This window comes from Phyllostomus discolor, chromosome 2 (genome assembly GCF_004126475.2).
Source record: "Phyllostomus discolor isolate MPI-MPIP mPhyDis1 chromosome 2, mPhyDis1.pri.v3, whole genome shotgun sequence".
NCBI classification, from domain to species: domain Eukaryota; kingdom Metazoa; phylum Chordata; class Mammalia; order Chiroptera; family Phyllostomidae; genus Phyllostomus; species Phyllostomus discolor.
Window position 1 is genome coordinate 151,426,950 of NC_040904.2, and position 72,089 is coordinate 151,499,038.

The 72,089-nt window shown below is 38.4% G+C and overlaps 1 protein-coding gene and 1 long non-coding RNA gene across 4 annotated transcripts; one reads left to right on the forward strand and one right to left on the reverse strand.

The window, feature by feature from the left end:
* Nucleotides 1-7,260: 7,260 nt before the first annotated feature.
* LOC118499027 lies at nt 7,261-24,512 on the reverse strand. Its single transcript, XR_004901526.1, has 3 exons — nt 24,415-24,512; nt 20,278-20,349; nt 7,261-9,405 (listed from the first exon to the last, which is right to left on the reverse strand). It is a non-coding gene; the product is annotated as an uncharacterized LOC118499027 (long non-coding RNA).
* Nucleotides 24,513-24,763: 251 nt separating this feature from the next.
* MDM1 (Mdm1 nuclear protein) lies at nt 24,764-58,171 on the forward strand. 3 transcript variants are annotated; one of them, XM_028532498.2, is made up of 15 exons: nt 24,764-24,924; nt 26,233-26,347; nt 29,673-30,043; nt 31,077-31,211; nt 35,241-35,408; nt 36,755-36,858; nt 36,944-37,043; nt 42,524-42,553; nt 42,881-43,056; nt 44,292-44,594; nt 45,349-45,461; nt 45,557-45,666; nt 53,138-53,390; nt 55,323-55,382; nt 56,562-58,171. In XM_028532498.2, the coding sequence occupies exons 1-15, from the start codon at nt 24,907-24,909 to the stop codon at nt 56,672-56,674; spliced, it is 2,169 nt and encodes a 722-aa protein (XP_028388299.1). In that variant the 5' UTR covers nt 24,764-24,906; the 3' UTR covers nt 56,675-58,171. The 3 variants fall into 3 exon arrangements, with proteins under 3 accessions (XP_028388299.1, XP_028388303.1, XP_028388300.1); XM_028532502.2 differs by lacking the exon at nt 44,292-44,594; XM_028532499.2 differs by lacking the exon at nt 42,524-42,553.
* Nucleotides 58,172-72,089: the final 13,918 nt, after the last annotated feature.

A 72,089-nucleotide genomic window follows, 5' to 3' on the forward strand; every position in this document is an offset into this window, starting at 1 on the left:
TTGTCCAAGATCACATGATTGGTAAGAGGGACATACAGAAAGAAAAGTTCGATCTCTGGATCTATAGTCCCTCAGTCACTTCCTGAAGTTCTCATAAATACTGAGAATGATCACAGCTTTTCTGAGCACTCTTTATCCTCAAGATATGAACAGAAATTCCAAAAGGAGGTAGTGTCAAAAGGCCAAGGAAGAGCCAAGGTGGAGAATGTGAAGTAGGATACAAGAAAGTAGAAGGCGAGTCACTTAGGAAGAGATTCCTGGCTTTTCATAACTCTGGGAATAATAATTACTAAGTGCTCTACTCATAGATACAGAGAACAGATCGGTAGTTGCCAGAGGTGAGAGTGGGGTGTGGGGAAGTTGATAAGAAGGGTGAAGCAGGTCAAAAGATGTAAATTTCCAGTGATAAGTCATGGGGATGTAATGTACAACATGGTGACTATTGTTAAAAATACTTGTTTTATTGTATATTTAAAAGTTGCTAAGAGAGGAGATATTAAAATTTCTCATCACAGAAGCAAACTGTTTTGTAACTATGTATGGTGACAAGTGTTAACTAGGCTTATACCAATAATGAACTATCAGATATGATGACCACTTCACAATATACATAAATATTGAATCATTATGTTGTACATCTGAAACTAATATATTATTTGTCAAATATACATCAATAAAAAGGTTAAAATATTAGGAAATGTTCTACATACACTGTCCAAATTTATCCTCAACTACCCTGTGAAATATATACTAATATAACCTTATTTTAAGGTTAGAGAAGTAGTTGGCCCAAGGTCACCCTGCTGGGAGGTGGCAGAGACAGAATTAGAACTCACTTTGTCTGAAACCCACTGCCAGCATCATACACAACAGGCAAAAACTACACGCATTCCACTTAAGGTCAGGAACAAGGTAGGATGTTCACTTTCACCTCTCTTATTCAACATAGCACTGAAGTCCTAGCCACAGCAATGAGACAAGAAGAAGAAATAAAAGACATCCAAATAGGAAAGGAAGAAGTAAAACTGTCTTTATTTGCAGATGATATGATTCTGTAAATACAGAACCCCAAGGATTCCACCAAGAAACTACTAGAACTGATCAATAAATTCAGCAAAGTAACAGGATATAAAATTAATATCCATATATCAGTTGCATTTTATATGCCAATAATGAAACAACAGAAAGAGAAATTAAGAAAACAATCCCATTAACAATTGCTTCAAAAAGAACAAAATATCTAGGAATAAACCTAACCAAGGATATAAAAAACTCTACTTGGAATATTATAGCACGCTGAAGAAAGAAATGGAAGAAGATACAAATAAGTGGAAGCACATACTGTGTTCACAAATAGGAAGAATTAATATCATTAAAATGTTCATACTACCCCCCAAATCTATAGATTCAATGCAATTGCTATCAACATTCCATGACATATTTCACAGAACCAAAATAAATATTTCAAAAATTTATATGGAATCCCAAAATGCCCCACATAGCAACAGCAATCCTGAGAAAGAAGGACAAAGTTGGAGGAATCACACTACCTAATATCAAACAATACTGAAATGCCATAGTAATCAAAACAGCATGGTACTGGCATAAAAACAGATACATAGATCAATGGAACAGAATAGAGAACCCATAAATAAACTCACACCTGTATAGTCAATTAATATTCAACAGAGGAAGCAAGCACATACAATGGGTTAAAGATGGTTTATTCAATAAGTGGTGCTGGGAAAATTGAACATATACATGCAGAAAAAAAGAACTAGACCACCTTCTTACACCACACACAAGAGTAAATTAAAAATGGATCAAAGACTTAAATGCTAGACCCCAAACCATAAAAATCATAGAAGAAATCATACACAGCAAAATCTTAAACACTGCTCATAGCAATTTTTATCAGATATATTTCCCCCAGCAAGGGAAACAAAAGAAAAAAATAAACAAGACTACATCAAACTAAAAAGTTTTTGTACAAGAAAGGAAATCATCAACAAAATAAAAAGACAACCCACAGAATGGGAGAAAATATTCACCAATACATCTGATAAGGGGTTAATATCCAAAATTTACAAAGTACTTACAAAACTCAAAATCAGAAAAACAAACAACCCAATCAAAAAATGGTCAAAGGACCTGAATAGACACTTCCCCAAAGAAAACATACAGATGACCAATAGACATATGAAAAGATGCTCAACATCATGAATAATCAGGGAATTGGAAATTAAAACCATACTGAGATACCATCTCACACCTGCCAGAATGGCTGTCATCAATAAATCAACAAACGACAAGTGTTGGTGAGGATGTGGAGAAAGGGGAACCCTTCTGAACTATTGGTGGGAATACAGACTGGTGCAGCCACTGTGGAAAGTAGTATGGAGATATCTCAAAAAATTAAAAATGAATGTGACTTTTGGTCCAGCAATCCCACTTCTGGGAATATGTCAGAAGGAACCCCAGAAAACTAGTTTGAAGGAACATAAGCACCTGTATGTTCATTGCGGTATTATTTACAATCTCCAAGATAGGGAAGCAGCCCAAGTGTCCATCAATAAATGAGTGGATAAAACAACTGTGGGACATTTACACAGTAGGATACTACTCAGCTGTAACAAAGAAGACAATTTTACCCTTTGGGTGGACTTGGAGAACATTATGCTAAGTGAAATAAGCCAGTCAGAGAAAAAAATACCATATGATTTCACTCATATGTGGAATCTAATGAACAAATTGAACTAACAAGGAAAATGGGGACAGACTCATAGATGGAGAGCAGCAGATGACAGTTAGTGGAGTGGGGAGGTTAGTCAGTGGAGAGATTGAGGAAAAAGGGACTGAGCGAAAAGGAAAAGGGTCTCTTGGACAACAGTGAGGTGATTGCTCAGGGGAGGAGGTATAAGGGGACTAAAAGGTAATATAAAAATACAATAAAGATCAAATAAAAAATTTAAAAAATCAAACAAAAAAACTCCTTTTGTCTGATTCTGAAGTCTGTTTAACTGCTATACACATTTCCTCTCCATGTAAGTTAGTGTTCTAGTGAGAACTTTACAGTGATAAATTCACAGGTCCCACTGCTGGTTTTGTGGGTATGTTTGAAGGGGCTTATAGGACAGATGAATGAAGTTGGGGGAGAGGAGACAGAAGACTAAAGTGAAACAAAGCTTATAAAAATATGTAGTAAAATATAAAAACCCTGAAAGAATGCCAGTTGCAATAAAAGTAACCTGTGGAAAAGATGGTCCAGCAACCTTTGATGCAAAAATTTGGCAAACAATGCTGAGCTGTTGAGAAAGTTGAAATGTAAATTCAACTTAAAAAAAAAAAGGATGGTATCCTGGTGAGCCTGACCTATTCAAGTGAAAGTTCAAGTGAAAGACTCTAAAAGAAAGACTGGGCTCTTTCTGAAGAGAGAAGAGCTCTTATGCTGGCCTTGAAGACTCAGAACCATGTTGCAACTTACCAGAAGGGGTTACCTCGGGGAGGTGAGGTCTTGAGTAGCATAATTGCAAGGAAGTAGATTCTGCCAACTTCTTGGGGGAGTTCAGAGGAGGATCCTGAGTTAAAGATGAGAAGACAGCCCTCCCTGACTGACACCTCGTTCCAAGCCTTGTAAAATCCTGAGCAGAGGACATAGCTGAGCCTTGCCCAGACTCCTGGCCCACAGAAACTGTGAGATAATGAAAGTGTCTTTTCAAGGCAAAAAAGAAAGAAAAAAAAAATGGAAACATCTTTTTGTTTTGTAAGCAAAAGAAAAATATAAAAATAGCTGTTAGACATGGTTTTTCCTCCATACAATGCTAGCATATTTTCCAAAAATGATTAGTTCAACGTATTCATATTACTTAACATGAAACCCATAAAACAGCCTTTTGTATCGATTATTTTACAAGTTTATACTGTAGGGTAAATGATTAGCAGCAATATATCTTTTCAGGCATTGTGTCCATTTAGAACGCTACTGTTCTGGTTCTTAATCTTTGAAATAAAATCAATAATACTCTTTACTTCATAGGTGTCATAAAAATGAACAAATAAATACTAAGAGCTTGGGGAGGGATTTAAAAGGGATATGTCAGTACAGTATATGCTATTTTTTATATCCCCATTCCTATTCTGAAGTCATAAAGCTCTGATGGCGACGCTGCTAGTCATCACCATGGAAACCAATGATGTACGCCATCTTTTTCTCCGGGGCCTCTGTCCTTCATCCAGACAGTTCCAGAGGCTGCCAGGAAAATGAGATTAGCTCCCCTTCCTTACCATTTTTAGGTTCCTTCACTGGTCTGCAAATACCTTCTCTACTAAACTTTTCCTTGAATGTCTTTCTGTATATCCACTCACATCTTTCTTGTATCATCCCCTGCGCACTCTCACTGCTGTGATTCTGGGCAGTGTATTTTACTCTTCCTTTGTCATCATCTACCTTGCTTTTCCTTTCCACCTTGCATGTGGGAACAATCTTTGTTGATTCAACAAGTTGTTCCATATCCTTATTAATGTCTACATAGAGAAGCCAAGCCAACTTAAAGTTATCAACTCTGTCATGACTGCCAATTACTGAAATTGCAATATTGGTGTGGTGGGTTGCTTCAATCGTTAAGAAGTCACCATAAATAGATGGCTCTAATTAATTCTTGAAGACAAGTTAAATCAAATTAATAACACTAGTTATCTACAGGGTATCAGATAACTATTATAGTAGGTTGTTGTATTAGTTAACATTTTGCAAATAAGTTCAATTAGATTTGTGAAAATCTGATATTCTTTGTTCTCTTGAGAGATATCTGGCACATGAAGGCAAGCTATCCTTTTACAACCACTTAATCTGGAGCGATGAAGCATGTGAATTCCCTAGTGAATATTTTAGATAAGTTTGGAAATATGTTACCGAGTAGCTTTCAGTTATCAAACTAATAGAGTGAGGCCTGGCCGCACAGTAAGAAAATCGGTATCTCACTTTGAGGAGAACATTCAGAACCGATTCTCTGGCAACTTTCTGCCAGCAGTCATTTTTCAGTGTTAAATTGTCCCTTTTTTTTTCCTCCTGTCCTTTTGAGCCTCTTAACAAGAAAAACAGGAAAAGTATGCTGAAGTTTTCCCACCCTCTAAATAATGTTTTTAAAAATATTCTACTTCACTTTAGTTTCTCTTTCCAGCAGAAGGCTAAGCAGCGAAGGGGCTGATGCCCTGCTGCAGAGTGGCTGTGTGTGTATGAGAAGCACTCCGAAATTGTAGGAGTGGGCAGGTGAGCCTCTTTGACAAGGAGAAAGAACTGAAAGTTTGGCTGTGAAGTGGGTGCCCTAAGTATGGTATCCTTGTTTTTAAAATCTCTGTACCTCGTGTGGTTCTAATTCCAGTGAAAGCGGGCCTAAATATTGCACAGTTTTTCCCATGGCCCTCACTTCAGAGGGCCAGTGGGGGCTGTCAGGCAGTACTTGAGGGGCCATCTTTTCCAAACTCATTCTGAGGTTAGATGTGAAAGCCTTGAATTTTGTCTCTGACTTACCTCCCCAAGCCTGAATGCTCCTTTCCTCTTATTAAATGATCTTTTCGTTGTCGGTTTTCATCCCAAATGTCAAGCTAAAGGTATAGAAAATCATTGCCTTGCCCTGCCATATGCCAGCATTTGCAGGGGGCAGATAACCAGATGCCACGCAGGCTGAAAACTCATTTAGTTTTTGTGGCTTTGCAAGCACAAAGGAACTAGAACGAGTTGAATCTAAAGTTAAGCTAAACCAGAGGATAGTAAGCTGTTTGCTTGGTGGCCTCTATGGTAATATGCCCTTTTAGAACAAGGAACAGGGAGAGTGAGTGGCAGTGGCCCGCATGGCTCACAGTGGTCCATGCTTTTTCAGCATTTCCTTAGTTTCCGGTCTATCACACTCCCTGGAATGAACCCCATAACACACTGCGCCAGGTACTGTATTAAATGCTTTACCTACATTCCTTCATGGCATATGTATAGTAACATATTATTGTGTTATTATTACTATATTTACAGATGATGGGATAGAGTTTCCATATCATTTTTTTAACTCTGGTGCTGAGCTCAGGGTTTGATACATGTTGAAGGCTCCATCATGTTTGTTATTAAACTGGAATTTGACCAGTTACAAGGAGTTAGTCTCATCATGATGGAAACCCTGGGCTGGAATCAAGGTAAGTGTTTTCCCTAAGAGTACAGAGATATGGGCTCACTACTACTAGTCTCTAGGAGCTCTTTGAGGGTTACTTTTATGTCTTTGATCCCACAACAGAGTTAAAGGGGAGAAAAATTTTTCCTTGACCCTCTTAGAGTCTGTTGTCTGGGTCTGAAAATTAAATGGAAAAAGATTAACAGGAGAGAAACACACAGATTTACTCAATATAAGTTTTATGTGATACAGGAAACTTCATAAGGAAATGAAATGAAGATGAAGAGTAGGCAGTTGTATAGAAATACAATATGTTAAGGAGAATGAAGTAGGTGTAGTAAACTGGGGGAAACTTAGCCAGACCTGTTTGTTAGGATTCTTCTTCACCTTTCTTCCGAGATAAGGATACTCCTTTCCTCTGGGTACAGGGAGGGCACCTCTCATTTGAAGGATTGACCTGTTTAAGAGGAGAAAAGTGAATGGGGGAGGAAAGGTCAGAGTGACCTTCCTGCTTCTAAGATTTTCTCAAACTCCTTCAGTTTAAGATTCAATATGCTAAAGTGCCAAATTCTGGGGAAGCATGTCCTGGTCCCCATCAGGGTCAGTCCTCCTTGTCTTTGCTGCTGCTTGATTATAGAGTAGCTGAGGAAATCCCTCCCAGTTACTCTGTAATGCTCAGATTTGTCAGGCTCTATTTCAGAACATCTCAGCATATTAGTAGGTATAACCTGTAAATTGTATGGTCCAACTGATTGGCTTAAATCAGGGAAGATGGTTTCTTTACTGTAGGGCTTCCTCCCACCTTAAATATGTTAATATGCATCAGGACTCTCCGAAAGGGGAACATAAATATTTCATCAATTCTAACCAGTATTTTCCTCCCACAATTTATCTTCTTTGAAACTAGGATACTGTATTTTTTGGACCATAAGACACACCTACATTTTAGAGGAGGAAAATTGGAAAAAATTCTGAAGCAAAAAATGTGGTAAAATATTTGATAACATAAATAATATAATATTTCACCTATGTACATGTAAACAGAACTCAATGGCAGCATTAACCATCATTCCTCCCAAATTTGGGGGTGGGGTGGGGGGAAAAAGTGCATCTTATAGTCTGAAAAATACGGTATTTCTTAAGGACACTGGCATCTTACTGCCGCTGTTGGCCAGGCAGCAGCTGTGCCCTGGTGGTCAGTCATTGCCTGGACGTGTATGAACTTGGTCTCAGCTATTCCTGTTGTATCATGGCAATTAAGTACATTCTTAGAACATATATATTTAATGGCTCTTTAAAACATCTTCACAGAAATCATGCCATGATTTGGCATTGAAACGGAAAGCAACTATAAATGCCCAAGGTATGGAAACAGAGCAGTGGGGCATACTATGATGTCAGAGCAGCAAAAACTCATTATTGCAGGGTTAACAACAATTCCGTATTTTCTTATGAATGAATAACCAAGTGCTTGATAGGACTTAAGAAAGTTCTTAAGTTCTTAGTGGAGGCTTTATTTTGTGACTGAGACGGGTGCAAAAGGATTGCTTGCCACATGCAGAGAGACCAATCCACCTGAAACTAGAACTGGCAAATCCCTAGCAGAATGTTGTGTCCTTGTTGAATTGGCGTTGTTTTTTCTTTCTTAATGGCACCTATTAGATAGCTTTGTAGACTTGATAAAATATGTTAGTGGGAAGCATTTCCAATCTTATTTGCTTATAGACTCTTGTTTTCCCAGGAACATCTCTTAGAACTTGTGCTCTGTGTAATATTTAAGTATGATAATATCTAGCACTTAACAATGAGACAGTTAATATTTAAATATTTCACCCATGTTAACTAAATGAATTCTCACTACCATCTCATGATGTAGGCACTATTATCTTATCTCCATGTTGCAAAGGAGGAAACCGAGGCATGTGGAGATTGAGTAACTTGTCTAAAACTACATGCTAGTGAACAAGAGCTAGCATTTAAACCTGGGCAGGTGGCTCGAGAGTGTGTGTTCTTTACCACTATAGCCTCTGGTTGGGAAACTGTTCTAGCCACAGACTGGCAGAGGAGAGTGCTGCAAATGTGACCCTCGGAAAAACATGAAGAAGACCCCATTGACTCGTAAAATATTCAGCAAGAATCTAAAGGCAAAAGTAAAGATTTCCCTGCTCTTTGTTTATATTGTCAATGCATCATTACCTTTTGTATATACCTAAATATTTATACTCTCTCTAGGTTATGAAGATTAATAAAGAAAGTCACTTTCGGTGGAAGAATGAAGCACTGCAATTTTAACTGGAATAAAATGGCAGGAACAAGCCAGATAGAGAGCCCTGATTTAGGCCATATCTGAATGCTCTGAAAGGATCCATTACCTTACAGGCTGCTGCTGCAATGAAGGAGAAGCTAGTGCTTTTTTTTTTTCAACAAAGTTAGGGGGGACTCATAGAAATTAGACCACTTTGTGCTGTTCTTCCCATCTTTTGATTAGCTGCTATTTGTGAGATAAATTTCAGTGAACCAGATGGATTTGCTGATAGATGTAACAATCTTCTATTAGCTCAGTCCCTAGGGAAGAGGCAGGTGACAGAAGGATTTAGGCAGTGAAATGAACCTGAGAACAAAAAGTGGTGTCATTACTTGGAGCCACTGTGCTGTTCAGGTGCTGTGGGCTCAAGTTTCCCAGGCAGGTGACCGTGAGGACGATTCAGCTTACTCTATCTCCTTAAGAGGTTTTGAACTCTGCAGTGGGATTTCTCCACATGTGGGCTGCTTCCTGAGATTAGTTTGGCCTTCCTGAGATATGTCTGGCTTTATAAAAGCTGCAAGTGAATACAACAACTAGTACTGTATGGTAATTTAAGGACATTATACTCTTCAGAAGACAAAATGCTGTTCAGGTGCTACTTATCTGTGCCAGTTGAGTAAGAAAGGGAGATGATTCATAGCCCAGTCCAGTGGGATAAGTGAAAGGCTTGATTACATCTTGGTTCCAGGCTGTCTTGTGGAACAAATGCCTTGGCATTGGTGGGTTCCAGAAGGACTGTAATGATTGCACATTGTCCAAGATTTAACGTGGGACTGGCTTTTATGAGAGTGAACACACAAATGTTAGACCTGTTGTGGACGGGATCTTTTCTGTTTACCACCTGAGATAGATAAAATATTCCAGTTGAATATGTAAAGTGTAGCTCCAAAGAAATCAGATGGAGATGGCTATCTTTATGGCAGCTGGCTAAATGGCAACTATCTAAGTAAAAACAAAGGAGACATTATGATTCTCTGGAGTGAAAATATTAACAAATAAAAGTTTTAGTTCATTAAAATAAGTTATCTTTGTATACATAGCTGTCTCATAAATATATTATGATACAAACCAATTGGTAATAAACTTTTGGCAGGGTTCACTACACTAAGTTTATAAATCAAGCTTCTGGACTTAAGCATTACCAACCCTTTGTTCTGGGAAGCTGCAAATGAGAAAGTGCTAGAAAGAGTCCAGCTGTTAGCCATTATTATGTTTCTTTTGAATGCACTATGTGAGGCATGTACAGTTACAGGGAGAGCATCTGAGGAGATTAAATACCATGGTTACACTAACGCACACCTATCTCAGGGGACCAGCACTCACTTTTCTTTCAAAATGTACACCTCCTGCAGATTTCTTGCTTCACCTGGTGCGCTGTTGGAATCTGCAGGGCCTCAGGTCACTTTTAGTGGCGCTGGAGGATAGAAGCTGAAAGGGTTCAGAACAGGTCTCCCCAGAATGTGCCGCTTTGGCATGCAGACTATTTTGAGCTGAAGACAATCAGGCCCAAAAGATGAAAAACTTTTCCATTAAGGCAGAATTGATGCTAGGGGCAAGATAGCTAACAATCCATTTGAGTGCAAGTTAAGAATGTGTGTGGCAGCTGAAACATCTTTACACACAAATGGTACATTGTTGGAAGTAAAATGACATACAGATAACTACTGTTTCAAAGTGATGTTAATTGTCTTTAATACAATTAAATCTAAAGTCTTCCACCCGTATGGAAATCATCTGAGCTTAGAAAAAGCATATTTGAATACCAATAAGGTGGTAAAATCATTAATTGTTTCAAGCTTTCTTAATGCCCACTTCATTTTTTTTTTTTACCTACTACTGTAAGCAAAGATTACTATTTTGAGAACTTTTAAACCAGGTTTCCAAAACTTCTGTGTGGCAACCAGGGCAGACACTCTATAGGGCCAGCCTCTCACTGGGCAGAGTTTTCTGAGGTAACAGGCCACCGTTTTCCCTCCTCCTGTAACAAGAAGCCAAGAGGTACAAACTCCTACTTAGGCCACAGGAAAATGACTGAATTTGTTCAATTCTTCAACTCACATTTGTCACGCGCTGCAGTCAAGCTGCTGTCTTTCCTTCACACTTGAGAGGTGATGAGTGTTGGAGGGGAGGGCCCGGCTTTGGGGGCTCTTGCTTTCAGTGTGAAAGTGCAGCCTGTCCAGCCAGCCTTCAAGGGATCAGGCAGCCCCGTGGCACTCTCTTCTAAAGAGTGAAGACTTAGAGTTCAGGTAGGTGTATGTGCAAGCTGTTATTTGTGGGGAATACTTGACTGATTTGCAAAAAGAGGTAATTTAATAGCACTTCATTATTTGTGCATATTCAAAACTGTAATGAAGAGAAGCACGTGACTTTCACAGCACACGCTGTCTTATGTGTCTCCTAGGGCAGGGCAGTGGCCAGTTCACATGCTTGCTTACTTCCTAATGGACTGCTGATTGTCAGAGTGATTCCAGTGACCTCATTCATAAAACGGGAGTGGGGGGTTAGGGGGTGGGACCAGATTTTTTTTATGTCTCTTCTGTGATTTATTTAAAATCAGAAAAATACCCCCTTGACATATTGTATCTTTATTTAAAAAATATGACCCCTATTTATTCCTTTTTCTTTACAACCAAGAAAAATTATTTTGTATCACTGATGTCAGGGTGAGTGCTAGAATCTCCTTTTCTTGACTCTTCAGTGTATTGTTCAAAATACAGTCTTCCTTGATTATATTTTGCATATCTCTGTATGTGAAGATTACTCTGGGTCAGCTATCAATTACGGGCAAGTTACTTACCCTCTCTGTGCCTCAGTTTCCTCATTTGTAAAACAAGAATAATAATATTTCTACTTTGTAGAATTATTTTGAGGGTTAAATTGATATATGTAAAACTCCCTTAGATGAGTACTTGGCATATAATATAGTGTGTATTATTATTATTATTATATTATCACCAAGGTTTTCAAAGTCTTTACTATTTACTTACGGCACAGGGCAGGGAAGTAGAGGAGCAGACACTGAAGTTTAGGAGCACTACAACCTTCTAGGATCTTATAATCTAATACATGCAAAAATGACATATATTAGAATACATGTATTAGAATTCTAGTGTATTAGAATGACATATATAAGGAATAATATGCTATAATATGTATTTGGTATCAAATACTGATTGCAAGTGCTGCAGTAATAGAAAGAATGAGATCAAAGGGGATTATACACCTCAGGGAGTTTGAACTGGGTTGAAGAATAGGTAGGGTTGAGATAGGTTGAGAGAAGTGAATTGGGGGCACATGCCAGAGAACATGCAAGAAAGCAGAGAGGCCAGAAAGAGGATGAAATGGCCTTGGGCCATGAAGGAACAGAGCTGGCAAAGCAGGTGAGTGGAAGAAAATAAGGTTGTGTAGAATGGAGTTATATTATGTAAATTCTAGAAAGTTCTCTCTACTTAGAGGATTCTTCACCTGATGAGAATGGAAACAGTGGGAAGTGAAAATTTCTGAGTAAAGGAGAGAAAAAAAACAAGGTCTTAGAGAAGATCAGAAAGGAGAGAAAATAAACAGAGTCTTAGAGAAGATTTCCATGGTTTGGGGGTTGGAGGCTCGGTCCACAGTGAGGAGGTGGCTGCTCTGATTGTGTTGGTGTGGGGAGGTGGGGGCTGGTCTGGAGCATAGCAGAGGGATGATGAGGAAAAAAAGACTGAAGTGGAATTTCAAGGAAAAACTAGTAGAAAAGTTAGCAAGACCTAGCCTGTCAGCTGACTGAATAATGTTCAATTCTGTGGGTCTGTAAATTAGAGATATCAAAGAAAAACTGGAGGAGAACTAATTAAAGGGGGAGAGAAGCAAATAAGGAGTTTGGTATCGTGTAAATTGAGTTTGCAGTGATAGTGTGATCTCCAAAAATGATAGCTGACATTTATTTACTATGTACCTGGTACTATGTGTTTTCCACATGTAAACTCATTCAATCCTCATGGAAACTGTTTGGGATTGGTATTACCATTATTACCAATGAAGGATTAGAAGGTAAATATGGTTAAACTGAGATTCTATAAGGTTAAATTGAGATTTAAATCCAAGCTTCTGATTCCAGTGCTTATATTAACCACGACAGTTACTTTCAGGAAATCCAGTCTGAAAAGAAGTGAAGACTGAAAATAACAGTTGGGAGTCATCAGCAAAGAGATGTTAATTGCAGTTATGGGAATGAATGAACTTTCTGAGGGAGAAAGTGTGCAGAAAGGAGAGTCGATGGCCAAGCCCGAATGCTGAGGGAGGTCCACACTGAGAAGTCAACCATAGGGATGGTGCCCAGCCCAAGCCTGCAGGTCCCCAGCCTGTTAGGGTGAACAGATCAGATAATAGGCTGCAGGCTTGGCCTTGGAAGGACTGGTTTGGGGAGGGACCTGCAGATGGAGACTAGGGTTAAGGAGAGAAAACTTCAACACAGACTGGAGGGGGAAGTGACTAAGTTTGTCAGAGAAATGAAGAAAAGAAGGGTTTGTTTCCTTTTTTGTTTTCCCCCCAAATAAGAGAGACCTATAACTCAAGAAGCTAGAAGCTATTCCCTTGTGATAGATGCACTACACAGAGGAGGATACACTTGAATATGCATCCCCCCTAAATTTATTTATTTAGCAAAGAAATACATGTGACAGCTTGACTTGTATGTCTTTTAGGCACCTCAAATTAATAAGTGCAAAATAACTCCCAATTTTTCACCCTTGCATCTGTACCTGGCACGGAACAGTTTTCTCTTCCATCCTTCTAGTTTGTTGCACTGAAAAGTTTGGCTTCATCCTTAACTTATCTGTCCTTCTAACACATGACATCTAATTCATCAGCAAGTCTTGTCCATCTTTAAGATTTATTGATAATCTGATCACTTCTCATTGTCTCCATTGATACACTACTCCAGCAATGTTCAACTGGTGTTCTGCAAGAATTTTTAAAACATGCAATACCTGACTATTTAGTCAGGGTCACTGACCTCTTTTCCCTTATATTGTCAAATAAAAAAATGACAGCAGCCAACACAACAGTAACCCTCTGATGTGAATGCCCTGTCTTATATAGGTCATATAACAGAGTTGCCATGTTATTGGTCACATTACATAACAAGGTTCTGTCTGGTTAATTCCTGGTACCAGAAATCTGTATATATAAGTATAGGCACCTGACTTTTTAAAAAGTCACTTTGATGCAAAAAGTGGAGGTAATTACTATTTTTGTGGTAAATCAATGAAAATTATACCTATTTTTTAGTCAGATTGGCAAAAAACATGTATTTTTTGGTGTGCTGTAGAATTTTAGTAATTAGTTTATGTGTGTCATGAGATAAAAAAGGTTGAAAATCACTGCCCTACTCTAAGCCACCAATTATGTTTGCCTGGACTAGTGTGGTCTTCCTGCTCGCACCCTAGTTCCCTTATAGTCTATGTGCCTCCAGAAGCAAGGGTGGTTCTGCAACAGTGTCAATCATATCATGACACTCTGATGCCCAGAACTCTGTAATGGATTTTCATCTATCTCAGAATAAAATCCAGAGTCCTTGCCATGGTCTGTCTACGAGAGGTATTACCTACCATTTCTCCCTAGGCCTCCTCTGCTCCCTACACTTTGGCATTCTTTTTTTTTTTTTTTTTTTTGAAAGATTTTTATTTATTTATTTTTAGAGAGGGAAGGGAGGGAGATAGAGAGAGAGAGAAACATCAATGTGTGGTTGCTGGGGGTCACGGCCTGCAACCCAGGCATGTACCCTGACTGGAAATCTAACCTGCAACACTTTGGTTCTCAGCCTGAGCTCAATCCACTGAGCTACGCCAGCCAGGCACATTGGCATTCTTGAACAAGCCAAGGATGTTCTTGTGTCAGTACATTTGTAAAACATGTGCTGTTCCCTATGCCTTGAGTCAGTCATTCAACAAATGTTTCTTGAGTGCCTACTATGTGTTGGGTACTATTCTGGGTAGCTGGGTTACATCAGTATACAAGACAGATAAATAACCTTGTCCTTGCTGTGCTTATGTTTTCAGCATGTCTGCCTCTGTTTTTCCTTTTGCTCAACTGCCACCTTATCAGAGAGACCTTCCCTCTGCTTGTTTTAGTCTTTGCTGTAGTTCTAGAATAGAACTCAACAAATAGATGGTGCTTTCAAATATTTGCTGGATAAAGTGATGCCCGTGCTTGGTGAGCACTTTCAGTTTGGAAACTCATGTTTTCAATTCTGGGGACTTGCATTTAAAAAAATAATTTCTTTCTCTGTATTTTTTCTTTCTTTTCTCTTTTTCTAACTCCTAGTATAATGTCAGAATTTGGAACTTCTCAGTGACTGTTGATTTTTATTGTCTTTTATTTATTTATAAGAATTTTTCTTTTTTATCTAACTTCTGGAAGATAACCTCAACTTTACTTTCTCTTATATGGCAGTTTAAGATTCTGCTATGGTTTTGGTTGCTAAGAATTCTTTTATGTTTTCCCATTGTTCCTACTGAATTGGTATAATCATCTTACTTATAAGGTGGACTGAAAAAAATAAAGCAGAAATTTACTTTGTTCTTTCCCATCTCTCCCTGTGAAGTCCCATTCCTGGATGCAATCTCAGCTAACTACCAAACCTTTTCAGTAACTCTTGGATAGGAAAAAAAACCTTGTTCACTTTTAGTCACCAAAAAACCTCCTATTGGTGATTTTTATTAAAGTTCCAATATAGAATAATACTCTGAGGCAATTCCTTTTTCCTTTCCTTCTGCCACCCCTCCCCCACCCCCCAAATTGGGCCCGACTGACGAGAGATGCATAATTGACTTCTCTACTTCTTGTTTTACCTTCTCCTTCAATTTCTCCTTGTTTCCTGGGTGCCATTTCTGACCTTTCCATGGTCAGGCTTAGAAGAAAAGGGGATTAATGAAAAAGTCCTTTTGTGGCTTGTACAGTCTGTAAACTGATGACTTCCTCCAAGGTGGCAGGTGCACAATTGCTGGCTCTTTCCCTTGAGGGATGTTTTGGAGGTGTGCCCACTGAAGACCTCTGACTGCAGCTCCTTTGGTGTGAGTAGGGCTGCACCCCTGCAGCTACCATGATCTTACCCTTGACACCTGAACTTCTGGCAATCCACCAGTGTGTCACATTTACCCTCTCGGCAATGCTCTTAGGTAGGAAGGAACAGACCTCAAGTTGGCTCCCTCCCATCTGTTTAACTTGATCCACAAGGAAACTGAGACGTTCCATGGGCAGAAGTATTATTTGTTTCTAACGCATCCAACTCTCTTCATTCTGCCATTCCACCAGCAACTATGGCTATAATAGTCTAACATTGTGTTTCCCCAGGCAGGAAATAGACAATAGCTTTTGTTTCACAAAGTCCAGCTCTCCACGTGTTCCCTTGAAGCTGTTCTCACTCAGCCGGTGATAGTCAAAAGCATACTCTTACCTTTCTCCAAAAGGAGGGTTCGGGGTAGCACCGGGTAGGGCACAGTATGTAAAAAGACTGTGGTAGTGAGGAGCATAGATATTAATTTTCTCCAACTAGTGACAGAAAAGAGACTTTCTAATAATGTAGCTCTGTAAGCTGCCTAGCAGTTCACCCCATACTATAGGCAGCAGAAATGTCCCAGCTTGGCCCCAACCAAAGGAGACATGCATCCCTGGCTCATCCCTTTAATTTTGAGATCTGTATCTCTTACTCATGGTGTTCTAGAATAGTCAAAACATATGCCTCTCATACACACAGAGACAGCAAATAACATTAAGAGAAATGTTATGACAGATAATGAGCATTTATATGTATTTTGAGGGGTCATTAGAGAATACTTGTTAAGTGTGATCATGGGCATCAGACAGACCTGGATATGAGTTTTAGCTGTGCCACCTCTTAGTGTGTGACCTCAGGTAAGTTATTGAACATCTCAGAATTTTAACTGCCAAAAAATATTAATGGTAGCACTTACCTCCTAGATATTAGTTGTCTGTGTGCTGCATTGCCTGTTGGTAACTTGGCACCATCAACATCACTCCTAGCTAGGGCTGGAAACTACCTTTCCCATAATCCTCTTTTCTATATGGTTCTGGGTTGGAATTTGTGAATGAGACTGAGTTTGTGACTTGTACAAGACTTGGAATGCAGAAATAAAGAGAGACCATTGTTTGGGGGATAATGGTTGCTAAAGTTCATCAGGACTTCACCAGACGTGGGCTCACCGCCCACTGCATGTGCTCTACTCTGTAGCTATGGCAGAATTCTTGGACAATACTGGCCTTCCCCCCCAACCCCTCCCCCCCCTCATCCCAACCATGAGCTGAGTTTCTACATCCACACGCCAAGGCTTCAGACTGAAGACCTCGGTGACTCGTTCTGCTTTCATCTGGTTGCCACCTGACCTTTACTCCTCCAGCTCCTCTCTCGTCCATGTAAGCTGTCATTTCTATACATGAAGCCCCTATCCACTTACAGTGAACTGTTTTCCTAATGGAAACATTTTGAAAAAGAATATACAGCCTTAAGACATGTAGGAAGCACTCCATAAATGTAAGACAATAAGAAGAAAAGGTATTGTTCACAATAAATTTGAGACTGAGAGATTCAAATGTGAGTTCCACTGTTGAAGAACAGCACAGATGAGTGGTACAAAAGCAGACTAATACTAAAAACTGCTCATATTTCTATACCACTTTTCAATTCATGATGTGTTCGGGCAAACTTTGCTAAGTTTGGCTCAGATGAAGCATAGTTGGAAATGGACACTTGCTTGCTTAACAACAAAAACCCACAATCAAGAGAGCATCACAATTCGAAAAGGAAAGTAGCTTATACTGTAAAGAGAACATTTATTTGAAACATGAATTGTTTCACAGAGTTTTCTCTCATCAAAAGACAATAAAGTTGATCTCTGACTCATGGGCTTTCTAGTGTTATGGGGGGAGCCTTGGAGCTCAAGGAACAGCTGTCCACGCAGTACAGGGTTTAGGTCTCCAATCGATTTATAAAACACGCTTTATGACACGTACATTTCCTATTGTGCTGCATGGTAATTTGGCATAAATGGTAGTAGCCAATTTATGAATGACTAATAATTGGAATTAACTTTAGGGAGACAACATTTTTTCCTTCTTCCTTCATTGATATTGACAGTTTCCTTTAATATGGTGTTTTATATACCTGTAAGTAGAGAGACAAGTGCTAGGCTCAGCTTCTCAGGTCCAGTTCCTTTTCCCTTGCTCCCTTTTAGGGTTGGAGTTCTTAGGCTCCTCTCAGCTCCATCCTTGCTTTTCCTATGAAATTCATAAAAAGAATGTCCTGCTGGCCCCTGCATCTGGCTGTTCTAATTTTTCAAAGGGCACCAACACCACCAGCATCTCTAGAAGCACAAAGCTGTGGACAGTCTGCTACAGGCCAAAGCATAACAATGTGTCACATGGAAAGGTAGAGACAGACGATGGAAGGGAAAGCAGACAGCAAGATTCAGGTCTAGTGTTTTGTCTCTGGGGTTTTGAGCCAGGACTAAGGGCCCTAGTGCTGACAGGGACCCTCCTTCACTCCTAAAGTTTTGGGGACGGAGACTCTAACAGCTGCATTGGAACTGACTCCTCTGTTCCAGTGGGAACAGATATTTTTGTCTATGGCTTCAAATATGTGCTGCTTGTTAGGAACACTGAGTTGTTTTAGGAGCTTATGATGACGTACTGTTCATATCCTGCTCCAAGGAAACATAGTTGCGGTGGCTCCTGGGAATGCACTCCAATGTCAGCCCTTCAGGGATTACTTCCACTATAGAGAGCCATCTTTCCCAAGGCCACGCCCTCACTAGGGAAGTCCATTATGGCCCAGTGCAAGACAACTGTGACAGACCATTTTAGTTCTGGACTCCCATGGGGTCAGCTGAGGCTGTTGTCATGCCCGCCTTGCAGCTGGACTTCTCAGTTCTGTTCCCTTGCTGTCCTTCCTATAGGTGTTGATCCCAAAAGCCCTCACTAATAAACATTCACCACGTTCATCTTCACTGTGTAGTCTGCTTCCCAGAGAGCCCAGCCTGCAACAGACTCTGCTTTCCATATCACCAATATTTGTCAATATCTCTATTTTACATGTCTCCTCTGCTATTCTCTTAGACCTCATCAGTTTTACTTATTTACTACCATTTCATGAGGGTTTTAAGAAGGAATAGAGATACATGAAAATGTCTGACCTGCCACTGTATTGGTCAGAGCTAAACTGCAGAGAACATAATTTATTCTAGCTATTTAAAACAGAAAGACTACTTTCAGGATATTCAGTGCTGAGGCAGATTTACTGCAACAATGGCCCCGATTTTTCATCTTTCCTTACCAATGTGACTGTGTAACTCCTTCCATTCAGACGTTGACTCTCTTTCCCTACTCCTTGAATCCTGCTAGACTTTTTTTTTGGCTTCCTTTGACTAATGGAATGTTGTAGAAATGATGTGCCATTTCTAAGCCTAATTATCAAGGGATCTTGCATACTTGGCTCTTCCACTTGGAACTCCAGGAAAACAATTTAGGCTAGCCTGCTGGAAGATGAAAGGTCACATAGAGTAGTGATGTCTGAGACCAGTCATCCTCTGGTTAACCTATCAGCTGACCATGAATGCATGAGCAAGCTCAGTGAGATCAGACAAGCTCTACCTAGACCAGTAGAACTGGCCAGCTGACCCACAGATTAATGAACAAATGGTTATTGTTTTAAGTTGCTGTATTTGGGGATGTTTGTTATACAGTATTATTATGGCAAGAGATGATTGATACAAGTGGCCTGCATCATTCGAAAGACTAAATAGACTCTAGGGCCAAGATTCTTAGGAAGGTGGATAGGTAGTGTCCTCTGATCTGACTGTGACATCTGGTTTTAAGTGATCAGAGAATAAATGTTTCTAAATCTGCAGAGTAGGCAATTCTACAAAAATCTGTGTATCTGTAGGTGCTTTTGTAGGGATGGTAATTTAAGACAATAATTAGTGAAGAAAAGGAAAGGTAATTCTTAGATAATAGAACCATCAGCAGTGAAGGTGTTAAAATGAATTTTATGCCTCCAAATTTTGTTCCCTGTGACTCGTTCAGCAGAGACACAACATATTATTATGATGGCCTGCAGTGGTTTATGCCTTACTAAGAATTACTTCACTCAGCGTAGCCTTATATGGCTAGGAGTCCCTCAGGCTCACACACTCACACACACACACACACACACACACACACACACACTATATGTATATGTATATGTTTATGCCATCAGGAGAACCTAGAGTGCTCCAAAAGGTGCCTCACTGATTCAAAAGGCAGACAGTTCTTTGTTAACAAGAGCAACCCCTGGCTGTAAGTCTGGAGGTCGAACTGCACTTGGCTCAGTGGGAAGTCTTAATCATAGACCCTGTTTATTCTTATTGACATTAAAGTACAATATTAGCAATTTTGCTTCTGAGACAGAATTCATTGATTTAATTTTCTCGTTTTTTTTCAGTTGTGGAATCACGAATTCATATGAAGAAAAAGAAGTTAATACCTATGGAAAAATGACAAAGAAAGTGTTTCTAGGTGATTCTCAGACTGAGAGCTTTTTGGCAAAGGCTAAACTCAAGATTACCAAGGAAAGTTCAGTTAAGTGTGGCCCCAGAATAAAAGCTCAAGAGCTTTACTAAGCCTGGAAATTGAAATTTCAAGTTACCTTGTAAGGTATTTCAGAGAAAGTTATATGTGTGTAAGCACAGGCTGAAATGTTCAGAACACTGTAGTTTCTGCTTTACTTTTTCTGAAGCAACAAGGAAATAAAAGACAGACAACAGACAGCAAGTAATTTACTTTTTCGGGAACCAATATTGAGGAAATGTTAGTTAAATCTTCCCCAGGATCATCTGGCCTGGATTCAGCTACCTAGATTAGAACAAGAGAGAAAGCGAAAGGTCCTCCAGATCAGGTGTTTCCCAGGATGGAATTTAAAAGCAGCTCCCTTATCCTGTCTGCTCTTTAGTCCCCAGTCATAGAACAAACTTTCTGGCACTAGATTCAAAAGCATCTTCAGAATAGAAGGGTGCTCACGTTTAGCCCCTTCCTTGCTTCCTTCTTTTATTTCTTGTGGTCTTTGTGTCTGTACCCTTAAATTGATTGTTGTCAGATTTGAAGGCAGGGGCTGTGTCTTTGTAAACTCATCTTTGTATATTTTCTTTTAAGTCTTGTTGTTTGACTCAGTTTTTATTTGTATATAATAAATTTTTGTATGTTAAATAAAATTAAATATAGTTAGAGGCAATTACAAATTATCCAGTGTTTTAATTGCTACTGAGAAAATAAAGGGAGAATGTTAGATTTGTGATGTCAATGACTTCCTGTTTTTAATAGAATGAGTAGTATATTTATATTTCAATTGTAAATAAAAGTTGCTTTAAAGGATTTGATGTTTTCATCTCAAAGAAGCAACAGACTTATCATGATATATATAAAGCAAAGTGAATTTAGGAAGGTTCAATGGAAGGAGTTATGTAAAGAGGAAAGCCCTAATAATAGTTAACAATACCTTAAAGTTTCCATTTATTTATAAGTTGAATAAAATGTTTTTCATCTTCATAGCTGCTGCTAATGGAGTTAAACATGAATGAGGGGGAAAGTGTCTGTGAAAGATGTCATTACATGATATTTTTTTCGTCTTTCTTCTACTCCAACTTATGGTATAGTATCACACTCTTCTACACCTTGCTTTTTTTTTTTTTTAGATCCTACCCTACTAGCTTCCTGTTCGGCCTTCGAAGTGACCCTAGTGACCAGAATGCTTTCTTTTTCTCTCAGTAACACCTTAACAATAACCTTTTACTCTGTTGTGTGCAGTTCATTGCAGTCTCCAGGGTTTTTTTTTCCCCTTTTCCTTTTTTTTTCTGTCATTTCCAATTTTGTCCCCTCAGAGGTACCAGCACCAGCCAGCCAGTGACCCCTTCTCAGGGCTGACCACAAGGCCTCCCCAGCAAAATTCTATGTTCATGTAACCTCAACATTTCCCTCCGTTCTTCCAGCCTCAGGGGTGTGAACTGCTTCCTGGAATATTAAAAAAAAAAGGTTTTTTAGCCTTGGCTGGTGTAGCTCAGTGGATTGAGCGCGGGCTGCGAACCAAAGCATTGCAGGTTCAATTCCCAGTCAGGGCACATGCCTGGGTTGCAGGCCATGGACCCCAGCAACTGCACATTGATGTTTCTCTCTCTCCCTTTCTCCCTCCCTTCCCTCTCTAAAAATGAATAAATAAATAAAATCTTTAAAAAGAAGTTTTTTTAAAATCCTTACCTGAGGACATTTTAAAATTGCTTTTAGATAGTAAGGGAGAGAGAAACACTGATGTGAGAGAAAAACGTCAATTTGTTACCTTCTTGTAAACACTATGACCAGGGCTTAAACCCACAACCTACCCTGCTCTGACTGGGGATTGAACCCACAACATTTTAGTCTACAGGATAATGCTCCAGCCAACCACAGTGGCCAGGGTGTTTCCTGGAATTACTATCCTCTCTTTTTCTTTTTAGCTTTTTAAAGTTCTCTGATAACTGATTAACCAATAGCTTATATTAAGTTTTATTTGTTGAAATTTTTCTGATAGTTTCTGTTTTCCTGGCTGGACCCTGATGAACATAGTACTTGAAATCTGAAGGGGGTCCACCCCAACAGGGACCACCGCTGCATCTGCTGGGTTAGAAGCCCTGAAGGAGCAGGGCAGCCTGCACTGGCATGTGAACCTGCTGCACAGCCTATTCTTGCTCTGGATCCTAAAGAAACTATAATGTATTTAACTAGTCCCCTGCAGATGTATGTTTACATTGCTTCTAACTTTTGTTACTGTAGACAATGCAGTAAACAAGCTCAAATAAATATTTTCCACATATGGGCAAGTATCACTTCACAATAGAGTTACAAAAGTGGAATTGTTGGGTTAAAAGAAAGGATTGCAAGATTTCTCTTTGTAGAGGTTGTACCAGTTTAGTCTCCTGAAGGCAATACACAGAAATTTATTTGTGTGAGAAACAGAGAAATTAACAAAGGGAAGAAGGTGCCCTTGTCCCCTTAAGAGGGAATTAACTGGGAAGAGAGAAGCTTATCTGAGTACAGGATGAGATCGACTGAGGAATTACTGTCTGGCGAGACTCCACATACTTCACTTTGCGCCCTTTGGAAAGGAGGGAGGGTAAAATACAAATGAAAATTTTTTTTCAATACTTTGGTACTCATTCAATAGAGGGTAACACACAAAAGGAAGAGAGGCTCGTCTCAGATCACCAATAGGGTTGGGCTGTCTGAGGAGGTTTCATGCTGTGCCCAGGGAGACTCAGTGCCCAGCAAATGTGGCTGTGGTGGCCAGCAGTAAGAGTGACATCTTCAGATAAGTGGCAACTGGAATAGCACAGCTATTGGCAGTGCTGCTGGGCATCATTTATGTGGTAGCTGTAGGCACACGTGAGACACTTTCTAGGGTTGCCCCCAAACACCTGGGTGGAACTTTGTAGGATACTGGATCTGTTTCCAGCAGTATCAGAGAGTGTAAGAGCAGGTAACAGGCTACAAACTCTCATTTGCTAAGGCTGTCCCTTTTTTTCACTTCTACATCTTTGCCTCAACAACTGGGATAGGCTTTCATTTAAAAATAAAGTAAAATATTCTCTTCCTTTAACACATATTAGCAAATTCAGGTTGTGACTACGTTGTTTTTACCATCTGCGGCTTGGTTTTCTTGCCAATTATTCCCTGGTCAGCAGAGCTCTACTACTGCAGTTATTACTGCCCTTGTTTAGTAGAAAGGCTCCACTCCACAGCCTTGTTTTTACTGATTTCACCACAGGATCACTTGGCCACAACACTGTGTTCAACCAGAGCTGTGTCTCTCCTGTCCCGTAAGATCTGGGCTGCTTTCCTGCAGAGGACTTTCGTTTTATGTTCCATTGTGTCTTGTTTGCACCACTCTTAATTTACACCGCAGAGATGCTGTCATCACCAATTAACATTTCTCAAGGGCCTCCCCGGATGCATGGCACAAGGGGCCTAATTTAATATTCTCTTTGTTTCAGATATCAGGTGGATCCTTCAAATGAATTTTTAAGTTTCTCTGTGATGATGAAGAAGAACAGAGATATAAACCAGGATTCAGGAAGAGAAGCCTTTGCAGAACATGCTTGAAAAAACCCCACCAAGCACTGGTATTAATTATTTGAAAGTTTAAAAGAGGGGATATACTTTTCTTCAGTCAACAAATGACAAAAGTAAAAGGCACTGAATTCCTTGTTCCTGGAAGAAGCCTGACACCATGCCATTCAGACATCTATCTGCCCTTTGGTCACCCCATTTCCCTCTTATTTCAGTTCCTCTAATCTTCAAGGCTGAGTCTGAATATTTCCTCCTGAGGCTTTTCCTAATCATCTCTGCCCTTAGAGACGACCCCCTCCCCCAATTCCTATAGCTCCTATCACTTATACGTCATTTGGAAATTTACCACATGACACAGTATACTATTATTGAGTAAATAGATATTCTCCTCAAGTATATTAGAGAACTGTCTAGATGATTTCTTACCCATTCTCAGGGTCAGCAGAGTGTTCTGTCAATGGTAGAATCGTAAGTTATTAATGGCAAGTCTATTAAAATCAAATGGCATTTTAAAAAAGAGAGGGGTTACCAGCACCATTAATGTTTTCTAATCTGAGTTACGTGTACATTTTTTTGAGGGGGGATTATGGGAGGCAAGAACACCACTGGAAGTCGGCTGTTTGCGTTTCAAGATTTAATAAAAACGTTTTCTTTTTTTGCCCTGCCTAAGCTGTATTTATTTTCTAGCCTTTCCTTATCGAAGTGACAGTAGCGTTACAGGGCTTTCGGTTGCAGGAACTGATATTCAGGAGAAAATACCTAAACACTTTCACTTGAGAAAAATAAGCTTTCGGCCCGTCATACACTGTGTAATTAAGAACACACCTTCATGCTTTGTGACGTCAGGAACCTTGGCCCAGTGAGGCCGGCGACACACAAATTCCACCAGCAGCAACTGCCATTGTGGCGCTGGAGCCCGCGATACCAGCAGCCTGAGAGCAGTCCTTTGGACGAAGCTCCCGCGGGGTCCCGCCCACCGCGCTTCTGGGAGCCTCATTGGCTGGTCTTCCGCCCGCCATCTCCCTTAGTCCTCGGGATTTGGCACGGAAGGCGGGCGTCCCCGTTTCGGGTGTCGATTGGGGAAATCTTAATGACGGCAAGCAGTTTTCCAAATTTCTATTGGTTTTTAGGCTTCAGAATGGGCGGGGAAAGGCAGAGCGACAGGACTCAAGGAGGGAAGCGCGGAATGCGCCGGCGCGTAGTTGGGGACGCCGGGCAGAGGGTTTTGCTAGGGAACCGACTGTTGTTTGCCCCGCCCCTTCGGGGCTTTTTGTCCCATTAACTGTCGGAGTGCAGGGGGCTCCAGCGCCGGGCGACATGCCGGTGCGCTTCAAGGTGAGGCCGGGGTCCCCGGGCCCGAAGGCTGATGGGGGGAGCCTTGGCGGGGCGGGTGCGGGGCGTGGAGGGCCTCGCCGGCTCTCCTGCACCGCGCCCCTCGGCCCCGCAGAGCCTGTCAGCCCCCGAGTCTGCCTGCCACGGTCCTGGAGGATGTTCGTCTCCCCTCTCCTAGCTCTCTCTCCGCTCACTCTCACTTCCGAGTTACCGGGTGGTAGAGCTAGATGGTGTTGAGATAGGCCTGGAAGGCTCAGAGGAGTGGAGATTGAGGGAGAGTACTTTATAACGGGCTTCAGATTGGGACACGGGTGACCCATTTCACAGCCTGGCATTTAACCTCTCTCCCCTTTAAAACTTTAAAGTGCGTATGTCTTTTAAAGGCTTGAGAAATGGGACCTTGGCAGGGTAAAGACAGGGTATAAGAAAGACACATTATTCATAGTTGTGCATTTGGTTCGTTAAAAGCTCCAGGTAGCTAACAGGGTCAGGCACCCTTCAACGTTAACAGTTGACCACAGCTTTCCACAAACCCTGACTGTCTTTGCCTCTTTAAGGCTTTGAGTTCAGAATGGGAGGGGAATTTGTCTTTTTTTAGTTGACTACAGAATTTTAAAAGTTACTAGGCATAATACATAGTATTGTGTATTCGAGACCTTAATTAGGATAATTATAGTAATGAAGATTTAGTTTGTCACTGTTATTAGAGAAGAGCTCAGGCTTTGGAATCAGATAGCCAGCAAAAGGGCCAGCAATTCTGGCCTCAGATTCCGGCTAGCATCTGCCTCAAGTGGTTGCAAGGATTAAAGGATTTGACACGTGAACTGATTAGTACAGGCCTGGGTAAATATTAGCTATTATTATTTAAAATTTTTTTTATTGTGCAGAGAACACAGTTGTGTCCCCCCCCCCCCCGCTTCCACTTTCAATCCTTCCCCTACCTTGTCTCTGTCCATGGGTTCTTTATACAAGTTCCTGGACTTGACCCTTCTCCTCCTTTCCCCTGTTAAGCCCCACTCTGGTTACTGTTAGTTTGTTCTTTATTTCCATGTCTCTGGTTCTATTTTGCTCACTTGTTTGTTTTGTTGATCCCTTCCCTTCCAAACAGCATGGATGGATCTGGAGAGGTTTATGCTAAGTAAAATAAGCCAGGTGGTGAAATATTAGCTATTATTAAGGAGATTTTTGTTTAATTATCAATCTTAACTCTTGCAACTCCTTTTAGAGGTTTAGAAATTATTTTCACTGATGTCTGCTTTAAAACAATGTTCATTAATTGCATTGTAGTCAAATTGTACTTTGCATTTGCAGGGGCTGAGTGAATACCAGAGGAACTTTCTGTGGAAAAAGTCGTACTTGTCAGACTCCTGTAATTCCTCAGTGGGGCGAAGGTACCCATGGGCTGGACTTAGATCAGATCAATTAGGTAAGTTGGGCAAAGTCAAATTCATTATAACTTGAATAAGCCTTGGGGTAAGTTTGCAAAATGATTAAAAACTTGTAAAGCATTTGTCAATTGCCATTTGTCAATTGGCCTGGTTGACTTATGCATTAGTTTAACAAATATTTATTGAAGGTTTACTATAGGCTGGGAGTCTTCCTAGCTTCTAGGGATATAACCTCTAACTAGAGAAAGACCCTTAACTGTGGTAAAGAACAGTGAACAAGTAACTCAATAAATAAACTAGGGGATTTCAGGTTGTTATATAAAATTGTAGACTAGCATAATAGATAACTTTGGGGAGGGATGGTTTGGAGGAAGTATGCTTTAGATTTGATTTTTGAGCTGAGACATGGAAGCTGAGAGTAGTAAGCCTGGGAAGGAGTACTCCCAAGGTGCTGAGGAATTGAAGCTTAGGTAGATTAAGTCGGTTGCGCAAGGTTCACAGCTAGTAAATAATAGAACCGTGATTTGAAATCAGATTTGTACTGTCCAAAACCCATGAATTCAGAGGCCATATTTTTGTCACTCACACTTCTTCCTTATATACGAACGAAGTCAGAGCCCTGGGGCAAGGTTTCCTGGAGCATGCTAGAGGGGAAAAGAGGTAGACTGACTTTATTCTACCTGCTTGCTTAATTCTCCCTCACTAGAGCATAAGATCTGGGAGAGCAAGGCTCTTATCTGTCTGTCTTCACCACCTTGTTACCATGCAGTACCTGACACACTCTAGTGCTTATTAAAACTAGAATGAAGGAATAAACCTGAGTTAGAATCCACATTAGCTGTGTGACCTTGAGCAAATTTGGCCTGTTTTCCCAAGTGGATTTAGGAAGCGCATTGCACAGAATTGCTGGGAGGGATTAAATGAGATGTTGCCTGTTAAGGGCCAGATGCATGTGTACTGATGAATGAGTGCTGGTGCCTCACATATGACACATGCGAGTGCCTCTGTGTGGTATATAAGTTCCTCAAATGTTAGATATTTAAGCCAGGAAAAGAACAGGCTTATGAGTGGGGTGCCAAGCCTGGGAAATTAGTACAATGAGAGAGTTTCCAGGATTAGGTTTGGAGAATAAAGGAAAGAGTGGGCTAGAGGGGTGGCTCTTTTAGGGATCATTTAGTGTTAGGATCCTTCCCAGAGCCTGACTTCAAAGGCTGGATAACCCTACTTCTTGGGCAGGATGGTGCTCATAATCCTCTCCAAATAACCAGAAATTCCACAAATTTGAGGCTCCATTAGATTAAGAATCCAAAATAAATCTCTGTTAAAGTGCAGATGCCCCACTGAGGGTCTAAAGGGATATTATGACACTGGGAAATTGGGTAACCAAATAGTTGCCTCCATGACATTTTAGCTTAGATGAGGTGTATTTAAGGGTTGAGAGGTGATTAAGTGAGGCTGTGGGAACAAAGCCACTTTGGAGAAGGATACATTACAGAAGGACAGATGGTTTAGGGGAGGAGACATGTTAATAGAGAATGTTAAATATTAGGAAGGGGGAGGTCAGAGTGAGAACTCCAGGATGTTCCTAAAGGAAGGTGAGAGGCAAGCCAGGAACAGCAGCAGTGTTAGCTGGGCCTGGCTAGACATTCTGTTAATAGAGTGGGTTTTGTCCCCTTAGTGTATTTTTGCTGGTCCTGGGAGACAAGGGCAGGCCACTTGAAAATCATCATCTTTTATTTTGCTCTGCTACCTGAAGCCTCCTTCCATGTTAAAGCAGAGAAAAGTCTAGGGCAGTGGTCTTCAAACTTTTAAGCTTTCATACTCCCTAAACGAACTTAGAAGGTCTTTGTATTGCTTCACATTTTTAAGGTGATTTAATTTTTTTTTCATAAATGTAACAGATAGCTTTGAAGAATGTGATTTCTGGTATATGAAATATTATACATGTATTTTGTTAAAACTGGAGCTGCTACTTAGCTCATTCAGTTTATGGTAAATGTTCATCATAGGTAGAATTGGTAAAGGTAGTCCTCCTTGGCAAAACTAATGGAAATTATTTTCTGTGAGAAAAAAGGTCTAACTTTTTCAGTCCAAATAAAAATGTTAATATGCATATATGCATTTCACACGATGGCACTCTTACACCTGAATTTTAATTCTAAGTTAGGTAGATAGAAGGATGTGGAACTGGATGAAACAAAGTGCTGTTCCTTTGTTATTTCTAATCTCTGCCTTCTTTGTGTTGCTGTCAAATGTTCTCCCTCAGGAATTATGCTTTCTTGAATTGTCCCTTTGTTTTCCTTCCCTACCTATGAGATATTTTTTATTCCCTGGGGCTGGTTGAGAGATGTGTCTGTCTTTTGTGAAGTGGGAAAGGGATGATTAGGAAAGGGCTGGTGGGAAATAAAACTACAGATGGCAGATGATCTCTTAGGGAGGTCAGTGTCAGGAAGTAAGACATATGGAAGTTAGGATCCGGAAAATGATTCCATTAAGCTGCCCGCCCCCACCTCCTGCCCCCACCCCCAATGTCTGTATGTGCTGCTAGACATGCATACACTCAGTTTGAAGACCACTGGTCTAGGGAAACCTTGTAAGGTTGAGGACTCTGTGTTCAGTTGCTGAAACATCCGTGATAGAGGCTAAAAAACCCTGGCTTTCTAATTCCACTTGCTGGATTTTCTCTCCACTCCCATCTCCTTCCCTTCCCTTCCCTTCTGGTCCTATCTTTTACCCCCCACCTTGCCCAGTCTCCTTTCTATTTAAAGAATGGCCCCAAACTGGGGCAGTATCTTAGTGACTGTCATTCCACAGAGCTCCTCTTACCTGGGCAGAAGGTTAAGTTTTTTGGACATTCGCTTGCCAGACAGAAATTTAGAGAAATAGTATCTTAGCTCTTCTTTAAAGGGTTCATTCTCTTTAATTCTCAGGAAATCAAGGCAAATGTAGAACCAAGATCTAGCATAATGACATCTCATCCCTTCTCATCTTGGTCTGCTCTGCATAAGAGAAGCTTTGTGAAAAGTTCCAAATTTTGACACCACCAGGGCCCATTGTTCTGTTAAGTAGCACAGGAAAGTAATTAGAAACGGAGGCAGCATGTGCTGCCTGACTTGCCAGGTCCATCACGTTGCAGTTCTAGTGACTTGAGTGAGGCTAACTTGAACATTGTGACCCTAATTTAAAAATTTTTAATGGTCAAATTTATATTTCTTTGAAACCAAATATAAGATTTTATGTTGAAAAACTATGCTTATGTTTTCAACTGAATTTTAAATTTAATTTCTCCTCTCATAGGTGTTATTAAAAGTTGCCTTTGCAACTTTTTTGGCAGCTGTTACTTTTGTTTGCTCTATTTTGTAGGAATCACGAAAGAGCCAAGTTTTATTTCAAAAAGAAGAGTCCCTTATCATGATCCACAGATTTCAAAATCTCTTGAGTGGAATGGAGCTCTCTCAGAGAATGATGTGGTTATGTCACCACAACCTGAAGCCCCAGAAACACCAGAGTCACAACAGGCAGGACACAAAGAAGACGATAACCAAGAAAGAGTTCTTGCACTAGAAGCCCCCAGGGTTCCCAAGGGAACCAGATCTCACTCTGCAGAATCCAAAGCTGAAGGGGCTTCAGACATTGTGGAAAATAATGATGTGATAGCAAACCATATACCAGTTAATGAAGATGTGGAAGTGGAACATTCTACCAAGGTTCTCTCAGAAAACATAGATAGTAAGGTAAATATATTCACCATATTTCTTTACAAAAGCATAGAATTCTGTGTAGATTTCATCATTTTCAAAATATTACATTTTGTGCTTAAAATTTTTCTATTGTTTTCTTGTCTATAGAATAGTTAAGAGGCTATTGATTTTATTGTGAATTAGTTCTATTCTTAATAGTCACCTTGTACTAGTTATACTAAGGCATCTCTTCATTGGGTGGACAGCTTGCTTCTGGATTTTATTCATCATATATCAGCACCTGAGTCCTAGGGGAGAGATCAAGTTGAGACAGAGAAGGGGAGTAGGTCATTAGCTCTGGCAGGGACGCAGAGCTGGCTTCCACCTAGGCTCTTTTCAATTTATTATTGTATACCAGCAAGGGGAAAAAAAAACAACAACAACAGAATCTCAGTTGATGAAATGCAAAAGAAAGGAGAGTTTTGGCTGGACCTCAAAGACCTTGCAGTTCTTCTCTCTTATGTCATAGCTGGCCTGCAGAAGGTCCCTGAGAGCACATAAGTGGAGGCTGCAGGGACCTGTGCAGTCACCTCACTGCCTCCCGCATTTTTCTCCATGCCACTGTGCTTCTTCCCCATTTCATGTCCACTGCTGACTGGACCCACGGAGAGGCATTTAGAAACTCTGGAGAAGAACCCACGGATTGTGAAAACTAGGGGGCCGAGGGGGATCAAGGAAGGTGATGTGTAAGTCTGGTGGGCAGGGGAAGGGATGTCCAGAAGCAATGTGTGCATAGAGCAAGGGGCTGTTGTTTCTTAGTAATACATTTAATTATAAATAATTGGTAAGAAGGAATTGAGAGATGTTAATGTTTTTGTGGGATGCATAATAATTTCTTGACAGTATTAAAAAAGGAATTTTAAATAGTTTGACAATTTAAAAGGGAGATTTTCAATTGAGAAAAGCTGTACAACAATGTGGATATAAGTAATTAATGCTGTACTGTATGTTTATTTTACCACAGTAAAAAAAAAAGTTTGAATGGAAATTTTCAATGACTTAGAGTGGGATTTTTTTTCCCTAACAGTTGGATAGATTTCTGCAGAAGAAAGCTGGATTGACTGTTGTTCCTTCACATAGTGTCTTGAGAAATTCTGAATATCAAAGACAGTTTGTTTGGAAGACCCCTAAAGACACTGCTCCAGTTTTTGCAGCCAATCAGGTAGTTCAATAGATGTAGTATGTTTTTGAATATCATTATTTAATCTAGTTATGCAGATTTACATAGAACTAATTGCTGAAAGAAATGAGATACTTTAATAGGCCTGGAGGTAGGTTCTAGAGAAGTGAAAATGAGAGTGTTGCTAAAATCATTCTATTACTCGTGATTTGCAGTAGTAACAGTGTACTGTCTTAGGCTGCTGCTTATCATTGTGGCCAGGTCCTTTATATATAACAAATATGAGACAGGCAATGAAAACCTGGGCACTGGTAATTTTTTGCATGCTGGGAGTTCTTTTATTTATCAAAAAATATTGAATTGGTTTGATTATAATAATATATGTTCAGTTGACCAATATATTATATATATTCTGTCCTATAAGAAAGACAGAAACCCAGACAGAAAACATATATGTGTATTATAATTACTTTGGAAATTTATTTTAATAAATACAAAATATTTTTATAGTAATAGAAGATACATAATTTTATTGTTTTATTAAATGAAGAGTAATAGGCACTAACTGTGAAGTATATTTATAAAATTCAAGAGCTATAATGATAACTAAATGTGATATTAGATGCATTGTATGCCTGCACAATTTTAGTACTAGATTACCATTACTAATAAATACTCTTTTGTTTTACTACTGCCTTCTTCTAAACTGTTCTTCAGCTCTTAACTCTCATTTACATTCCTAAAGATACTCTGAGGCCTAGGTAGGAAATACTTCCATTTAGAATATTCCCAGAGGCTCATGACAGCTCAGACTTTTGTTTCTCCTCATCTTTGTGTTTTTCTTTATAAACATATTTGTGTTCACACAAATATACATGCACACACCTTCACATACCCTCACCTTCATTTTTTCCTGTATCACAGCATTTACTGTATACCCCTGAGGACTGAGAGGACAATTAGATTCAGCAAGGCAAGGAAATCAGTCATCTTACACTATGATAATAATAGCAGTGACCCTAGAAATTATGGAAGCTTTGGGCTTATTTACTTGTTATTCAGCTTTTTTAAAAAACCTTAAATTTATATAACATTTTAGGAACATATAAAATAATATAAAGTGATATGTACACCTTACGAACTTAGTAAATAGGATCAATACTTCTTTCACTGGTTTACAAGTATTCTTGGATAGTAAGTGTATCTAAAAATTATGTAATACCTTAAAATAGTGAATTCTTCAGTTTTCATAGAGTGTTTCACTTTTAAAATAGAACTGATTCAAATTAAAGCCCCATTAACAACTTTTACATATTTCAGTGAAAGTATTATATAAAAAGGTTTTTTAAATCTGATCAGAAGTATAATATAAATCATTAGCAACACTTTAGTAGTTTTATTGCTTTCATTATGAGGGTTTCAAAGAATCTGAGGGGGATGCAAATTCTGTTTGTTTCTTCAAAGCATATCAATTTCAGGGTTATGGACTGAAGAGTTCTGTGACAGAAATTGAATGCTTGTTGATGGGGACCTCTGAAAGAGCTATTTAGTTCTGTTTTATCAGACAGCTGTTTTCTGAAAGGATGTCTTGTATTAACATGTAAATGAATCAGAGCAATTTTAGCTAGGAAAATACTACAGGTTATACTGTATCTTAAAAAGATATACTGTTTGGATTCAATCTATATGAAGATACACTGTCTAGAGTTATAAAGCAGTGATATACTTTATCTGCATTCCATCTTTTTCATTTGCTTTCCTTGTAATCAGTAATCATATACCATAAAGTGGAAAACATTATGAAGTATTAAGGATAAAAGTAAACATTTAAAAATAGAAACATAATAATTATGTGACTTTTCCCATGTCTTAAGCTAAAAATAAGCAAGCACAGAAATAAAAACTGAAAAATGAACACATCAGACAATTAAAATGTTAAGAATTTTCTATTTTTGCAGGAAGAAAAAAGTTCATGTTGAGGAAAAAAAAACTGTAGAGCTGACAATAGAATTGCCTTATAAAGCTAATGTCTATGTTCATATTATTAAAATATGCCTATTCTACTAATCCCATTACCAAACTGATGAGAGAGTTTGGGGAGGAAAGATATGGTTCATTATTTCTTTTGGCTTAAGCATGATTTTGATTACAGTAGCTATTATTAAAAAAATAGTAGTAATCAATATAGAAAATTGACCTTTGGGTTTTTCCCCAGCTTTATTGAGGTATAATTGACAAAAATAATATATATGTTAGAATATAATATCTTGATATATATATATATTACTATAATCAAACTAATACATCTATCACTTCACATAGTTACCTTTTTCGTGGTGAGGACTCTTAAGATCTACCCTATTAGCTAGTTTTCAAGTGTATAATACAGTATTATTAACTATAGTCATCATGCTGCACTTGAGATCTGCAGAACTTATTTGTCCTGCATTACTGAAATTTGGGACTCTCTGACCAACATCTCCCTCTGTTCTCCACCCACTAGCCACTGGCAGCCACCATCCTCCTCTGCTTCTATGAGTTTGACTTTTATAGATTCCACATACAAGTGCAATCATGCAGTATTTATCGTTCTGTGCCTGACTTATTTCACTTAGCATATGTTCTTCAGGTTCATCCATGTTGCAAATGACAAGACTTTTTCTATTTTTTAAGGCTGAATGATATTCCATTGTATATGCATGCCACATTTTTTTTGTGGCAAAAAAATCCGTTCATCTATTGATAGACACTTAGGTTCATTTCATATCTTGGCCATGGCGAATAATGCTTCAGTGAATAAAGGAGTGCAGATAAACTTTGAGATACAGATTTCATTTCCTTTGGAAATAGACCAAGGAATGAAATTGCTGAATCATGTAGTAGTTTTGTTTTCAGTTTTTTGAGGAACTTCCATACTGTTTTTGAATATCATCATAATGGCTGTACTCATTTACATTCCCACTGACAGAGGGCAGGGGTTCCCCACATCCTTGCCAACACTTATCTTTTGTATTTTTGATAATAGCTATTCTAACAGATCTGAGGTGATTGTCTCATTGTGGTTTTGATTTATACTTTCCTGATGATTAATGATATTGATCACTTGTTTGTATACCCCCTAGCCATTATATCTTTTCTTTGGAAAAATGTCTATTTAGTTCCTCTGCCCATTTTTAATTGGATTTTACATTTATTTTCTTTTGAGTTGTATGACTTCTATTATTATTATTATTATATAATCCATCATTAAATATATGAGTCACAAATATTTTCTCTCATTTCGTAGACTGTTTTTGTTGATGGTTTCCTTTGCTATGTAGAAGCTTTTTAGTTTGATTTAGTCCTACTTGTTTATTTTTGCTTTTTTGTTGCCTTTAGTTTTGGTATCAAATTAAAAAAAATCGTCAAGGCCAATGCCAAGGTGCTTATCCCCTGTGTTTTTTCCTAGGAGTTTTTATGGTTTTAGTCCTTATGTTCAAGTCTTAATCCATTTTGAGTTGATCTTTGTGTATGGTGTAAGACCCATGTGGTTCAGTTTCATTCTTTTGGATAATGCAGCCTGCTCTTCCCAGTACCATTTGTTGAAGAGACTGTCCTATTGCCATTACGTGTTCTTGGCACCTTTGTCATAAATGAACTGACCATATATGTGTGGGTTTATATCTGGACTCCCTATTCTATTACATTAATCTGTGTGTCTGTTTTTATGTCTCTTTGCTCATTTTTAAACTGGGTTGTTTTCTTGCTATTGAGTTGAGTTCCTTAATATAGGTTGAATATTGACCTCTCATGAGATCTAAGGTTTGCATATATTTTCTCCCATTCTTAGATTGTCTCTTTACTCTGTTTTCTTTATAGAAGTTGTTTAGTTTAATACAATCTCATTTGTCTATTTTTGCTTTTGTTGCCCTTTGGATATTAATTAGACATGTCAAATGAAATTACAGAGTCATATATAATTTTGCTTTTTTTGTATACTATGATTCAACTTTACGTGTGAAACTTTTTTAGCAGTTAAACTGAGTTCTGTATATTTAACCAACAAAAATCTAAACTAATTTTTGTTTTAAGGTTTTCCACAATAAAAGCAAATTTGTTCCACAATTCAAAGGTAACTCAATAATCCATGAAACGGAATACAAAAGAAATTTCAAGGGTTTATCTCCAGTGAAAGAACCAAAATTAAGAAATGATTTGAAAGAGAATGAACACTTAGAAATAATATCTCCTGAAAAACAGGTATTTATCAACTCCTTAAACAAAACAAAATCCTCATTTTAGACTCTACATGTTTGTTTTCACTTAGCACTACTTGAAATTTTTGTTTTTAGCTAGTTCATTCAGTTACTTGTTTGTTCATTAAATGCCAGATGTTCATTGGGCACTTAGTAGGAGCTAGACATTGGGTAGCTAGTGAGAATACAGTGGTAACCACCTTAAGCTCTAAGCAGCTCTTGGGCTACTGGGGAGACAGAGCCGGATGTAGTAAAATGTAATCCAGTGTTATGAACGCTTAGCAAGTCTGCTATGTCTAATATCAAATTTTTGACTTTATAGTAATGTGGGCTCTAAGGGTAACAGTAGTGACAGAAACACATATAAGACTTTAAATTAAATAATGGAAATTAGACACAAACACACATATATACATGCGTTTTAAATCAAAGTTATAGCATGCCAAGTTATAGCCAATATAATTCACATGATTTATCTCAGGATTTACAAAGATCTGTTTCTGTGTGAAATTATAGCTATTTAAATTGCAGCATCAGGTTAAAATTATTGTAAATTATAGGTAAACAGGATATAAGTCTTACTATTTAATTTCCTGAAAGGTCATACCTGATATTTTATGGGTTCTAAAAATAGAAATTATATGACTATAGTAAAATTTTGTATATGTATATAATTTTTTTGGACCTATGATCTTGCAGAGGAAAAAAAGAGAGTTTAAGTTATTCAGGAAACAGCCCTGGCTGGTGTAGCTCAGTGGATTGAGCGTGGGTCTGTGAACCAAAAGGTTGCTGGTTCAATTCCTAGTCAGGGCATGTGCCTGGGTGTGGGCCAGATCCCCTGCAGGGCATGTGTGAGACACAGCCACACATTGATGTTTCCCTCTCTCCTTTCCTTCCCCCCTCTATAAAACTAAAAATAAATAAAATTTAAAAAAAAAGTTATTCAGTAAACAATGTTGTAACTTAGTAATTGGAGCCTTACATTTAATTACTATAACACAATTAAATATAAATTTAGAATATGAAGGGCAAATGGAAGATTACTACTTAAAGGTAATAATGTAAAGTTTATTTATTTAGATATTTATTTGTTAATTATTTTTCCTAGCCAAGCATCTAAAATTTTGTTAGAAATTGAAACTATATCCTGAGTTATACTTCAAAAACACTAACCAGATATACTAGTTTCAAAACTTGTTTGTTAATTTCTTGTGATCTGTTTTCTTTGATAGTTAAATCTTCTAGAAACAGATTTATAATACAGTATCCAACATACTTTAAAACATTTATGCTTTTACTTTAATGTAAAAAATATTTGTAGCATACAAAGTTTGAATTTTGTCATTTTAGTGTAATAAAACAGACGATTCTTTAAAATTAGAAGCAGAGATGGACTCAAAAGACTCAACCCAGCCTAAAAAGAAGTTCACTCCTTGGAGACATCAAAGACTTGGGTATGTATTTTATAAGATAAACAGTATAGTATTTAGATGATTGACATGGTAATAAATATATTTACCCTTATTTTATTTCTGTCAGGAAGGTGAATTCTGAATATAGAGCAAAATATCTGAGCCCAGCCCAGTATTTATATAAAGCTGGGGCTTGGACACGTGTGAAGGAAAACATACCGAGTCAGGTGAGTATGCATAAGCTCAGTAAGCCCATATTTTCTTTGGGCTTTTGTCAGTTTAATTTTACAATGAGTTTAATTTAGTAATAGAGACAATTTAAAGATGTATGATAAAATAATAGCAATATAATTATTAGGAAATTAAAATTGTATGTATTATGATATACTTTATCAGTGTGTTTGCTTTTTTAAGTAACCAGCTCCTTAGAGATTATATTTATTATTATAAAGTCCTTAAAGTTAAAAATGTTTTTTACAGTCAATATTTGATTATATTAATAAAGTTAGCTTATAGAATTATAGCATGATAGATTTGATTATAACACCCAGACCTCCACTCTCACAGCTAAAGATTAATTCATTTTTCAGATTAGCTTGTCTGGCAGTGGTACCCCTATCAGTGTATACTGTTACAGTCTGTAAGTACAGGGAAGGAGTGGCCTGTGCTCATAGAGGTTTGAGTTACGGTGTTGTCAGGATACCCTGACATACGGGGGAAATTCTGAGGATCCTAAAGAAAGGTTTGAGGGAAAGAGTAATCCTTAAATTGGGAAGTGCTAGTTTAGTACTAGCTTCTTATAGTCAAAGGATAAACTGGAACTTTTCTGGTTATTGAATAATGGTCACCTTTTAAATTATATCTTGTTGGTTGTCTGCCTTTTCTGTGTGAATTAACTAAATTAAAACAGTTTAGATTAGACATCAGTAAACACTTCCTATCATTGTAAAGGGAAGGATGATTTGTATGAGGAATGAATCTTTTATTTAGCTCCATACTTAAAACCATGGCTAACAATTACATGTCATCAGTTTCTGGGAGAAGGTGTTGGCACTTTGAGCTGCTGACTTTTTGCGCTGTCAGCTCCCAGAACCATGTTCTGGTGACTCCTGTACTCCAAATGTTGTTTCAGGAGGTTACTTGATTCCTCCCTCCATGGCTGCTCTTGGTCCTCTCTACTTCCGCACTTGAACATGGCTCACAGGCAGTACATGCGAGTAAGAGACAAAGCTCAATGCTATCCCAGAGATGATAGGGGTCAAAACTCATATATTCACCCTGGTGAGATCAAGTTAAAAATATATACATTGAACTGTTGATGACCATGCCAGACCTTGGCGAGTAGCTCTGTGTCTAAAGAGTCTGATGGGGAGTGAGGAAAACCTAGGGGCAAAGGCAGGGCACAGAAAGTGGCTGTCGAGGGCTCGTGGTGTCAGCTGTTCACCTCTAGCCTGTTCTGAGAAGCTCCTTGTTTTGGAAAAGTTATCTCAGTCTCTGAGACTTTCTTTAAAATAAGATGAATTGATATCTAGACCTCAGATTTAAACATTTAATGAACTGAGGAGATTATTTGTCTGAGTTAGAAGGAGTTAGAAGTTGACAATCCTTATGCTGCTCTGGTGGAAGAGAACATTTTTGTTGTTAGTTTAAGATCTGTCTTTTCAAGGATTCCTATTATGACACCTTGGTAATGTGACTTTTGGAAGGATTTTGTTTTGTTAATTTCTGTTGGTGGTTGTAAATATTTCAGTTAGTGGTATAGTTTGCCTTGACTTCTATGGGCAAAATAATTAAAAAAGTAAATTAGAGTTAGAAAAGAAGAAGAATTTTTAGTAAAGAGGCCAGCGATTACTGATGGTGATGAATGTCTATGATCAAGTCTGCATCACTTTGTCACAGCCGTTTAATGTGGCCATGTTTTATCTAAGTCTTATATGTATATTTTTTACTGCAAGGTGCTTACTGTATGTGGCTGCTTATGAAGTAACTAAACATAAGGTACTCCCCCATTTTCCCATTCCTAACATTTCATAAAAGAATATTATTCATACTCATCAAATTCACTTGGGATCAATGACTTTGTTATTATTAGAATGTTAACTCATTTTTTTGAATCATGCTACAGTTTTCTAGTCCATATATCATTTTTATTTCCTTCTATGTTGTTTGCAATATTGTACTTTTAAAATCTATTTATAGTTTAGTCATTGGGTATTTAATCCTGAGTCCCAAGTACCTATTCATATAACATTGGGGTATTTGGTCTTATTCATCCAGTGGTTGTATATTTATCTCCATAACATAAACACTGGCACTATTTCTTTTTAAAATGCTTACTTAATGGGTTATTTTTAATAATAACCAGATATTGTAATAGCTCCTCTCCTTAGAATAGCTACTGAATCTGTGTTAGATTTCCCTTTTTTCATTGTTAGGTAATCTAATACTTAAAATTACATTAGTTGAGGTAATGTAAAATTTTTAAAAATAATTATACTTGACATACAGTATTATATTTCAGGTGTACAACATAGTGATAAGACATTTATATACCTTATGAAGTGATTGTACATAGTAATTATAATATTACTGCCTATATTCCCTGTGCTGTATTTTATATTCTTGTGACATTTTATACCCAATTCATGCTTGTTAAACTCTTTCACCTTTTTCACCAATCACCCAAGCCCTCCCATCTCATGACCATCAAATTGTTCTCTTGGTAATTTTTTTCTCACGTGTCTTTCAAGATAAAGTCCCACATTCTGTAATTCGACAAACATTTTAAAGACTACTAGGTATAAAGATGACTCCTCACTTTTGGAGGATGACTTTTGGAAAAAAGTTTTTATTTTTTACCTCCTCAGTTTTCTAAGTTTGAATTTTCTCTATCTATGAATTTTAAGTGATTTAGTTAAGTTCTTAATTTGGAAAAAGAAATTCAGAAAAGAAAACATTCTGCTTATAGTGCTTATTATATCATATAATTGGATCACATTATTTTACCTGGGAAGAGATGTATGTGTTGCTTTAATAGAGTTTGGAGTGGTCTGTTTATATCCTTTTTAGTGCCTCTGGTTCTTGGTTGTGGGGATTGTTCTTAATGTTGAGTTCATACCATTGATTTTTTTTTTTCCTTTTTACTCCTTTTAGTGGAACATCTTACTTGGGAGATATCAACCTCCTGATTTTTTTATCTTAGTATAGGATTACAGAAGTTTAAAATTACGTAGTTGCAAAGCATGACATTAGCACTAATATTAATAAGATTGCTGATAAAGTAAATTTTAAACATTGTTTTGAATGTCTGTAACAAATAGAACTGAGTAAACCAAGTTTTACAGTACTTCTGTACCTCCTCTCCCTCCTTTAAAGAAACTGATGTCAAATAAAACTGGATCACCATGTACATAGAGGGGATAGCTGTCCATCCTCTCATTTATCAAGCAGCAAGGCCCTCCACATGGACAGAATGCAGCCTTCTTCACTGCTCCTTCCCACTTCACCTGGTACATAGCACAGGACTGATAGAATCCTCTTTTGATGGACTCCTTCAACTTATATTTCATTTGTTTATTATGGCATAAACCATACCATCATTATGATAACAACTTTTATCATAGAGGAGGTCTGCCTCCTCTACCAGACTGTGAGCACTTTGAATACAGGGACTTTCTTGCTCATCTTCGACTACCAGCCTTTTAGCTCAGGCCTAGCACTTAGTACACACTCAGGACAGGTTGTGGAAACAATGTTTAAATCTGCATTCTTTACCTCAAGGAGTTCATAGGTTAATGGAGGAGAATGACACGAGTGATTAATTCCAGAAGGATAAAATAAGAACTACTGGGGGGAGGTTATGGGGTGGAAGGATTCAGCAAAAAGGAAAAAGGACTCATGGACATGGACAACAGTGTAGTGATTGCCGGAGGGAAGGGGGAAAAAGGGGACTAAATGCTAATGGGAAAAATTCAAGAAAAAAGAACCAATGGAGTTATGCACGAGGGCTTTAAGAGTACAGAGGAGGAAGAGATACTAAGGCTTGCAGATTTTATCATGTAGGTAATGGAGTAGCCATGAAACACTTAAAACTGGGATATGTATTGGAAATTTAGATTATATCAAGGCATATTATAACAAGTCCTGTGTATTCAGAATACCTTGGTTAGTACTGGTAATTCAACACTTAACCCATGTGTCTCAGTTCTACCTGTTAAAAGCAAAATCCACTAAAGTAAGTCCTCAACATCGTTGATGGGTTCTGTGACTTTAAGCAAAATCACTATCATGAAACCAGTTTTACCATATGCTAATTGATATAAAAAAGAGTTACATTCCTGTGGCATCTCATGAATGTTATAATTAAACAACATTGAGTGAAATGACATTATTTGAGGACCTGCTGTACTCATAATTTTCTTCAAAGTATAGGAGTTGACAGAAATGATAAATGAACATGGCTCAATTTTTTTGGAAGCAAAGAAAATATTTTGAATCATCTTATAGTAATGTTTCAGGTTTGGTTTATTAGAACACTAGGACTGTTAATTTGGTTTAATTATTATTTCTCTCTTTCAGCTTTATTGAGAAATATATACATATATATAAAATACATATGTATTTCTTTATAAAGCAATACATATTCTTTATGTATGTATGTATGTATTCTTTATGTATGGTTTGTTGTGCTGTGGCTGATGCTGTCCTTTGACTTTGGCTAAGTCCTTACAGATGTAACTATTTTTTGTATTTTATAATGTCTTGTTAAGGAGCTAAGGATATGTTTCTCCAATTGTTTTTGAAATGCTAAGTTTTAGTATTTGCTTTTTTGTCTCTAAGTGAAGGCAAAGCAATTTAATCAGAAGTATCCAGATATCCTTTTAGTGCTAATATTGCATCTTTATGATAGAAAAAATTTGTTTTTTGAGAAATAAAGTTTATTTAATTTTATTTATTTTAATTTTTATTGAAGTAAAATTGGTTTGTAGCATTAAACAGATTATTTTAAACATGATTTTGAGGTGCAATTTAATTTTTTTACATTGGGGAGTTGTATTTATAGAAGCCAGCAGGTGGCAGTATTATGCATAAAATGTTTGGGTTTCAGCTGAGGATAAAAGGCTCTATTTCACATGCAAATTATGTAATTCACACATTAGGGAATTCAAATTGCTTTATAGTTCATCAGAACAGTTTTTTGTATTCTGTTACTTTGTTAAATGTACTATAATTACTATTTTGTGGGATTAAAATTAGTGTATACTTAATACATTTTTTACAAGTTGAGGTTTTGCTGATTCCAAAAAAATGTTGAGGCATTTGGAAGGGGGAACCTTGTGACTCTCTCATGGGATGGGGGCATTTTATCTGCTGGTAGCAACTGTATATAAAACTAGGAAATTAAGACTGGGGCTAGGGGTTTGGGGCATTTCAGTAATCCAGTGGTGGGGAAGTAGGAGTAGTAATTAGGTAGCCTGTCATGGACAGCATCCCAGCCATGCAATACTGTGGCTGGTTTTTGAAATAATATTAACATGTCTCGGTTGCTGAATTAAATGTTACTAAAAAAGACTGAAAAAATTTGGTTGACAAGTTTCATATATCTATACATTTAGAAGGAAGAATAATAGGTATTTCATTGATTCCCATTAATATTACATTATAGCATTAATCTGTAATTAAGTATGTTTCTGTATTCCTTCCCTAGGGTTCTCTAAATGCAATGTGGTATGCAGAGGTTGGTTGCTTTTGAGTTTTTAAAATACTGCAATAATGCATAGAATATGTGTAATTTCAGTCGAAATAAGAAGTAGATGTCAGTATTTTTCTTAGCTGCTGCAAATCTCTCCCTGCCTGCTGGCCTGAAATAACTGCATTGTGCTTTAGCCTGACTGTTTTAATTTCTGCTTAAAAATGCACACCTTGATGAATATATGTGGCTATTTTTGCCCTCCTTTCTCTTTGGTCTCTGGCTGTACATGTGCGATGTCTTAGATATGCTACCTGGTGGTATTTGTGAAGGAGCATTTACAGTAATACATGATGTCTTACCTCTCCTGTATAGGTTAAAGAGCTCCGAGAGAAGGCTGAGTTTTATAGGAAACGAGTTCTGGGAACACATTTTTCTCGGGACCATCTGAATCAGATTCTGTCTGATAAGAACTTCTTTTGGGACGTCTCCTCAACAACGAGCTCAGAAGGAACTATTAGTAGTAACATTAGAGCACTAGACCTTGCTGGGTGAGATGCTTTTGTGTATGGTGAAAAAGTATGTTGTAGCTTAAGTAGACCATGGAATTATATAGGTGAAAGAAGATATACAACTCAAAATTCATTTAGTTAAAAGGAGATATGATAGCCATTATATTTCATTATTTTTAGTTTATTTCTGAAAAATAAAACTATATACTTGCTTTAAGCACTTGTGTGTAAATAATACATAATGTAAGTCTGGAAGACTGGATTTTATAATATTTTCTGTTAACAATTAAAAATAGAATAGGAATAATTGTATAGTAGCTGTAAAAGAACTTTAAAAGACAGTTATTAGTACATATCCATTATCATTTATTAATAAATTTCCATGGTTGATATGGAACTTAGGTCCTGCTTCTATGGGAGAATTCTCTGCTGTGTTGGGTTTTAAAGTGAAATGATTTAACTTTTTATAAGAGAAATAGCACACTGATTTGTAGCAAATAAAATAGTTTTTAGTTGTTACAGCATGTTAATATAGTCACACATACCAAATTGACCTGTAAATTCTAACTATGTGACATCTGATTTTAAAAATTCATCACAAAATCTATTCTTTAATCAATGTCAGGAAAAGATTACTCTGTCTAAATTATAAAATTTGAATCAGCTTCTACATCCACAAGTACATTCGAGTTTGTGCACAAACTCTAATTGAGTAACTGAACAAGTTAGACTGTATGTATATACAAATGCTAGTTTACGGGACATGTATGAGTTTTGTCAGTAGAGGTATAGGCATGTATGTGTGAAGGTGGGAGTAAGAGGAGATAACTGTATTTTATTTTGGAGTATTTTAATAGCAACTCCAGATCGTAACACTATTATAATATAAAATGAACTCTTTATTTATAGAAAGAGGGGAAGGGAGGGAGAAAGAGAGGGAGAGAGACACATTGAAGTGAAGGGGAAATGTTGATCAGTTGCCTCGCTGCACGCCCCGACTGGGGACCAAACCCGAAACCCAGGTATGTGCTCCTATTGGGAATTGAGCCAGTGATCTTTCATGTTGTGGGGCGATGCTGATCCAACTGAGCCACACTGATCAGGGCTAAAATGAACTCTTAATTAGATTTCTTTCTTCAGTATCTGGGCTAGGCAATATCTGTGGGAAATATATAGTTGTGAGTAGTAGAAGGGAATGATGGCTCATTAAAATTAGTATAAACTAGGAACCTGAAACTACTCAAGTTTAAAATAAAACTTATTTTGTTATGCAGAGATCCTACAAGCCATAAGAATTTTCAGAAATATCCTTCTACAAAACTAGAAGAAAAAAGACCTATCTTGGAAGAACAGCACCAGAAAAATACCACAGAAAAATTGGGCGTGTCAGATGCTCCCACTGTACCTGTTAGAAGGCGTTTGGCTTGGGATGCAGAGGACACCAATGAAGATATACAAAAACAGCCGAGAGAAGAGGAAGAGGAGGATGAAAGGGAAAGGGACAAGCAGGTTTATATGGGAGAGTTAGAGAAGTTGAAAGTACATGAAAAATCTAAGGCAGGCAAGATAAAAGAAGGGTGAGAGTTTAAATTGATCAGTATATAGCAGCATTATTATACATGGCTAATACATGTTTTGTTTTGTCACTAATTAAGTATAGTGGTTTATGCTTTTGGTTTTATGACTAATAAAGAGATTTTATTTTAATGTCAGGAAGGAGGCATTCTACATGATTTATAATTTGAGTCAGTCAGGTATTTGAGTCACCACTAATCAGTAATTGAACACTTGAACACTGAGCTGCTTGGGGAGGGAATAATTAGTATTATTTTCATTTATGTCTTGCTAATTATGATTTGCTAGATTTGTAAATGTGCCTGGAAGAATGACTTTCTTTATGATTTAAGAAAAATAGCTGATACTCTTAAATATCAGATAGTTATACCAAAAGAGAAAGAAAAGATAATGTTTTATAATATTAAAATAAGTGATTCTGGCAAAGAGCTAATTCCTATTGATTTATATGTAGATTTCTTTGGGAAGTGTTTCTCTACCATTGATAATGGTGCTTTTCTTTCACGAGTGTTGCAGTTAGTGTGGGATTTAGACCCTCGTTTAATGGAACAATTTTCCGCGTGTTCTTGCTGACTTGCAGTGATCTTTGCTCCTCCAATATTCAGTCACTCTACCTGCATGTGGGTTTACTTTTTTCAGAAATAAAATGGTCTTATCTTAACAGTTTTATACTTTATTATTGCATAATGATGACAAAGTATTTTGGTCATATTTCTTAAAAGAATGGTTTCATAATAGATTATTTTAATTTTTTAGGTCAGATTCTTCTTCCGCATCCTCAGAAAAAGGAGGCAGGCTTCCTACTCCAAAGCTGAGAGAACTTGGTGGAGTCCAAAGGACTCATCATGATCTTACTACTCCAGCTGTTGGTAATAGGCAAACACTATGCAGTTCTTACTTCACCTGCCTTTTCTGCATGAAAATTTAGCTTGATTGAAATTTATCAACTTATGCATTTTTCTAGGTGGTGCTGTTTTAGTGTCTCCATGTAAAGGGAAGCCTCCAGTCCCAGAACAGAGGAAAAGAATGTCTTCTCAGGAAGGCTTAGAAACTCCAAAGAGTGATTTTAAAAAGGTAAATATTTTTATTTTGGGGAAAAACATTTCTTCAGGAAGTTATTGTTTTAGTCACATGTCATAAATGAGTGATAGGTTCAGATTTTACAAAATTTGTGTATCATACGTAGAGACAGTCTGTTAACCTATTTTTAGTAAGACAGAAGCATTGAATTGTTTTTTCTGGTATTGACATTGTATTTCTGCTGATATACTTTCAAATCTTGTCAGTAGTGACTCAACAGGAAGAGAGAGAAGAGAAACCATTTTATGTATTGAACATCTAATGAGGCATTTGTGTTCCAACCATGTTCCAGCACCATTTTAGCACCAGAGATATAACAGTGAAAGAAACAGACAAAAATCCTGGCCCTTATAGAACTTATATTCTAGTGGAGGAGAGATACAATAAATAGTATAACTAGGTAAAGTACCTTGTATGTTAGATATGATAAATACTACAAAGAAAGATAAGACAGAAGAGGTGAATAGGAAGTGCCCAGGAAAGTTCTTACTGAGAGGGTGGCATTTGAGCAGAATCTGAAGTTGGTGAAGGACTGACCCATATATATATCTAGGAAGGCATTCTAGGTGAAAGAACAGGAAGCACAAAGTTGGCAGGGTGGGAAGAGCTCATTTTCTGAGGAATAGCCAGGAGCAGTGTGGCTGGAGTAGAGAGCAAGAGAGGGAGTATAGTATGGACAGTGAGTTCAGAGGCATAACGGGTGACTAAATTGTACAGGGCCTTATAAGTCATAGCAAAGTCTTTTCAGTTTTAGTCTGAGTGAGATGGGAAGCCTTTGGAGGAGAGGGATGACAGGAGTCAGTGACAGCATCCAGGTAAGAGTGATGGCTGTTTGGATCATTGCGGTGGTAATGCAGGTGATGTGATAAAGTGTGATTCTGGATTTTCATCGACAGTATAGCTGAGAAGATTTGCTGATGTATAAGATATGGGGTGGGAGAAAGAGAAAAATCAAGGATAACTCAGGATTTCTGGCCTGAGCAATAAGGGCCAAATTGCCATTTTGTGGATATGAGGATAACAGTATGAGGAAAACATTTTTCAGGGAAGACCAGGAATCCTGTTTTAGACACACTAAACGTGAGAAGCTTATTAGACATTCAAGTAGACATGTTGAGTAGGCAGTTGATTTTGGAGTGTGGAGGAGAGGTTGGGTTCACATATAGGTTTGAGGCTCTTTATCATACAGGTATGCAAGGTCTTGGGACTGGGGAAGGTCATCAGGAAGTGGATTTAGTCAGAAAAGAGTAAGTGCAGACAGGTCTGAGCCCCAGGTTTTTCATACTGGGAAGTTGAGGAGTAAGCAGCAAAGAGACTGAAGAGGAATAGGCAGGAGCTACTGGGAAATGGGACTGCGGTGTCCTGGAGGTGTCAAGGAGGAGAGTGTGTCATGGCAACTGATTATTGGACTTAGCAACGAGGAGGTTTTTGGTGATCTTGACAGAGGGTAGTTTTGCTAGTGTGGAATAAAAGCCTAAATGCATGCGAGTTCAAGAGAACAAAGAGGAGAGGAGCTGGAGACAGCATCACAGACAAGCCTGTGAAGATTTTTTCCCATGAAAGGGAGCAGAGTAAGGGAGTGGGAGCTGGAAGAAGTAAAATCAAGAAAGAGGAGATGATAGCACATTTGTATGTTGATGAAAACAATTTTAAAGAGAGAGAAAAGGTGATGCAGGCAGGAGTGGGAGGAAAATTGTGGGATAGATGTTCTTGAGTAGGAGAAGGGGTGTAGGATCTGGTGGAGGTGTGGAAAGGTTAGCCTTAAGCACTGTGACAGTTCCTTCGTTGTTAAAAAAGGGAAGGCAGAGTAGATTATATGGGCACTGCTGATGAAACAGGAAAATGTGGCGGGAGCTTTTGGAAAGTCTCTCACTTTTGGCAGAATATGAAGAAAGATCCTTGCTGGGAATGAGGCAGGGGAAGAAAATTTTGGAGGTTTGAGGAAAGAGAATAAGGCTGAAATAGTCTTTCCAGATAGTGGGAGAGTCAGTGGGGCAGGGAAATGTGAAATGTTGCAGGGCAGCATGAAGGCGCCCTTCTAGGTTAGTGGTCACAGATTTGATGTAAGACCCATCAGGATGGTTTGTGTGTTTCTCTCTGGGTGTGTCTGGCTGCAGAGGTGCAGGATAAGTAGAGAGTAGATTTGACGGGTTCATGTTTTGTCACGGGAGTAAGACAAAGTGAGAAGGGGAGGGGAGTTAAGGTATTCGTAGGGAAGTGATTATAATGAGTACCCATGGAAGTTGAGTTGTCTAGGGAGGGGAAATAGAATGGAAGAAAGTAAGGTTCAGTGCAGCGATGACAGGCTCAGTAGATTGGGGAAGTCTTGTCAGCCTTAAGGACTTGTTGGACTTGGGGTACCTGTGGATTAGTTTTAAAATTAGGAGATTCTGAAGAGGTTGCAGTTACTAATAATGACAAGACTTAACCCGTAGGGTATGTGGCTGAATTAGAATAGAGAATATTCAAAGATAAGGTTGAATTTCTCTAGGGTGTTTTGCTGAAAACTGTTCATAAGTTCAGAGGGCACAGTGGAGGGTTTTGGGGAGAGGTGGGAGATGGGATCAGAGTCCAGTCCCCCCAAACCTAGGACTTAGAGCCCAGCTCATGGCCAGTACCCAGTGTGTTGAAGGAATGTTACTGGAGTGACAGATTATCTAAACTGTCTCCTGTTGCCTATATATACATTGGTTTATTAAAAGAAATGTGATGATAGGAATTCAGAGGCTTGCTCAGAACCAGATTTTGCAATCTCTTGCCCCCCATGGACTATTGTGTTCCTTCCTCAGGAATCCAGGCTGTCACCTGGAAGGTGTGAGCTTCTAGTTAGCTTTGCCCATAGGGCTGACTATCCTCAGTTAAAATGAGTGGCCCTAATCCATATTTCCATATTTGCAGCTAGATTTATATGTATTATTTTCATTTGTCGTGGAATTGATTTTTTGAATAATAAAATTATTTTAATTAATTAGAATGGAGTAATACTGTCCTTTAACATTTTAATGCCAATCTCCACCTGATCACATATATAATATAGTTGTAGCATTTTAATTATAAACTCCTCTAGAATAAGCAGGCTCCTTATTAACAATTAGATTAGAACTCCTTCCACATGAATTTTCTGCCACCTGCACTACCAGCAGCTGTACCAGGAGCTAGATTTGGTTATTTCCCAATGTCTGTCCCTTGATTACTGGGAGTCAGCAATAATTTTTCCCCTTTATTTTCTTATAAAAGCTAATATTAAAATAAATAGGCTGCCCAGTTTCTGATAGATTAATTAATTAATTACTTTATATCATTCTACTTTTTGCCATAGAAATTAGAGAGAATATATTATCATAATGTTCAAAAATTTTTTCGCTGTTAACTTTTCATGACATACTTTGAATTGTGGGAGTATTAGGGGGCAGCAGCAGTTTGGGTAAGTCATATGAGGGTGGTCATAATAGGTAGCATTTCCTGAGTGCTTACTTTTTTCTAGGCCCTGTGCTAAGTGTTTTACATGTCTTTATTAGGACTCTGAGAGGTTGGTGTTATTATTCTCAGTCAGATGATGAAACTGGGGTCACACAGCTGCCAAATGGTGGAGTCTATTCTCAAAGCACATGTTTTTAACCCCGGAACAATACTGCCTCGCAGAACTTTAGAGTAGAATTCTCATGGTATTGTTTTAATCAAGTACCATTTATACATTTTATAAACGTTATTAAAAACCCAGTGTCTGTTAGCTCACTTCATTTATTCATTTAGCAGATTTTTCTTACCCACTTACCCACATGAGGTAGCAAAATAGATATGGTACACAGTCTTATGGGACTTACAGCCCAGTGAGAGAGATTCACATTATTCAAAGAATTACACTCCTAAAAAGGTAAAGTTAAAACTAAGAAGAGTTTCAGAGTGCTATATGGTGCTATTCTGGAAGGAATTCGCATAGTCCTAGGAGTCAGGAAGCTTCTTGGAAGTCATAATTTAGCTGAGATAATAAAGGAAGAGGAAGAGTTAACAAAGTGAAAGGGTGGGAGAAGTGTAATATGTGCCAAGATTCCATAGAGAGAAACAATGGAGGGCTTTAAGAAACAGATCAGTATGGGGTGTGGCAGGGAGCAGGAACAAGATGAGGCTGGAAAAGACAGCCCTATTGAGAATTTCTGCCATCATCTCAGGAGCAATGGGGAGCCATTGAAATATTTTAAAGATCTTTCTGGCTGCCACAGAAGGTGAGAGTAGACTGTGGATACCTGTAAAAAAGGCCATTGTAGTAGCCTAGGTAGGAAATGTGGGTAGCTTGAACTGAGGAGGGTGGGTATAGATAGAAGTGCGTGAAACTGAAGAATTGTACATGGGGTACAATGGGAAGGCTTATCCCCTTCCCGGCTGTGCCGGGTTGGATAATAGGGGATGAGAGACCATGAATGGCTTCTGGGTTTCTGGCTTGCCCAAAAGGATTGATAGGGGTGCTACATACTGAGTAAGAGAATGCTGGACAGGACCTGTCTTTTGAGAGGACTACCAGGAGTTTCGTTTTCATTCACTTGGCTCAGTGTTTAAGGTGCTCTTATTTAGAGATTCATTGGTAATCAGGACAAAATCCCTGATGGAGGTTTCTACCATCATGGAGCTTGCTTTTTCTTATTGGAAGAAATAGACAAACAAGTTTTAAGAAAGACAATTCTAGGTAGTAGTGAGTGCTGTGAGTTAAATAAAACCATGAGTGATTTCCAAGGGGTGGATGAGGCTGCCTTACTTTGGGCCATCAGGATAGGCACCTCTGAGGAGGTGACATGTTATCTAAGGCCTGACTAATGAGGGAGGTGCCCACACAGAGATCTGGGGCACAGATTGTTTTCCAGGTAGAAAAAACAGCAAGTCCAAGTATACAACAGTGCAAGTTTTTAGAGTGAAAAGGCCAGTGTGACCGGAGCCTGGAGAGGGAGGAAGAGAGGGTAGGGAATGAGGATGGAAAAGGGAGGCTGGGTAAGGAGTGGAGATATTATTCTGATGGCACTGGGAAGCCCTTGGGGGATTAGAAGCAAAAAGCAAATATAAATCTCTGACTTACACATTAAAGAAAGTCACTCACTACTCAGTGGAGAATAGACTGGGGGTGAGTGGAAGCACTGAGGCCAATAAGGGGGCTTCAAGCTCAAAAAGAGGTCACAAAGTCAGTTAAATTAAACCTGGAAACCCTCTGTGTTTAAAATATTATACAGATTTTATTCAAGTCTTTTTAATAATAGTAAAACCAATTTGACAGAGATCTCAAATTATATATATCAAAGAACAATTTTCCTAAGGGATACAGCTAAAAGAGGAAGCAAGAAGATTTGTGGTTTTTATCTTAGATCTTGATGTAAAAATATATGTTTGTTGGATAAGACCTTAGGCTGTCTGCACTTTGAAGCAGTACACTCTTTAATTGCAGAAAATGATTCCTAAAGTCAGAAGCAGTGTTTTGAATATTGCATTGATAAACTCAAAGTTAATAACTAAAGGCAACAAGGAATAACCAGGGAAGTTTGGAACTGTATTTGATTTTACTGGTTTATATTCTCTTAAAAAGTAAAACTATATGGGGACTTTTAGGATAGTAATGTTATTGTAGAAAACAAAAAATACCACAATAAAAAAGAAAATAAATGATGTCACACCTACTGTCTGTAGACATCCACTGTTGAATTTTTGAGTTATTTAGGTATATAGTGTATTTGGTTATTATACTGTAGATAAGGCTTTATAATCTATTTTTTCTCAGTGTATTATGAACATACTTCCATTAATTAAATAACATTTCTATATAATTTTTAATAACGTGATATACAGTCTGTAGTTGTACTTTAGTTGTTTTAAGTAGATGCTTATTGAAATCTTTTTCTTTAGAGTTTATTTATTTATTTTTGGATATGGGAAGGGAGGGAGAAAGGGAGAGAAACATCAATGTGTGGTTGCCTCTCACATGCCCCCTATTGGGGACCTGGCTTGCAACCCAGGCATGTGCCCTGACTGGGAATTGAACTGGTGACCCTTTGTTTCTCAGGCTGGCACTCAATCCATTGAGCCACACCAGCCAGGAATGAAATTTTTAAAAGTATATGCCTATTGTTATTTCTTAATTTTCCTATTTTGAAGTATATCTTTTAGCTACATTTTTGTTTGTGCTCTTATTATCCCCCTTTTGTGTAAATGCTCCCTAAGTGTTATTGTATGGTCAAAGAATTCAAAATTTTAAGGCTTTTGCCATGTTTTGCCAGCTCCCCAAAAGACTGTGTTGTCAACACAGTAGTGCCAATTTTCCTACATTCTTGCCAGCTCTGGATATTATAGTTTGTTTTTTTTAGAAAGTAACCTTTGTACTTTTAGAAGTGAAAAACTAGTACCTCAATACTTCTATTTTGAAATTATTTGATTATAAATGAAGTAGAATGTTTGACATTCATATTTTGTATATATATGAATTGCTTATATGTATTGAAATTGACTTTTTAATTAGGTTTATCTTGTTATTTTAAGAGAAATACTTATGTAGCAATGGTAGTAATTCATCAGTATTCTAATTTATATATTTTTTTATTTTTTTAATGTTTGTATATTATATATCTGAATTTGTTTATCTATATTGGTTATTAGGCTTATGCAATTTTCTCCACATGGAGGTTACATAAATTTTCCCTATATTTTCTCCTGCTGTGTTTATAACAACATATTTTTGTGTGCATTTAAATGTTTGGATTAGTTATATAAGAGATCTGGCCATAAAGTATCCAGACATGTGCTATGAAAAATAGAGACATTTGTTGAAGAAGATACAAGATACAAGAAACATTGTATACAGGACAGTGACACCTCATTCTCCTTCAAATTAGGCACCTTGGGACCTCATACAGTTCTCCTGGTCACAGTCAACTGCCCCATTATATTTTCCTGCATTTCATTGATAGTCTGAAATCTCTTCCCTTTCAAAAGTGATTTTAGTTTTGGAAAAAGCCAAAAGTTGCAGAGTGTCAAATCTGGGCTGTAGGGCACTGAGTTACCTGCGGTATTTGGGTTTTGCCAAAGAACTCCACATGAGATTTGGTACATGAGCAGATGTGTTGTCATGATGAAACTGCCAGTCACCAGTTGCCCATAGCTGCAGCCTTCTGAATCATCTGAATAGTTTCCATGGAGGAATGCTCAAGCTTAACATGAAATCTGATGCAGATTCATTGCTCTACTCTCTCAGTCATTTTGATGTGATGACCACACAGTACACATGCTCACTCAACAGTGTCTACCACTCCCACTGACTAGTATGGTGAAGTCGTCTTTGTTCACACATGTGCATTCCAGTCTGCTCTCCTTGGCTGCCAGGTTACATCCATGTGGTACAAACCATTCTTATTTTATTAACAATGACTGGACTTTTTCTAGACAGACCACATACGCACACACATGTATATATATTTTATTTTTTGTCATTTAGAAAGAAAGTCATGCAGTAGGCCTTGTGACTTCTCCAGCTGCTGGTGTGAAGACAGCTGATCCCCTGCCTTTGAGGGAAGATTCTGACATCAATATAGCCAAATTGTCTGCAGCAGCTCCCCCAGTGTCAAAAACTCGAGACTGTCCAACAAACACACCTGGACAGTCTCCTTCTCCGCCTTGTGCTTCATCCTACTGGCATCCTTCTCGTCGAATTCAGGGCTCTCTGAGAGACCCAGAATTTCAGCATAATGGTAATTATTTTGGTTTTAATTTTTTGTCTTTTAAAATGAAAGCCTTACACTCATAGGTACAAAGGCTCTAAGTATCTACTCTATGTTAATAAATTATGCTATCTAGTTATTTAAAAATTAATGTGATTTCTTTCAGTAGGAAGACTCTCAACTGTGGAACAGTTAATTGTAGTGTACCCAAGTTCACTTTTGTATAAGTGAGAGGTGTCTCAAGTTCTTTCCCACACGTGTACAGGCGATGCACTAGGTGCCTTAGCACCCCTCCCTCAGGCGTGACAACCAAAGTGTCTTCAGACATTGCCAAATGTTGCCTGGATCTAGAATTCAAGAGCATAAATTGTTTTCCTTTAGTTTCATTTGGCATTGCTTTGCTCTTTTCTAGGTTACACTGTTACTGTTGAGAAATTGGATGCACTTTTTATTTTTGATCTTTCATATGTGGCTTCTTTTCCTGGCAGCTTTTTGGGATCTTTTTTTTACACCTAATACTCTGAAATTTACAGTGGGTTTCTTTTCATTCATTTTGCTGGCACTCAGTAGACCTTTTCAGTCTGGAAACTCAGTTCCTCACTTCTGGGAAATTGTCTTGAATTATTTAGTCAGTAATTTCTTCTCTTTCATTTTCTGTTTTCTTTTTTCCTGGCACTTGCGTTAATTCAGGTATTGGACACGCTGACCGCAATCTTATTTTCTTACCTTACCTCTCCTGTGTGCTATCTCTGTCTTTTTATTTTAATTTGAAAGGGTTACTAATTTTTGTGTTCTACCTCTTCTGGGTTTTAAAAAATTTGGCTATACTTTTAATTTCTAAGAATTTTTTAACACTGTGTATTCCTTTTGTACAGTGTCTTGTTTTTATTTTATGGATCATATGTTTTGCCTCTTTCAGAAGATAATATATCTAACCTCCCTGTTTTGAATGTGGTCACCCTCGTCCGCAGTTGAACCTGGTACCCTTTAGTCAGTAGTTTTGATAAACCTTTAGAGACGAAACTCCCATTTCTCTTTTGGGAGATGGGCAGTCACCCACCTGTGCAAATTTAAAGAAGGATCTGGGAGGTCTATTTTATTTTTAAGTTATAGTTTTAATATTTTGTATTAGTTTCAGGTATACAGCACAGTGATTAGGCAATCATATTCTATACATAGTGTTCCCCTGATATTTTCAGTAGCCGACCTATTTTCAGGAGGTTCCTGGTGCAGTCCTAGGGTCGCTCCAACCTTCAGTGCTACTCAGGACTCCCAAATGCTGAGCCATTAGGGGAGCAGAGTGGTTGCTTCTTGGTTTCCCTCTTCTGCTGCCTTAGGATCCAACTTGCTTGAGTATGTTAATAACACTCATTCCCCTTTGTCTGCTTTTCCCTTTCCAGAATTTTGTTGCTTGTTCTTGTTTCCCATTTTCTTTCCTATGGGTTTATATCATATTTGTAAATGTGTGTATTTTATCTATATCTTTAAATAGAACCCTACGACATTCTTTTAAACTTGGAAAAGCAATATAATCATTGAAAAGAATTCTAGGAGGTTATCCATTGTTTATTTAAATATTTGTTAATAATAAATACATTATGAATTAATGAATGGCCCTTTTTTTAAAATTTTTAAAGATTTTATTTATTCATTTTTAGAGAGGGAAGGGAGGGAGAAAGAGAGAGAGAGAGAAACATCAATGTGCGGTTGCTGGGGGTCATGGCCTGCAACCCAGGTATGTACCCTGACTGGGAATCGAACCTGCGACACTTTGGTTCGCAGCCCGAGCTCAATCCACTGAGCTACGCCAGCCAGGGCTTTAATGGCCCTTTGATAGTAATTTCTATAAAAGATTTAAAATTAATAAAATTTTCACCACCTACATTCACTAAGGGTTTTTGTAAATGATATACTGTTGGGTAGCTTTGAAAGATAATTTCTTCTTGTCTCTTTCTTTTTAAGTTGGAAAAACAAGGAAGAACAATTTCCAGTTACCCCAGCATGAAGCCTTTAATGATGAAGGTATTTCCATAGTCCATAACACAAGATAAAAGTATGAGGTGTTATTATATGACAGTTAGTTATAATAGTATAATGATCTTACAGTTGATTAGCGCTATAGAATTTACAAGGTACTCTCACAGACGGTACATCACTGGATCTTTGAAATCTTGTGAGAGGGGTGGACTTATCTCCAGGGCAATTAGATGAAAAGAAGTCAAGCCTCACATTGCACGGAGGTCCCTGCCCTTTTTGTTTTCTACCCTGTCTAGGTGGGGGCTCGGGAATTTGGCCTAGCATTATATCCATCATTTTTTCCAAATGTGTGTATATTCTTATCAATTTTCAACTCTCAAGAAAAATATGAAAAACCTTTTCTTCCTGTGTAGTTTTCATGATGACAAATTCACTTGCTTCTAATAGTGGCAGGAGGAATTTTGAATTCTTGATGTGAACAATTGAAATTACAATTTTAATGAATCCTTTGAAGTATGAAACTATTGAATTTATAAATTTTGGATTTAAAATTAATTTGAATTAATAATTTATGTATTTTAAGTTCATGTACATTAAAGGTTTTCTTTCCTCTTGGCAAGTTTGGGACTTTTTTCAGAATTGAATGAGCTAGAAATCAAGTTATTACATTTTCAAATGCAAATATCTGGACAATTTGAATCCATTTGTGTTTTTAATGGAAGAACAATGTTTACAAATAATCTTATAGTAGATGTGATTACTCAGAGTGAGGAATTTCAGTAATAATGAAAGGTCAGCATATTAAAGTTAAATATTATTTCTACATTAAGTAAGATTATTTTAGAAATGTGATGTAAGTACCATGTTAAGCTCTAGCATTTTATTTTTAAGAAGTTCTAAAAAGCTTTTTGCTGTACTTTTTAAAGTAGGACAGGACAGTGTGAAGATGAATTGTTTCCAGGTTACAGTGAAATCATAAGCTGTGTGTTGAGGTGATGACATTGTGGGACTTCAGGAAGGAAACAGAATGCCCATTTAACATTTAGATGTTTGATTTCTAAATATGGTAAACTTGGAAAGTTACTGTGAACTATCCTGAAAATGTTAATATCTTGTATTTCAATAGATGCTTTTGTCTGTCAGAGTTGGTATTGCATTGACATTACAAAGCTTGATGCTTTTCTGTAAGACAATGTTGCACTGACAATAATTCTTTCATTACAGATGAGGACAGATTATCTGAGATTTCTGCTCGCTCTGCAGCTTCTAGTCTCCAGGCTTTTCAAACTCTGGCACGAGCTCAGAAGAGGAAGGAGAGCTTCTGGGGCAAAACATAATTAAACACACACCTGGCCGAGTTACTTTTATCTAGGGAACCACTGGCACAATTTGTCCTTATAAGCTTTGCTATGTTAGGGATTTTCAAGTGCTTGGGTTTTTCCCCCTAACTTTTCCCACTTAAGCAGAATTATTTGATTTTTCAATAGCCAATTTAATTGACTTGGAAAATTTTAACACGTTGATACAAATTTAACTTTTAAAGAATTCTTTTTACATCTATTCCAAATTATAAAGACATAGATTACATAGTTTCTTCACATGTTTTAACTTTTGTATTAGGTGTCATGGATAGCTGGTAGAATCATGAATTTCACCTATCTAGAGAATATTCTAAAAAGTGAACAAAGTGAAGTAAAAATTAAGATCCCAACATGAAGTACAAGGTCTGTCTAGAAAGTATCCAGCCATGTAATATGAAAAATAGAGACATTTATTGAAGAAGATACAAGATACACTGCACATAGGACAATGATGCCTCAGTCCCGTTCAGAGTAGGGGAGGACCTCACACAGTTCTCCCAGCATTTCTTCCACTGTTGAAAATACTCTGCAAAATCCTTTGTTGTAATTGCCATCAGCTGCCCTGTCATATTTTTCTGGATCTCATCCGTGGTCTGAAATCTCTTCCCCTTCAAAAGAGATTTTAGTTTTGAAAAAAGCCTATAGTTTTGGGAGCCCCAAATCAGCTTCTAGTTCTCACACTGTTAGTTGTCCATCTTTGTTGATTGCAGCCTGTAGACCTTCAACATTCTCAGGTTTCTGCTTGTTGCAGACCTTCCAGAATGTGGATCACTTTCAACAGATTCTTGACCATCTTTGAAGCATTTGTGCCACACTTTTATTTGCACTGTACTCATTGCAGTGTTCCTGAAAGCCCTCTGAATCATCCAGATAGTTTCTGCTGAGGAATGTTAAGCTTACTGCAAAATTTGATGCAGATTTGTTGCTCTACATGCTCAGTCATTTTGAATGTGATGGCCACACAGTACACACTCACTCAATGGAGTTAGTTACCCCCACTGACTGGCACAGTGAGGTCATCATTATTCACACATGCGCATTCCAGTCTCCTCTCCTTGGCTACCTGGTTACAATGGTGTTGCAAAAACCATTCTCTTTATATTAACAATGGCTGGACTTTTTCTGGACAGACTTCGTATATATTTCCCTAAGATTGGTTCTATTATCTTTATAATTGTAGATGTCATAAAATGAATTTTTTGTGCTTTTAAGTTTTTCCGTAGTGTTTTTAGTACCTTCTGTATGTGGTTACAATGTTAAGATACTTTATCTTAGATTTAAAAGACCAGCTGTGTATATTTTCTTATTTATGTAACAAAGTTTGCTGAAAGAATATGTATATTTTTATCTTTGTGTGTACTCTATTTGTATGAGGACTGGCTTACATTTGAATAATGTCTAAATTTTGAAAAAGTATTTGTATAATGGAAAAGTAAAACTTTGTAGACATTTCAAAATAAAAATCAAGTATTTAAATTCTGTTTATTTCAAGTGTTTGGTTTCTTCAGAATGTTATTATGTGGAAAATATCTTTTAGAAATATTCTACTCATAACAGGGTCAGTCAAATATTATAGTTCTTTTGTAGCAATCCAAAAGTCCACAATATCTCTGCATAAATGTAGAAAAAGTATAGAATTTCCAAGGCAGAATCAATTCTTAAAAATTTAATGTAAACTTTTTTACTGTACTTATTCCCTTTAGAACATATTCTGTTTTCTTACTCTTTATCTTGCAAATCATGATAAATTCAATTTTTTAAAAATATAGACTTTATAATAAAACAATACATAAAATCTTTACACTAGTACATAAAAGGCACTGGAGATAACTGATTATTTGTACTTATAGGTTAGAAAACAAACAATCTGTTCTAAATTGCTTTATTTGGTCAAAAGTGCTTGTACAAAATCATTGATTTGCAGTAAGATAGTTTGTTAAAGATCTTAGCATTGTCATGGGGTTATAAAGAGCTGAGGGCATACAAGTATTTGCTTACATTCCACTGATGTTTCGAAATAGTTTATTGATTAAAAAAAAGTTACCAAGGCACTAAAGATGGAAATAAAAGTTAGAAATTAGTATGTAATTGGATTTTAGAATACAAATCATCTTAGCTTCTGTACAATATATACTGAGGCATATTGTAAAGTAAATTAGGGACTGAAAGTTGGCTAGGACAGAGTTGTCAAGGGCTGACCACTGATCTACAGTAAAGGAAGGAATTATAGCTACCTTGCTGGGAACTGCACATAACTCCCAGTTTATCTTACCTAAGACTGTAAAGTCTGGGTTGTCCCACTGGAATAAGTCACTTCACATGAACTTGATGTATTGGGTGGTAGATGGATTATGGTGTGGTTCTCATGAGGTTGAGGCCATTACCCCAGTGTCTGTGTGACAGTGAATCCTTGCAGCGTACTACTTGCTGCCTCTCAAAAGCCCTGCTCAGTGGCCCAGGGGAGAGAACAGGTCAGTGTTGTTCTATCACTACACTTGAGAGCAATTTAAAGGACATGCACTTGAATCAGTGGGTAAGTAGTTTACTTGAGAGCTATTCTGTGAGATTTGTTCGTATTTAGAAGCTGGGATTGTTAATTCAATGTTTCAATCAATTTTTATTAAAGTATACTTTCATGTACAATAAACGGCAATCATTGAAAAAATTAGAACTCAGTGAGTTTGGAAAGAATGTATACGTCTGTGAAACCAGCACCACAACCAAGATACATTACATTTCCATTATCCTAAAAGTTTCCTCATCTGCTTTTGCTGTTCATTCCATCCCTCCAGACAGTATATACCCAAATTGATATTATGCACTAGTGGCAATAATTTTTGTTGAAATTGGTATTTCACAAGCTGGACTGGGGAGAAAACATGAGAATCACAATGGAAGTTTTTCTGAAGAGCACAAACCTACCACCCCAGGTTATCCTTCCCTCCATCTGCACCCTACATGCTGAGAGTCCCATGCATCCCTGCTTGAGAAACCAGGTAAAAATGCACAAAATATGCATATAGAGAGACTGCATGTTCATTTCCGCTCCCATCCCTGGATCTCTGGGAATCTGAACTCTTAAAAACCCCTGAAGGATGACTGAGAATTAAGGATAAAGAACATGATAAATTACTTAGTCCATGGTAGGAAAGGTTACCTTCAGATTTAAGCATAAATATTTTCATTTTACACATGGGGAAACACTCTCAGATTAAATGACTGGACCAAGATCTTGTGGCTGGTTGTGAGAGTCCTACTGTGATTCAGTTCTCTGGGTGATTCACTGGGAATTCAAATTTTAACTTTGCCTTCTTAGAAGATAAATGAAACACCTACCTTTCTAGTCACGAAGAAAAAGAGTATATGGGCATGTACATATATTGTACAAATGGGTTCAAGCAGAATGAAGTTGAGCTAACACTGAACACAAGTTGTCCTTATATTCAGAGCAGTGTTGTGTTTGGTTACCCAGGGAGCTCAAGGATGGATTTTATGCCTTTGTTGTGGTACAAACACTCAGAAAATATTTATTCTGACTTCTGGAAGTTTACCAAAGAAGGAATCTAAAATATAAGTGATCCTACTATCACTTACATGTATTTGGTTTTGGAATGTGTTTTTGATACTTTTTACATGTAGTGGCATTGGGCATGGTAGTGCATACTCAGGGGCCCACACCATGCCAAATTGCCATCATCACTCAGTTTCCCTAGCTTAGTCTGGTGCACAAAGGCTACTTGGGGAAAGAATAGTCTCTGTCACTGGACTAGCTCCAGTGGTGCCCCGCTGGGCCTGGCCATGTGGGAGCTTTGAGAAGTCATTCTGTTTTCCTGGTGGAATTCATGAATTAAAAGCAGGCCAGTGGTATCTCCAGCCTTTTGCTGCTCAGCTTCACATTAATGTTGACCCCGCAGTCGGTTTTGACTGTGACTTTCTCCTACGGCGAGTGGACACAGAAAGGCTCAGCTCTTCTTCTTTTCTCTCAGGTTAAAAACACAATGTATTTTGTATTTCTTTTCCCCCTGGTCTTACAGGCCTGTCAAGGATAGCAGCCTCTCTCAAGTGGAGTGCAGGCCCCCTACTGCATGCTCCCTGCTTTAAGCAGGTAAGGAGCAAAGAGCAGTCATACTACTAGTAAAGATGTAAAGATACATCCACTTCTCTTCCACTAGCCAGGGGTGTCAAACTCATTTTCACCGGGGGCCAAATCAGCCTCGTGGTTGCCTTCAAAGGGCTGAGTGTAACTTTAGGACTGTATAAATGTAACTACTCCTTAACAGTTAAGTGAGAGTTCAGCACTGCCGCCAGGTAGAAACAAGGTGCCCGCCGGATAAAACAAGATGGAGGGCTGGCTTCGGCCTGCGGGCCCTGTGTTTGCCACCTGTGCACTAAACGCTCCATCTGCTAGTCCCATCTACACCATCAGCATGCCCCAGACCTATATCAGGGCATGCCGTTGGAAACCGAGAGGGAGATAAGGATTGGAGGGCACTCAGGCACCCTTGGGGGCCAGAGCATGAGACCAACAGAGTGATTTGGAGGGACTTCCCAACCAATTCGAACCACTAATGGGCAATTTAAATAATGTTGGGAAATTGTTCAGTTTCCCCCCAATACATTCTAAACCTAGTAGTATGTTGACCCCAGTTTTGGGCTAATAGTTAAATATTTAGAAATTTTGTAAGCAGGTTATTAAGCCATCAGTAGTTTGAACTTTGCCATGGTGGGAGTATTTATACCACAGAAATGAGCAAACGCTGTAAGTCAGGGCTCTTTCCAGTTGCCTGCCAGGGCAGCTGACAGGCCCACCACGGCAGCCACTGTGCCAGTCTTGGCTTTTCTTTCCGTAGCATTTTCTGATAAAACCTACTCCAGAGAAAAGAGGCAGCTCAAGATAGGCTACTGTTTATACTACTGTTCACATATTCCTTGACTTATTAAAATAAAGTACGTTGGTTTAGCTTCCTTTCTTTGCTGAAGTCCACCTAGAAAATAAAAATAAGACACAAATAGCAGATAATAGACTGTAGAGGGAAATTACCCATGATCCACCCATGAAACTAGCTAGAGATGAGGCCTGGAAATCTGTATGTGTAATTCCAGGTGATCCTGATATTTAGGTAGTTTGGAAACCACTGGCTTTGTTTATCTCAAGCTTGAGCAAACTGGTTAAACTTCTCTGAGCCTGTGTTCCTTATCTAGAAAATTTATGATTCCACAGCTTGTGGACTGTAAAGGTGTTTCATATAGCCAATGTTATTTAGTTCAAAATGTTCTATTGTGTTGAAGGCAAATTTTAAAACAATGGGAGCAAAAGATGTGTTTTGGAGAGGCGAAGGTTAAATCTGGAAAGCAGGAGGAAGTGTACACTGCAATTGTGGCATCTCGCATCACAGCCCTGTCTGCGATGACCTACATTCAGCTCACACAGAGACAGTTTTGGGCAGGGGTGCTGAAATGATTCGTCTACTTCCGTTATGTGGTAAAGCAAACATGTCTGTGACTCCAGTGTTGTGACTCAGCGACTCTAGAAGTTGGAATCAATTACCTGATGTATGCAAACTGTTTTAGTGTAACCATGAATTGGAGATGTTATCAGGCATGCGTCAGGCAACGCGGAAACAAAGGGCCCACGATAATTACCGATGAAAGGAAAGATAGTAAGGCTGGTCCCTGAATGAATGTGCAGCCAATATCAAAGATTTCCTATCCTGCTTCAAGTTGTTTTTTTTTTTTTTTAAAAGCGGAATTAAAACTCAAAGCTTTATAATTTAAAGAAGAAAATGTAAACTAAAATGTAAAATGTAAATGCCACATATTATGGGAAAATATAGAAGCTTTACACTCAAAAATCCAATTATAGCCACAGTTTAGGTATGTCGTTCAGGAAGATTTCGCTTAAAATGAGTACCTTTGCACGCGATGTTCTTGTTAAAAGTTATTCAGGTCAAAATGGTTAAGGTTCTGGAAAAATCAAAGAAAACTGAAAATTACTTTATTACCATGCTCACACTTTTGATTCCTAAGGAACCAATGTTATAAACTATAAACTGTAATTTTGCAAGATGAAACATCTGAAGTGCTTTACTTATTAGAGAGTTTAACCTGGCATAAACAATTACCCTAAATTAATCATAAGCTAATTACTGTGAACGGTAGCTGCCAAAACTTTAAAAACATCACAGATCCATGTTCTAAGAACATAATAGTTTCCCCCATCTTTCAGAATCAAAATGTGGGAACCAAGAAAACAAATTTTCATTCAGATTTGTTTTTTGAATTTGAAGAAATACAAAAATACAGAGTTGTAGAGACTAATAATATAATAAAAATAAAACCTAGAAGCTAAATACTTTTTATTAGAGAAGCTCCTAGAAAAACATGCGATGGCCTTCATTTTATATAAATTGTGATTATGTTCATTCATTAAAACTACATGCAAAAATTGCACAGATATTTTCACTATGCACAACACATGAATCTTGTGCCTCTTCAGAAAATAATCCACTTAATTTTGTCAGCCACAAGTTGCAAAATAAGTTACTAGACATGTAGCAATTGTCTTTTGCTAATTCCATGTAAGGAGAAAGGTCATGTGCCACTCATGCTTCACGAATTTTCAAATTTTCCATGGCAAATGTTTTCCATTTCTCCTCTCTGAAGTTCAGCATACCCAGCAACTGAGTCTTCCTCTTCTTTTCCTGTGTCAGGTTCCCGTTGTTAAACTACTCAGTGCTAATAATGAAAACCCAAGTCACAACAGAATACACTATGTGGGGTTCGTGTGTGCGTGTGTGCTTACTTGTGTGTTAGTAACACCAGCACACTGCCATGTATCATTCACTGCAGCCACTTTCTTCATATTAATTAAAATAAAAACGTAACAAATCTTGTTAACTTCTCCCTCTGCCAAACCAACTTGCTTTAAAAAAATGTTTGCCCTGTCTTTGCCTTCTGGTTTCCATGGGTCTAAGGCACTGGTTAACTCCAAAACTTATCTTTCATGGTCTCTGCAAGGTGCCTCAAATCCAGACTCAGCGATGACACAAGGTCAGATGTGTTAGAGTATGTTACCATATTTTCCTCTGGCTGAATAAGTCAATTTCCACAGCTTCCTAGAATAGATTTCTTTAACAATCTTAAGACCACAAAGAAGCTTAGAAAAAGAAACACCCAAAAGTGTTCATTTTAAAGAGCTTGTACTCTTGGGTCAGATGAGAGTTTGAATTTTGATTCTGCCACTTGTTAATTGTGTGACCCTGGGCAGGTCACCTAATTACTCTGAGCTTCAGTTAATGAGTATGATAAATAGGGATAATAATAATAAGTTGTCTCAAGTGGTTATTGTGAGAATTAAATAATTTTAAGCATGTGAAGCACTTAATGCTGGTACATAGAACTCAATAATCACAACTATTAGTGTTATTTTCGATCTCATTTTATAAAACTGCTCTATTTTAAATAAGGTGAAGGATGCCAAGAGGAACAAAAATTCTTTTAACTTAGTCTTTTAAGCAAGTGAGACAGGAATTTAGGGCGGTGGCCATTGGGCTAAGGGGGCAGCGCTAACAGGTATGTTACAGCACATCGACAGTTTTTTGCCCAGACCTCAAGTATTCTCTCTGCTGACTCCATTCTACCACCCACCTGAATGGGGCTTGAATGAGAAATTAGAAAAAAGAGAGAAAAGACAGAAGATACTTTTCATACTGAAGACAAATATAGCAAATGCATCTACTCTGGAGATTAATCAGAGAAGGATCCAATAAATAGGTGTATTATTAAACCAGCTACCATGCTGACTAACTGGAGCTCGGTCCAGCTGGGAAAACTCTGGGAGCTCATAGCTCAGCACTGAAGGTTGTGGGAGTGCCCATCAGTCACTGGCTGAAGGATGCTGGGATAGGGAGGGACGTGAATGAGCATTAATTGCATCAGTGCCCTGGCAACTGCTGCCCTGGAGAGGATGAGAAAGCCCTCAGATCAAGGAGAGCAGGTGCTTCAGTTGAAGTCAGCAGGGCACACAAAAAGGTTGGGGGTCAGGTGGGGGGTGTTCCTAGTGTCTCCTCCATGCTCTGTTCTTTTGTCCTCTGTTGTTCTGATTACTCAAAGTCAAGTTCTAAAAGTCTGCGCACTGCCCCATAGCTACCTACCTTGTAAAAATGTATAACTACTTTTTAATATTGTACCAGTTTGTCAGGGCTTTCATAGCACATTGCTTCATAACAATTTGTTTGGGTGGCTTAAACAAAAATAAATAGTTTTCTCACATTTCTGTAGGCTAGGAGTTTGAGATCAAGGTGTTGGTAAGGTTGGTTTCTTCTGAGGCCACTCGGCTTGCAGATGACTTTTTCTCCTTGTGTCTTCACATGGTCTTCCTCTGCGTCCCAATCTCCTCGGCTGACAAGGACCAGTCATACCGCTCTAGGGCCTGCTTAGACGACCTCACGTTAACTTGCTTACCTCTTTAAAGACTCTCTCTCCAAATGTAGTCACATTCAAAGTACTGGGGTTAGAACTTCAACATACGAATTCTGGGGCAGGAGAACATAATTCAACCCATAGCAGATATATATCAAAAAATAAAATTGTTGGGGCAAAGACTGTGTACATTTCAATTTTAAAAAAAATAGCCAAAGTGCTATGCTAAAAAAGTTAATTTCCATTATAGAGAAAAATAAATGAAATTGTGTTTCTTGCATACCTGAATTTGTAGCCTGAGCATCCACTGAAGCATGTGCTGTGCCTTCGCTATGTGGGGGATGAAGAGGGGGGGTAATCTCTGGTAGCAGTGCTGGAGGTGTTTTGAGAGGTGAGAGAGGGAGTGAATTTTCTGTAATGTAGTGAGCTATTATTTTGATATAGTAAGTCCTTCCTATCTCCATCCTCCAATCTGATATTTTCTCTTCCAGTTCAGGACTAGACAATAAGCCATTATTACCTGCCATTGAGTAACTAGTGAAGTAGAGAGCCAAGCTTTTGAATTTAAAAAAAAAATCTGGAAAAACTGGTTGACTCTGTGTTCAGGCAAAGCCAATATTTCTAGCCCCCAAAAGACCTAAAGTAGCTGAACTAGGCATGGAAATGGGAAGGAGAAGGGTGGGTGTTGGTGGGTTATTGAGAAGGGGTGTGTCCCTGAGACTGGGACTCTCCCAGATGGAGCCCTGGGTTGACGGAGTGAGAGAGGAGCCCAGTGCAGAGAGTCTGGGCAATGGTGTGCTGGAGCTGGCGGCACCTGCTTATGGGACCAAGCGTGGCATCTCTTCCCAACTCCGCCTTCAGGGTTCTCACATCGGCAGCTTAAAATTGGCTATGTTGAGAATACTTATCCTGCAGAAACTGGAAACTGTGACAAATCAAGACCTCTGCTCTTGAAGACCTAGTTGACAAACGTTTATCAGCATGCCACTGGTTTGGGATCTATGAGGAGCCAGGCACTTCTGCCTTATTTCCTGGGTAAAGTCTACAGAGGTGGAAACCCTTGGGAGATCTGCCACATGTGTAGCCCATGTTTGGCAAAAAGTAGAAATGACTGTCTGGCCTATGGTGGATCTTAGTAGAAAGGTTGTAAGACAGTATCCCAGAATTTCCCGTGGCCACAGATGGCACAAGAGAGCACTCAAATTTGTCCTGTACTTTTGAGAGGGGCTCAGAAGTAATTGAATGGAGACATGCCCGTGGGTTTTGATGATCAACAACCAGTCAGGAAGACACGTGTACCTCAGCACATCAGAGCGGTGACCACGGAGGACTTAGTCTCCTCCTCGCCGCCACTGGTGAGCAAGAATGGTAGAGAAGTGTGAGGGGTACTTAAGTGATTGTGATTACCTAGGCTTCATTCTGCCACCCACCTTAATGGGACTTGAAAGAAACTCCCATTAGAGAGAAAAGTGAATGCAATTTTATTTTTTGCACACCTGAGCTTGTAGTTGAGTTTTATACTCACCACTTGAACTCTTAAGAAAGTTGTAATACCTTCTGGGGTGTCTCTGCATCAGCTACTTGAAAACTACTTCTCTAAGCTTTTTAAACGTTTGGTAAGTAAAAGCAACATGGTAATAATCAACTTGTGATATCTTTTTTGAAAAAGCACCTCCTTAGGCGATGTGGTGGTTCAGCATGTAGGCTGTGGAGTCAGACCTACTGGGTTCAGATCTTTGTTTCGTGGTGTTGATGTCACCTCTTAGGCAAGTTATCGAGCAGCTCCTCTGAATAGGGGCCTGCACAGTGCCTTCTATACAGCATGCACTCAGTAAACTCTAGCTACTATTAGAAGGGAAGTAACAGTAATCAATGCATTTTATGTGACTTGTCCTCTGCCTATATTATTTAATTCATCTTTCTGGAAAATATTATGAGTGTTGTATCTCTTCTGCCAGTAATAAATATTGAGGCTGAGATAAGCTGGAAGCCAAACACAGACCTTTTAATTACAGGACCATGCACGCTCCTCCCCGCTGCCATGGAGAAAGGGACAAGGGGCACGTGGCTGCGGCCTCCTTTCGAGTCAGCGACAAACTGGTAGTTACATGGTAGTTAAACCAACTGCCAGAGATTCTGATTCTGAAATCATGAGGAGCTGCATAAAATACTTTGGACTTTTGAGATATAATAAAAAACTAAAAGGTTTCCATTTGAGAAGAATAAAGAAAACCATGTTTATTCTAAACAAAGATAGTTCAATCACTTCAGTCTAAGAACAGTGTTACATTAGCCAATGTATGTATCTGTTTATTCATTCCTCATCTGAGGATATCTATTTATTGATTTTAAAGAGAGGAGGAGAGAAAGACAGTGAGAGAAAGGGAGAGAGAGAGAGAAAGAGAGATCCACCCATTGTTTGCCTCCCGACCAGGGATTGAACCCCTATGTACTTATTTTTATTTAAAAACAACTATCACAATATCTTATTCTAAGTTGTATACTACTTTGTTGTGACAGAGTATTCAGAACCTGGTAGAGATAATCATATTAGATATTTCATATGGTTATATGTTTGCCATGCCTGGGGAAAGCCCGGCTGGTTGTTCCACGGAGCCCGAGATGAGACACCACTCACTACTCATCCGGTGGTGACTCCATAAATGCCAAAGTGGCGGCCTAGATAGCTACCCCTGGTCTAAGGGGCTTGTCCTTAAAAGCACAACCCTGCAATATCACACAGGAGATTGGGTTGTAACAGTTAGAGCTCCACTTGCTTCTCTGAGACAGCAAGGTTTACGTTAAAAGAGGTTTAAATTAAATAATGAGGTGGGACCATACGAAATTTCCAGTTTTTCAGGTCCCAAATAATCAATGTATGTAGTTCAAACTAGTGATTAGGTTAAAACTGCAATTCCAGATTAACCTCTCTTCTGCAAAGTAGGACTGGATAATAATTTTGTATCATAATAGGGCAAGGAGCCTTTGTGTTGTAAGCACTTGTGCTTACTGAGCTCTTACGATGACCTCAGTTCTAGTCAAAGGGTGTTATACATATTAATTCACTTAGTACCCCAATACCCATATGAAGTAAGAACTATTATTATTTCCATTTGAAAAATTTATCAGGTTATTTATGGAAGCTTTGGGCTTTGTATTCAATGCTCTACATGAATGAGCTTATTACCTGTAAGATAAATGCTACTGTTCTCCTTATTCTTCAGAGAGGATCCTGAGATAAGAGAGGTATAGAAATTTTCTGAGGTTCTCAAAACTAGTGGCGGGCAGAGGAGGACTTTGAAACGAGGTTGATTCAATTTTGGGCCTCAGAGTGTGACCCCGAAGGTATTCTAGTTCATTCCATTGCCTTTCTATCCTGCCTCCCCCAATCAAAGCAGCTTCCCCCCGTCTTCTCTGACACTGCAACCAGTCTCACTAAGGATTTGGCAACATCCCTGCACACATATGGATTGCAAATGATTTTTGAAAACTCAGCATTGCCAAACTGCTTGTGAAACTAGGCCAATCAAGGGCACTGATTTCAAAAAAGCTTTTTACTGAATTTGGCACCCTCACAAAGCTGCAAAAGGGCCACAGACATGCCACTGGAGTTAAGTGTGCTGCATCTCCCTAGGTGAGACTCCCAGATAAGCACCAGCCTCTTAGAGCTTGTGATGTCTCAGAAGATAACGATAAACGCCCCTGCACCGCCGTGCTGGTGAAATGTTTCTCTGGGTAGTGGTTCGGTTCTTAGTCACCAAGTGTGGTATTTACTGAGTCTCCTTTAGGATACAGATATTATTGTTACCTTGAACCATGGAACAAGAGAATTGATGAGCCAAACTGGAGAGCAATACAACAACTAAAGACAAACTGCCCATACCTTTTAGAATGACTATTATTAAAAAGATAAAACAAGTGTTGGTGAAAAAAGGGAACCCTCATGCACTGTTGGTGAGAATGGAAATTGGTGCAGCCACTGTGGGAAACAGCATGGAGGTTTTCAACTGAGTTATATTAGAACTACTGTGTGAGCCAGCAATTTCACTTCTGGGTATACATGGGAAGGAGATGAAATCACTGCCTTGAGGAACTATATGCATATCTATGTTCATTGCAGCATTAATGATAATAGCCAAGATGTGGAAACAATATAAGTGTCCATCAGTGGATGAATGAAGAAAATATAGTACACACACACACACACACACACACACACACACATGCTGGAATATTATTCAGCCATAAAAGAGCAAATCCTGCCTTTTATGATGATATGAATGGACCTTGAAGGCATTATGCTAAGTGAAATCAGTCAGACGGAGAATGACACATATTGTATAATCTCACATGGGTGGAATCTAAAAAAGCCAAACTCATAGAAATAGAGAGGAGAATAGTGTTTGCCAGGGGAAGAAGGGTGAGGAAAATGGGGAGATGCTGACCAAAAAGCACAAGCTTTCAGCTATAAGATGAGTAGGTCTGAGGCTCTCATGAACAGCATGGTGACTGTAGCTATCAGTACTATATTACACACTTGAAACCTGTTAAGAGAGTAGATCTAAAATGTTCTCACCCCCCAAAAACAAAACAAAACAAAACAAAACACAAACAACAGAAGGTGAGGTGGTGGAGGTGTTAACTAATCTTATTGTGTAACCGATTTGTACGATTTGTACATGTACAAAACATCACATTGCACACCTTAAACTTACATACATTATATGCCAATAATATATCAATAAATTTGGGGGAGAAGCTAAGCTGCTATTTGCACCTGTATTAAAAAGATTTTCAGAAGCCAAATAACTGAACTGTTTTAAAGGATAAACTGAGCTCATTCAAAGATGTCCAACCTTTGGTAGGTTTTCTCCCACGTATGGTTAAATTGCTGCAGGCGACTTGCTCCTGCTCAGAGGGGCAGCCTTCTAGGCCTGGAGCACAAGGAATGGGATGGTTTGAAGGCGTTGTCTCACTCACACCCATACCTTCTCACACATGGCTCCAGTAGGGGCTGTGCAAATGAGGGCTTCACTCTCTTAATTTAAACATGAGTTGAAAATTAAATGAGAAATAGTGACATTTTTGGTATCCTTCCTTCAAAACTGCAAAGCCTTTGCATGTTATTTTGCCTCATGAGATCAGGACAACAGGCCCCCTTTAGCACAGGCCAAATAACGCTGATGGTTATTATTTGTGAAGCCCTGACTGTGTACCAGTTGTGCTAAGGGTCCCTGTGTGCATCATTTTCCTAATAATCACCCGTGTTTTGCAGTTGAGGAAACTGAGGTTTACTGAAATTGAGTTACTAAGCCAAGTTCACATTCCATACTTGAGGTTGGTATTTGGGCCCAGCTTTGGGGACCTCAATCTTAAATACCATGGTAGTGTTGCCTCTCTTAGAAAATGTAACCAGTGAACAACAGACTGAATCCACAAGACTGTAGAGTGCTGCTTCGCTCAGCATTCCTGCACAATAGAGCCTGGGCTCCCTTTCTTGGGTGAGGAATTGCAATGGCTGTTTATCCGCAAGTACAAACCCAGTATTTCCATGCCCTGCCTTCCCTTCAATTACGGAGGCTTCCTTTGATCACTTCCTGTGCTTGAAGATACTTGAGCAAATCCATCCTATGAGCAGAGACTCCTGTCTGTTCGTCATGTGCTAAGCCTTCCTTCAGTGGGAAAAAGTTCTGAGGGGCTTGATCAGAGGTTTACCTGAGGATGTGGTTTTTATATGTTAACAATAAGCGAAGAGACAGAAGCATGGGCTACTTTTCAGTCTTTACATCTTTGTGCCAATGTTATATTTATTTAAAATTTCAATTTACTATTTGACAAAGTCATATATTCTTTTGGTTCAAAATCAGAGCAATTTAAAATAATTATACACATAGAATTATTTTATATATATATTATTTATATATATTTGTTTTATCTCCACCCATGTCCCCATCCACTCTGATTCTCCTCAAATTGGTTAAGCATTTTTGTTAGTTTCTTGTGTACTTATTTTGTACTTTTTAAATGCAAATATAGAAAAATACACATATTATTTTATTTTGTTTTCTAATACAAAAGCTTTACTCTTCCCATTTTTCCCTTACCAAATTTCCCAGTAATATTGCTTGTGGTCTGTCCCTACCCACAGAACACTTCTGACACCAAATGTGTGGGGTTTTTCTTCATATTAAACAATCTGACCTAATCACACAGAGTTAGTGCAGCTCCATGGGTTAAAGACCCCATTCTGCAAGGCTGTCCTCCCTCCCCGCCCCCGTTTCAGACACCAGCTGCAAGTAGTGGGGTCCATTCACTTATTGTTAGTGGTTCATTATAAAGGACATTTTAAAGGATACAAATGACATACAGAAGAGGTACATAAGGAGAGGTCTGGAAAGGGTTCCAAACACAGGAGCTTCTGTCCCTGTGGGGTTTGGGATAATGCCACCTGCTCAGTGGGTGGACGCATTCACCAGTTTAGAAGTTCTTCGAAACACCTTTGTTTATATGGAGGCTTTATGACAGAAACATGATTGACTAAATAATTGGCCTTTGGTGGTTAACTGTTTCCAGCTCCTCTTCCCTGCTTGGAGGTCTGAGGGATGAGGCTGAGGCTGAAAGTTTAAACCCTCCAATCCCTCCTTCATCTGGTTTCGCTGCGGACCGGCCACATTCAGAAGCTAAATTCCGGCCCAACCAGAGTCACCTCATCAGTATACAAAATGACATTCTTCTCACTCCTGAGATTCCAAGGGTCTTAGAAGCTCTTGTCTTAGGAACCAAGGAAAAAACAAATGATACAACAAAAGATGCTCCTAATTGCTTAGGAAACTACACAGGTTTTCAGAGCTCTGTGCCAGGTGCCAGGGAACAAATATATATTTCTTGTTATATAACAATATCACGCCTGGTGATCTTTCTATATCAATATGTAAAAAGCATACACTTTTGACTTCCTACATCTACATAG

Coding starts and splice junctions, on each gene's coding strand:
- MDM1 (XM_028532498.2), top strand. Junction 30,044..31,076: donor CAGAAAACATAGATAGTAAG/GTAAATATATTC, acceptor TTTCCCTAACAG/TTGGATAGATTTCTGCAGAA. Junction 35,409..36,754: donor TAATATCTCCTGAAAAACAG/GTATTTATCAAC, acceptor TTGTCATTTTAG/TGTAATAAAACAGACGATTC.